This window comes from Malania oleifera, chromosome 7, assembly GCF_029873635.1.
Source record: "Malania oleifera isolate guangnan ecotype guangnan chromosome 7, ASM2987363v1, whole genome shotgun sequence".
Lineage (NCBI taxonomy): Eukaryota > Viridiplantae > Streptophyta > Magnoliopsida > Santalales > Ximeniaceae > Malania > Malania oleifera.
Genome location: NC_080423.1, coordinates 103,265,391 through 103,337,479, shown reverse-complemented (window position 1 = coordinate 103,337,479; position 72,089 = coordinate 103,265,391). Strand labels below are relative to the sequence as shown.

The following is a 72,089-nucleotide window of genomic DNA, read 5'->3' as shown; positions in this document are numbered from 1 at the left end:
AATTTACTGATAAATAATAATAATACGCATGGAAAATAACTGTTTTAGTTTATTCCCTTACCTGACAACTAAAAAGCCCCTATGAATTCCTAGACTCACACCCATATGATTTCCTGATCAATACCCTGAAAATGAAAACTCCCAGTACTAAACTTCAGTATTTTCACGTGAATATCATTTCCTATAACTACAGTAAGACCAAATTCGGCATAAAAAGTCTTACCTTGATTCGGGGACGAATTTCAACCTGCTCCCACCAACGATCCGCTCCGGTAAAAATGGTGAGAACTTCTCCATGAGCGTCATGGTGGTTTCAGATCGTCGAACCGGCAAAAATCGGGCCCAAAATAGAAGAGAGATGAGAGAGGAATCGTAGAGGAGAGAGAGGGAGTGAGAGATTTCTATTTTTCTGCAATTTAAATCCAAGTTTTAGGCTATTTATAGAGCTAGATTCGTCGACGAGACATGTCACCTCGTCGACAAGTGTTCCTGTAGAAAGTTCATCGACGAACCTGTACCCTTGTCGACGAATTTCAGACTTCCAAAAATCCTCTCTTGGTATCTTCTTGTCGATGAAATTTGGCTTCGTCGACGAGACCCTCTTATATCCTCGTCGACGAATCCCTTGTGTTCGTCGACGAGGACCTGATAAATTTCCTCAATTATTACTCCCAAAATGCAATGTCACCGACGAACTCTAAAGTCTGCCGCCTTCTTTATTTTCTGTTTCCATTCCATTCCTCTCTATTTAAATACCATTTTTATTATTCGGGTCATTACATTCTCCCCTCCTTATAAAATTTTGTCCTTGAAATTTGCTATCCATATAATTCATCATCCCTTAATAGGCAAAATGGTCTACTTATTTTATTACTTACCCTCACTTATGGTGGAGGAATACCGTGGTTACATTTCAAGTCCTAGGAAATTACATAAACCAAAAGAAAATTTCCCCCAAAGCTAAATTACCACTTACTAACTAAAATATTACATGTACCTGCAAAAGAAATACTACATATTTATTTACATTTCCTAATTACATCTAAACTTCCTGGAATAGTTGCGGATATTTTTGTCTGATCTGCCCCTCGAGCTCCTAAGAAGCCTCTTCTATTGCGTGATTCCTCCATAGAACTTTTACCAAAGGAATCTTCTTATTACGCAATTTCTGTTCCTTTCTGTCTAGAATCTGCACTGATTCTATCCCTGATGAGCCGAACTTTATCGTACGCCTGCTGTACCAACTCTGGCCCCACAACTCGCCTCTCATCCATCTCATCCCAATATAAAGGAGATCGACATCTCCTATTGTAGAGTGCCTCGAATGGTGCCATACAAATGTTGGCCTGAAAACAGTTATTATACGCGAACTCTACCAGCGGTATAAACTGAGTCCAACTACCCTCGAAATCTAAAACACATGCTCAGAGCATATCTTTTAGTATATGTATCATCCTCTCAATCTGCCCATCCGACTAAGAATGGAATGTCATACTAAACGATAGCTAAGATCCTAAAGCTTCCTACAAACTTTTCCAGAACCGTGAAGTGAAACGCGGGTCTCGATCTGACACAATTGATACGAGCACTCCATGAGAACGAACTATCTCCTGAACGTAAATCTCCACTAAACGGTTGAGGGAATAGCTGATCTTGATAAGAAGGAAATTGGCAGTCTTAGTCAACCGATCTACTATCACCCAAATCGCATTTTGGTCGTGTGATGTCGACGGTAGCCCTGACACGAAGTCCATGGATATATGATCCCGCTTCCACTATGGGATAAATAACGACTGCAATTGACCCACTAGCCTCTGGTGCTCAACTTTTACCTACTGGCATATCAAACACTGGGCTATATACTTAGCAATTTCTCTCTTCATACCACTCCACCAATAAAACTCTCGTAGATCCCTGTACATTTTCGTACTACAGGGATGGACTGTATACAAAGATCTGTGAACTTCCTCTAAAATAGTCTTCCTAATGTCAGTATTGGCAGAAACGCATAATCTGGAACGGAACCGCAATGCTCCGTCATCTACAATACTGAATTCCTCCCCTTGACCACTTTGCACTCTGTCTATTACCTCTACTAATTCTGGGTCTTCTTTCTAGACAGTTTTAATTCTTTCCTGTAGAGTAGGTTGTACCACTAGGCTGGCGATACATACTGGAGGATTACTCCCGATCAATTCATTGTCGAGTCTCTCTAGATCCATTATAATCGGATGCTGGATCTCCATAGCTGTCAACGTTGATTCCCTAGACTTCCTGCTCAGTGCATCAGCTATCACATTTGCTTTCCCTGGGTAATAACTGATAGTACAGTCAAAATCCTTAATCAACTCTAACCACCTTCTCTATCTCATATTCAATTCCTTATGAGTGAGGAAATACTTCAAACTCTTATGGTCAGAGAAAATCTCGCACTGTTCACCGTACAGGTAATGCCTCCAAATTTTCAATACGTGTACCACGGCAGCCAATTCAAGATCGTGGGTAGGGTAGCTCTTCTCATACTCTTTCACCTGTCTGGATGCATACGCCACCACCCCTGCCATGATGCATCAATACACAGCCAAGTCCCTTCAAGGACGCATCACTGAAAATAGTATAACCCTCACCCCAATACAGGATGATCAGTACTGGTACTGTGACTAGCCTCTGCTTTAATTCCTGAAAACTCTACTCAAAACTGTTGTCCCATTCAAATCTGGTATTCTTTCTAGTCAGTCATGTCAGAGGCCTTGATAAAGCTGAGAATCCCTCAACAAAACGATGGTAATAACCAACTAACCTCTCTTGGACGTTCCTCGGTCTAGCCCAATTCATTACCGGCTCAATTTTACTGGGATCTACAGAAATTCCGTCTCCTGAGATAACATGCCCCAAAAACACAACTTTTTGGAGCCAAAAGTCACATTTATTGAACTTTGCATACAGCTTCTTCTCCTTAAGCATCTGCAAAACCTGCCTCAAATGTATCTTGTGCTCCTCATAGCTTCTCGAATAGACCAGTACATCATCAATAAAAACAACAACAAACTTATCTAAATATGGATAAAAAATTCTATTCATCAAATCCATAAATAGCGTAGGAGCATTCATCAGACCAAATGGCATAACAAGAAATTCGTAATGCCCATACCTTGTCTTGAAAGTCGTCTTCGATACATCCTCTACTCTCATCTTTACCTAATGGTAGGCTGACCTGAGATCGATCTTAGAATACACCCATGTACCCTGGAGCTGGTCAAACAAATCATCGATACGGGGTAAAGGATACTTATTCTTGATGGTCACTTTATTAATCTCCCTATAATCTATGCACATCCTCATAGACCCATCCTTCTTCTTTACAAATAATACTGGAGCTCCCCATAGAGATACACTAGGTCGTATGAGTCCCTTATCAAGCAAATCCCTAACTGATCTTTCAATTCTGCCAACTCTGTTAGCACCATTTGATACGGTGCTTTAGAGATCAGTGCGGTACCTGGAAGTAGCTCAATGGGAAAATCTACCTCACGATCAGGCGGCAGACCTGGTAATTCATCTGGGAACACATCTGTAAATTCCTTTACTACTGGCGTACTGGTAAGCTTCTCTTCATTCCCTGTTGTTTCCTTCACGAAGGCCACGAATCCCTAACAACCACTCAAAAGTAATCTCTTTGCCTAAACGAATGAAACCATCTGAGGTAGAGATTACACTCGTGACCCTATAAATCGGAATTCTGGTTTCCCTAAAGGTCTGAATATCACTTCTTTTGCACGACAGTCTATAGTAGCAGAATTAGCTGCTAGCCAATCCATGTCGAGGATGATGTCAAACCCGTGCATATCCAGCACCACCAAATCAGCAGATAAAATTCACCCGTGAACATCAATTGGACAACCATGAAGCATCCTACTACATCTCACCGCTGACCCGGTTGGCGTAGCTACTAATAATTTAACATCTAATGTATGTGTTTCAGCCTTACATAATTTAACACATTCCACAAATACAAACGAGTGTGTGGCCCCTAAGTCAAATAGTGTAATAACTTTAAAAGAAAACATATTAACCATACCAGTCAACACATCGCTGGCTGTCTCAGCATCACCCAACGTCAAAGCAAAAACCTTGGCTGGGGCCATATTCCGCTGCTGGCCACCACGTGGTGCCTGGTAGCCTCTTTAAGTAGGTCTAGGAGCAAGAGAAACACCAATTTGAGTCTGACGGTCCCTCATCATATGCCCTGGCTCCCCACACCTGTAGCAAACACCTCGCCCAACACGACACTCTCCCAGGTGCCTCTTCCCGCAAGACGAGCAAGCTGGAGATGGTTGCACACCCTGGAAACCCCGATTCTTGGTCTCCTTCCTCCGATCTCTATAATAGCCACCTCTCTTCCACAAACCACGACCGACTTCCTGCTAGGAACCGAAAGGTGCGGATCTCTTCTTCAGCCTCTAACCGCTCTCCAATCGCTGCTATAGTGGCTCTATCCACCAGCTCAGCAAAATCCCGCAACTTCAGTATCGACACCTGCTTATAAATTTCTCTACTCGGAACTCTCTCAAACTGCCGTACCTTCTTTGCTTCATCTAGTATGATGTACGGAGCGAAGCGGGATAACTCGATAAACCTCACCACGTATTGCTGTACGGTCTGCTGTCCCTGCTTTAGATTCAAAAACTCTTTAATCTTCGCTTCCCTGGATGAGGCCGGAAAATACCTGTCAAAGAATGTCTCCTTAAACTGCTCCCATGTCATCTCCATAGGTACTGTCATCTGCTGCTCCAAAAGTCTCACCGCTGACCCCTATCTCTCGGCCTCTCCAGTCAGTCAGTAGGTAGCAAATAGCACCCGCTGCTCCTTTGAACACTGCAGCACAACAAATATTTTCTCTATCTCCTGCACCCAATTTTCAGCAACTGCAGGATCTATTCCCCCTAAGAAAGCTGGAGGATTAATTTTACTAGATTTCTCTATCGAGCTACCGTGGCCTATCGTCGGACTACCCTGATATCTCAAACCCCTGGCTATTTCTACCATAACTTGTTGTGCCACGCAGCGCAAAACTGCATCTGAATCACTGCCTACAGCGCCTGAGGATCCAACACCCTCATTTCCACTAGCATGGGCACTACTGCCACCAGGTCCCATCCTGAAAAACAAATAACTTAACTCAGAACCCCTTCACTATACATATATCCCCCAACCAATATAGTATTTATTCTTTATTAATTCATCTCTTCTGATCTTAATTCAAGGTTCAATCTTATAATCTAGATACCCAACCCGACGATAGTTTACCATGACTTTCCTGAAATCATCACCCTAAGAAAATCACACAAACTACCATGGAAGTCCTGCATCTAGACTAAAAAACCAAACCTAAAATCCCCTTATCCTATGCTCTGATATTATTACTGCTGCACTCTAAAGTCTACAGAACCTAGTATCATAGGCTCTGATACCAAACTGTAACGACCTGCTTAACTTATCAAATAATAAGCATATTTAAATATATGATCAACCCAACCCGTGGGCAATGGGGATAAACCAGTCATAAACAGCGAAAACTGAAGCAGCAGTAAGTATAAAATTACAACCATCCAACCATAAAACATAATACCAGAGTCTACCTACACCAAAATAACATACATATACGTTCAGTCTCCCATAACATTCCAAATACAACTAGGATCTCACAACAAAATAATCCTGATCCTAGTACAAAATTTTACCCTCCTAGTAAGGTACTTTACAAACTCAACGGCAGCCACGACCCGCCGGTCCTTTAGAGTCTCCTGAAAATTTAATTAAATTTGAGGGTGAGACACTTCTCAGTAAGGGAAAATAAACTAAATACAGCTGTGTGACAACATGAACATTTAATGCAATTATACATATACAATATATTTTATATATCTGTAAACATTCATCATGTCGCATTGAATAATCATATACCTTCATATTTGCTAATAAATCATATCGCTCATAAAACGTCTATTATAGCTATTAATACTGAAAACATATACAGGATGAATAGCTAGCTGGTGTCATGTATTAACCCCCATGACGGGTTGTGCAGCCCGAGACGGGACCCGACAATGGCTAACCGACCACTGCCGAGTCAAAAATGTCTGTAAGTACGATGGGCCCACCACACCTTGGTCTGCACTGCCAAGTAGACGTCTGCACTCTACACTAAAAGCGACATGACTATCCATCTCCCACCCCCTCGTGGGGTGGTTAGCACCAATCTGATCATAGATATCTGATCTATAAGCTACGGTACCGAGCTCCTGAAACTGAACTAAACTAACATCCGAGTTCTGATAACATATAATACATGATATTATAGCATTTTTCATAATTTTATAAATACGGCCTCATGTCGAAAATCATTTCATAAATACGGTCTCGCACCGAATATTTCATAAATATGGCCTCGCGCCGAAATCATTTCATACATATCATTCTGAAAATAATCAATTATCATGTACTTATCAAAATCATCATAATATACTGTATCTTTTCATAACTCTTGAAAACATGCTTTATTCGTAAGATTTATCATATCATTACTTTTCGTGAAAAATAACATTCATGCCACACAAGTTGAATAATTCCATACATTTCATTCTAAAATCACATTTTCCGTATAATAGCAGTATTTTCCCAATAACATACATTTTCTCAATAATATTCAGATATCATGCATGCTTTCTTGAAAATTAATTTACCGATAAATAATAATAATATGCATGGAAAATAACTGCTTTAGTTTATTCCCTTACCTGACAACTAAAAAGCCCTTATGAATTCCTAGACTGACACCCGTAGGATTTCCTGATCAATACCTTGAAAATGAAAACTCCCAGTATTAAACTTCAGTATTTTCACATGAATATAATTTCCTATAACTACAGTAAGACCAAATTTGGCATAAAAGGTCTTACCTTGATTCGGGGACGAATTTCAACTTGCTCCCACCAACGATCCGCTCCGGTAAAAATGGTGAGAACTTCTCCAAGAGTGTTGTGGTGGCTTCAGATCGTCGAATCGACGAAAAATCTGACCCAAAATAGAAGAGAGAGGAACCGTAAAGGAGAGAGAGAGGGAGTGAGAGATTTCTGATTTTCTACAATTAAATCTGAGTTTTAGGCTTTTTATAGAGTCGGATTCGTCGATGAGTCCTGTAGAAAGTTTGTCGACAAACCTGCACCTTCATCGACAAATTTCAAACTTCCAAAAATCCTCTCTAGATATCTTCTCATTGACGAAACTTGGCTTCGTCGACGAGGCCCTCTTATATCCTCGTCGACGAATCCCCTGTGTTCGTTAACAAGGACTTGATAAATTTCCTTAATTATTACTCCCAAAATGCAATGTCTTTGACAAACGTTGAAGTCTGCTGCCTCCTTCTGTTTCCATTTCCCTTCCTCTCTATTTAAATATCATTTTTATTATTCAAATCATTAAAAAATTACTTGTATGGGCAGGTAAATTTCCTTATTCTGAAGAGCCTTTGCTAGTAAACCTTTGTATGAACTGTGTGAGTACGAGATTACTTTTTCACCTGAGCCTTACTGAGTAAGGTAAGTACCCTGATATGCTTCAATTGTGACCATTGGCTACCTAAAGTATTAGAGCTGAGGGGTGCTCTTTGTATGGGTGGGTAATCACCCCAATTCTTAGGTATTCTCGTGGATAAAATACTTTGCATGTGTTTGATCAGGCTCAGGAAATGATTTCAAAAATTATGTTAATGATTTGCAAATGATGAATACATATGTTATTTACAAATCTCATATTGGCCACACGCTGATTTAATATATTGTTTCTTCCCTTACTGAGATGTGTCTCACTCAAATACAAATTCATCTTTTTTAGGACCTCCATGGGATCAAGCTTAGAGAGCTCGGGATTATTATAACATTTTTGGTTACAGAAAGGAAAAAAAGGTATAAACTTGATGATACTTTTAGGATATATAAATTTATGTTTTAAGTTTTATGTTTTAAGTCTTCTAAGAAATGGATGGTTGAGGATACTAGATGTTAGAGATATGTATATATGTGAATGCATGTTGATGAATGGTTTATTATGGAATGTAGATAGATGTAGAAAAGCTCTGGTATTATTGGTTGAGGATTGTAGTTATGTTTTTCATTGTGTAAATGATAATAGAATGACAGGTATAGAAAAAAATGGATTAAGTGGCACTCAGGTCCCACCAAGCCGCCCCGAAGCATGGATATTCAGGTATAATGCATCGGACCGGGTTTTTGGGTTCGAAGCATTACAATTTGGTATCAGAGCAATAGGTTTTGGGTTTTGCAAACTTAGGGATGATTTATACCAGAGTATATGAATCAATTAGGATGAGTATACTAGATTGATAGGTTAGGTGTTGAGAAATATAGGATTTTGTTTTGTAGTTTAGAGGCAAAAATACATCGATGATTTCGTATTATTTTTCTAAAGTAGTCGACGGCGTCAGAAAAGCCATGGTAAACCTTAGATGATTTCGTTTCTAAGCTGTGAGATTGGTCCTAAATTAAAAAATTGGGTGTATTGTCATGCCCCGAACCCTTAAATGGGTCCCAGGTGTGAATATAGTAACCTAACCTGTCTCTGTATCAATTAAAACATACATGATACAATACTGAATGAGGGTCTGACCCCGTGGGGTATACGTAAACCCTATACACATTCACATACATATCCATACTCATCAAATACGCAGCGGAAAATGTTCTTTCTATACATACATTATACCATACTAAAGTCTATACAGAACTAAAATATACGTTCCCAAAATTACAGTACATACTCCGGGTGTCTACAAAATCCAACAATGACAACCCGATTACAAAACTCGTACTTACACAGGTACTAAATGCAGCTAACCGACACCCTCGCTTCCGGACGCTAGGATGTTAGTTTCGACTACCCGAAAGACTTGAAAAAAATTTGTATATTTGGGGTGAGACACCTCTCAATAAGGAAGAAAATATGTTATATCAGTGTGTGGCATATGAGTGTTATTTCGACGTAAAACATAACACAATACAATACAGTTCAATACAGTTCTAGTATTTTTCACAAATCCAGTTCCAGTATTTTTCACAAATCCAGTTCCAGTACATATGATACCCAAACATACGACTAGTGTCGTCATACTAAGCACCCAATCACCCTGCGATAACTAAAGCCTCACAGCGATAACGTTGCCAATAGGAGCACCCGATAACATGTGATAACTGAAGCCTCACAGCAATATCATTGCCACTACAGTGTAGGGCACACCCATCGGTGACCAGCCGGAAAGAACAGACGATATTTCAAACCCTCGGATATAGAGTCGAATACTCTCGCCCACAGTAATTAGCCGAGACATGGCGTCAGCGTAAGGTAATTAGCCGCCCCAGCTGATTTACCATAGGGTAATTAGCCACCCCTAGCTGATTTACAAAACTTGGAACAATTTTGGAACTCATGTCCATAGCTCATCAACGTACAATAATTAGTCGTCCCTAGCTATTTTTACAAAACCTGGAACATTTACATACAAATATGGGTATGGTCATCTCAATACTCCAATTTTAATACAACATACGATTTCTCCAACAAATAGAGATGATACTCGAAACCCCCAAATTTTTCTAAAAATTATAACCCAGAAATCCCACATTTTTACCTGATAGATTTTCCCAAATAAGTAACCAAAACATACATACGATCGTAAACTACAAGTTTACCGATCCCGATCTCAAAAATAACTGATATAAACAGAATCCCCTTACCTTTTCCTGAATACCAAAATACGAACTCTACGGCTCCAAAACTACGAACCGAGTTCCCAAAATCTAAACATCCAAGAACTATACTTCACTATAATTCTTACTACTACATATAAATCGAAACGAAACTGAAATCGGACCCTTACCTCTGTTTTGGGTCAAAACCCGAAAATCCTCAAAATGACTTTCCAATCCAATAAAAACTTAGAGATTCCTCCCCTGATCCCCACAGTAACATCGGATCGTTGAATCAAGCGAAAAACAGCGAAGAATTGAAGAAAGAAGAAGAGGTTTCGCTGGTGTGAGAGAGAGAGAGAGAGAGAGAGAGAGAGAGAGAGTGTGTGTGTGTGTGTGTGTGTGTGTGTGTGTGTGTGAGAGAGAGAGAGAGAGAGAGAGAGAGAGAGTTTGAGGTTTCTTAACAACTAAGCAAAAGAATTGGATATTTATAGACCCTTTGACACGACCAATGTAATGACTCGAGGAATAAAGGCATTTAAATAATAAAGAGAAAGGAAAATGGAAATAGTAAAGGGGACGGCTGTAACGACTTGCTCATATTATCATATATTAAAACATAATTAATAATTAAAACATAATTCCGTGGGTAACGAGGACACCTGTCATACACAACGGAACCTAGGCAGTAGTAAATGTAAAATCACAAATTCATAACCATAAAATATAAATACCAGAGCCAACTATAATCCACAGTGATACTATATTCATATACAACCTCAAAATATCAAAACACTCGAACCAAGACCGAGGGAAATAACAAGTACCACTAGGAAGAGGTGGTCCAGTATGAGTTTACTCGTTGATTCAGTCTGAGCCAGATAATGTCAGAGGCGCAAGTATGAGTTTATGATTAAGATAATAATGATTTAATTCAGTTATGGATAATTTTGAAGTTGATATGATGATTTTACTTAGTTATAGATGATGTAAAAGTTTATCTAATGATATTATGAAATGGTACGTAATCTAGTGGAATGTAAAAATGATTGATTAATGAAATTTAGAGGGCAAAATTTTCTAAAGGAGGGGAGAATGTAATGGCCCGAAAAATTATAATGATTAAATAATTAGGAAAATAATAAATGGAGTGGATAAATAAAATATAAAGGGAAAAAGGAAATTTTTTGGAAAAAAAAACAGCTGAACTTGTTGACGATTATCTTGTCCTCGTCAACGAGTAGTTTACATAGAATCGTCGACGAAGTTCAGCCCCTCATCGACGAAGAGAACCTGAATGAGTGAATTTCGAATGTTAAATTTCGTCGACGAATGCATCCTCTCATCGAGGAAGTTCCTTCTGTGACTCATCGACGAATCATGTCTTCTCGTTGACGAGGTCACGTGGCAACTTCGAGTATAAAAGGATTTGGGAAAGCTTCTTGGCGAAGGAAACCATATTCCTTCATTCTTTTTCTCTCTAAAACATTTCCTCTCCCTTCTCTCTTCGAATTTGGCCCAGATTCAGCTCAAATCGAAAAATGGAGACCGCTACGGTGTTCTAAGGAAGATTCTCTACACATCTAGCAGAGCAGATTTCTAAACTAGGCTTTTTAGGAAATGCTCCTAAGTTGAGGTAAGGGTTAATATTCTTAGTTTTGGGTTTTTAAAGGATTATTTGAGGTTTATAGGTTTACAAAATGTAGAAATAGTAGTTTATTTGGGGTTCAACTGATTAAACTAGGTTTATGGATGGTTGTGAATACTAGATGTTGGAGATGTGTATATATGTGAATGCAGGTTGATGAATGGTTTATTATGGAATGTAGATAGATGTAGAGACTCGAAGAATTATAAAAATTAAATAATAAGAGAACGAGAGAAAAAGGAATTTTCTTAAAGAATTTTAGCAGGGTCTCGTCGATGAGTGAAGAAGTGCTCGTCGACGAGCAGGGTTCTTGGGCTCATTGACGGGGACATGCGTCTCGTCGACAAGAAGTTACCAAAAGGACTGTTTCTGGACCTTGAAACTCATCGACGAGGAGAAGGTGTTCATTGACGAGCTCCCTTCATTGACTTGTCGACGAGGAAATGTGACTCGTCGACGAGGCCATGTGGACAAGCTTTCTATATAAGCTCAAAAACCCATTTTTGTTGCGAAAAATTTACAGAATCTCTCTCTCTCTCTCTCTCTCTCCCTCTTCCCTCTAGAAATCCGATCTCGTTTTTCACCGGTTCGACGATCCGAAGCCGCCACGTTACTCCTGGGAAGATTCTTTGCAAATCTACTGGAGTGATTTGTTGGTTAGGCTAACTTGGGAACCATCCCAAAATTTGGGTAAGTTGATTATTTTAATATTTGTTAAGGTATTTGGTATTTTTGGATTGAGAAAGGTATTAGATGGGTTTATGCTGAAGTTTTGTTTGGGGGGGGATGCAAATTTCTGGGTGTTGAACTGGGGAACACACAAGTGTGATTTTGGAATAATTTGTGGGCTTTTTTATAAGTAATGTAAGGGGATAAACTAAGTTAGTATTTCCATGAAATTATTTATTAATATTCAGCCTTTATTTTCAAGGAAATTATGTATGTTATAGAACTAAGTTTGGAAATACTGATGTTAACAGGAATATGATTTTAATACAGTTCAGCAAGAAATATGATTTTGTACAGATTTTATGAATAAAACAATATTCACTTTTGTTTGACAAGAGTATGAAATTATATGAGTTTACGTAATATCAAAATATTATGTTTTCAGAATCAACATGTTATTACTGTTTTCAGGAAGGTATTAAAAACAATACGGGAACTATGTTTAAAGTATGATATTGAAATAGTACAGAGATTTCAAACTATGTATGTTTAAATATATGCCGACGTAAGGACCATGATTTTTCATGATATGATATGCTGGCGTAAGGGTCGTGGTTTAATATGACATGCCAGCGTAGGAGCCGTGAGTTTTATGATATGCTATGCCGATGTAAGGGCCGTGGTTTTCATGTTATACTATGCTGACGTAAGGGCCGTGATTTATACATTATGATATGCAAAAATTCATAAGAATGTTATTTAGACAAATATTATTATGAAACAGCTATGTATCATATTTGAGATTTACTATATGTTATTAGAACCCGGATGGCTTGGTTTAGGCTTTCACGAAGCACGGTACCATAGCTATATGATCACGATCGTGTATATGTTAGTGCTACCACTTGTCGTAAGGGGCAGTGGGAGATCGGCAGTCGATGTGGTTTTATAGTAGTGCAGGCATCCCTCTGGCATCCGAACTAGGAGGGGATACCCATCGTACTTACAGACTTATGTTGATCTAGCGTGGTCGGGCAACCATTACTAGGTCCTGCCTTTAGGCCGCACAATCTAGTCATGTGGGAGTAAGATATGACACCAACCAACTATCCATTTAGGGTGTTATTTCATGTACAATTATATATGATGATTTCATGTATAGAAACTCAGTATGTTATTCCATGTTATTATAAATTATGTTTTATCCAAATATGATACTAACGGTTTTGTCAAATATGTTTTATGTACTGTTATATATATATATAACACGAAAATACTCATGTTGCCACACATCGATGTTAGTTTATTTCCCTTATTAAGAGGTGTCTCACCCTAGCTATATAAACATTTCAGGAGCTTCAGATAGAAGAGCTGATAGAGCTCTGCAACGTTAGAGGTTGACTGTCCTACCTTGTTAGAAGGGTAAATTGTTATGCTAGAGTCTGATAGATTTTTGGGTTGTGACCCTAGGGCACTTTTTGGTTATTTCGGGATATGTGTATGTATATAATAGTTGTAGTAAAACCATGGTATTGTGTTGGTTGGATGATTTGATATGTTTATGATTTTTACGTTTACCGCTGCTTAGGTATCATAGATGTATTTTAGGTATATCCCTAGTACCCATGTGTCCAGATTGATTATGTGTTATCAGTTGAACAAGATATTAGGAGTATTATATTAAATGTTATTATGGAAAAAAATGATTACGGTAAAATAGGCAGGTCGTTACAATAGATGTAGAAAAACTTTGGTATAATTGGTTGAGCATTGTAGTTATGTTTTTTGCTACGTAAATGATAATAGAATGACGAGTACAGGAAAAAATGGATTACGTGGCACCCGGGTCCCACAAGGCGAGTTCAGGGAGCCACGAATCACGATTATTCAGGTATAACGCATCGGACCGGGTTTTCAAGTTCGGGGCGTTACAATAGCTCATTCCTTGCATAGTGACTATTTACCCAAGGAAAAGATCATAGTGCAACATTCTGAAAGAAAAAAGTCAATGGTTTGCCGTGACTTTTTTGGAATCGTTGACTGTTCCAAAAAAATCACCGAAAACTCTCGATGAATTTCTGCTTTCGACTGCGAAACAAAACTCTAAAAATCCAATTTTCTTGTTGTACTTTACTTAGCTAGGCATCCTATATCTGATCGCTCCTACGATACCTTGCCAACCCATTTCTATCCTTATCATATTTCATACCTATACTCTGGTAATAATCATTCTTAGAGTCTACAAAATCTGTATCCTAAGCTCTGATACCAACTGTGACAACTCAAAAGATTTCATTTAAAATTTGTCCGATACCACCTAAAATGACCTGAATATTTCATACAGCGGAAGACTTCCATAATAATTACCAGAATACCAAATAATCCCAATACAACAACAATATCATTTCCAAGATCAAAATTTACATATCTCTAAAAGAATAGTCTAAATACATTAAAAACATAATTTAATTAAATATATATTCTAAATAGAACCTTCTATCCCACCCACGCTTCCACTACGCTACTCTTACTTCGGCTAATTTTCTCATGGCATTTGAAAAATGTTATATAATCATAGGGCGAGACACCTCTCAGTAAGAAGGAATAGATTATTATTAGTGTGTGGCAACATGAGTTTTTAATATATCATAAACATATCCTTTATACAATTAATTTTTTAATGATAAATCAAGTAAAGCTGAACTCACACACATATATCTAAGGAAACGTAGTTTTCTCAAAACATACTTTGATTTAATAATTTCTCTGTGTACGTAAATCATCATAAATATATATATGTACACATACATGGAAACTTCCCCTGGGACATTCATACATCTTGTCATGTAATAACCCCCCATGACCGGGTTGTGCGGCCCGAAGGCAAGACTTAGCCATGGTTGGCCTAACACTAGGCTAAGTCAAATTTAACGTGTCTGTAATACGATTAGCCTACCGCAGCCTGGTCCAGATCTAGGGGCGGTCAACATCTCTTCACAGGCCCAATCGACTTTCATTACCAACACTCTCCCCAAGTATTGTGGTTGCACTGACTATCATCATAGCTATGATACCGTGCTCTTAATCTGAACCAGTCCATCAGGGTTCTTCTGCCATATATATTTCATATAATATAACTGTAACATAATTTCATTTTCATAATACTGTATAAATGTGTCGTATTCACAATTTATTCTGTGTAAAATCATATCATATCATATCTCGACACATAGTCATATAAAATTTGCACACAACCATCTGTACTTAACACAGTTATTTATACTCATATCATAATTCCAAAATTTTTTAAAACATTTTCTACAATCAGTGTATATATTATATATACTCATGCCACACCATTTGAGTAATAAATCATAATTTAATAACTGCAAGGAAAGTACATACATTTTACTAAAAATAAAATGGATCATCATCCTCTAGGGTTTAATCAACTCGATATACTCATTTTACTAAAAATATACTTATAACAATTATAATCCAGAAACCCCATTTCCATATATCAGAATATCTAGAAAAACATATAAATAATTTTTGTGACCACATTTTATAATTTAATAGATTAAATTCCTGAAAATATTTTACATAATCTATTCCCCTTTCCTTATCCCAGGAATGGTGTCTACGACGCTCATACCACGAAATCTCCCCGATTAAAATGTTGGTGGTTGAAATTGGAATTCAGGGATATTTTTCGTTCTTCAATCGGCACAGAGTTCGCCGAAAAATTGAGAAGAGAGAGAGTGGGAGTTTGAGGAGAGAGAGATGGTGGGGGGTCTTAGGAACCTAATTCCTGAAGCTGAGACAACTTCATGATGAACTTATATATATATATATATATATATATATTAATATATTATATTATAATACTATAATATTACATTAATATAATATTTAATTAATAATTAATATTATTAATTATTAATTTAATTTAATTTTTTTTACACATTTATGCATATTATTTTGGGGTCGTTACACCCAATTGGTCCTCCTCTCACCGAAGATATAAATCTGTCCTACCAATTATAAGAATATGAAATATTTAAATAAAGCAATTTATGTCTTTATATAATAAAAATAAAATAACTTATCATATTTTAAATATAATTATAAATAATATAACCTTTGTTGTAGAATAATATAAATAAATTAAAAATTAAAAATTTAAAAAAAAACATGTAAAAGCTATGAATAATTAGATGAAAATAATATGTTCGTGTATACACACATATAGAGTTTTTTTAACAAAATATTAAAAAAAAATCAAAAAACACAAATATGATGGAAATTGGAAAACTTATACAAATGTATCCAACCAACTTTCCAAAAGTCGGTTTGGGCTTTAAAAAAAAAATCAGCCGCAATTCTTGACTGCCAAAATAAAAAAAAATAAAAAAAATGAGAGTCGACTTTTCAAAAGTCACCCCCCCAAAAACTAAATCCCAACCCCCCACCCAAAATCAAATAATAAAATATATATTATTTTTAATTTAAATAATAATAAAATATATATTATTTTCCAAAATTTAAGATTTAAATAAAAATTTGTAAATAAAAAAAATATTTTTAAGTGTCATTTAATATAAAAAATATTTTCTACTTTTTATTTATTTTTCAAATGAATTAAAAAAAGTCAATTAATTTTTTAATTTCAAAATATTATATAAAAATGAATACAATAACAAAAAAAATTGAAATAATTTACTTTTGAGAATAATAAGACAAAAAGGACATCTTAGTTCTTAATTGCATAAAAAAATTTATTTAAAAAAACTAACTTCCATTTTTTCCCCAAAATAGAAAATTTGTCTCTAATTTTAATTAATCTTTCCTTTCCCCACTATTCTACTTTTCTTTTGAATCAAATAGGACCAATGCACTACAATGGAATTTATCATCTCTTATACCAGTACAACCCGAAGGGAGCTGTACGGGGCAACATCATTTGGGCTCACTCCATCTCTAAGGACCTCATCAACTGAGTCGCCCTTGACCCAACCATCTACGAGTGCTGGTCCGAATTTGCCACCATCCTCTCGGGCAACAAACTCGTCTTCCTCTACACCAGACTCGACCCCTAGAATAGGCAAGTCCAGAACTACACCGTACCCGCTAACCTATCGGACCCGTATCTCCGTGAATGGATCAAACCCAACGACAACCCCTTTGTGGTTTCCACCACAAACATGAACACGAGTGCGTTCTGTGACCTGACCAGGAGCTGAATCGGGCGAGATGAGCACTGGAGAATGGTTGTCGGCAACCGAAAGAAGCACCGGGGAATGACCTACTTGTACCGAAGCAGAGATTTCGTGAATTGGGTCAAGGTGAAGCACCCACTCCACTCTACTCCGAAAACCGGAATGTGGGATGCCTGATTTTTTATCCTGTTGCGATGCGTGGGCGGCACAGGTTGGACACATCGGTGATGGGAGAACACGTGTTATAATTTTTTTATTTCATTGCATTTTTCTTCCATTCCATTGTTTCATTCTAAATCTTTTTTGTGCCTAGATTTTTGTGCAAGTTTTTTTTATTTTGTTTTTTTAATCCAAACCGACTTTTAAAAAGTCGGTTAGGTAAGAAATATTAAAATTTAAAATTTTCCTATATAAAAATATACATAAAATAATATGTTAAATAAAATTTTCATTCTTAATTATATATTAAATAAATTTTTTATGTAATTAGGAATTAAAATGTCATTTTTTGTCCTAATATTCCAAAAAATAAATTATTTCAAAATTTTTTGTTATTGTATTTATTTTTATATAATTTTTTGAAATTAAAAAATTTTCTTTTTTAATTCATTTGAAAAATAAATAAAATGTAAAAAATATTTTTGTATTAAATGACGCTTAAAAATATATTTTTTATTTGTAACTTTTTATTTAAATATTAAAATTTAAAAAATAATATATATTTATTATTATTTAAATTAAAAAAATTTATGATTCCCACTTTCAATGGGGGAGACAGGGGCAGAACCAAGGGGGGGAGGGGATTTGATTTAGGGGAAGGGAGCGGGACAACGTGGGGGGGTGGGGAGTCAAGAACCGATTTTTGAAAAGTCGGTTCTCAATTTTTTTATTTTTTCTATGGCAGTCAAAAATTGCGGCTGATTTTTTTTTTTTTAAAGCCAACCGACTTTTTCAAAAGTCGGTTGGGTATATTTATGTATATTTTCTCAATTTCCTTCATATTTATGCTTTTTTATTTTTTATTTTTATATTTTGGTAAAAAACTCCACACATATATGGCATACATGCATAATATAAATATATATATATATATATATATTTGTTTATTTATTTATTTATATTTGGTGTGGATTTGGGGTGAATTTTGGTCAAGTGGAGTGGTATTTGAGATGGGTTAAGAAAATATATTTTTCAATTAGTATTCGTGAATCTGCCTCATATCACAAAACTCATTCTAACTATACCCTCGAATCTATTTTTCACATATTTTTTTTTTTTTATAAATAAATTATCATCACATTATACATCCCAGCTCAGCAGGTCACAATCCACCTGAGCCCGTGGGCACCAGGGATATAACAAAACATACAGCAGAAGCTTACACAGCAGAAAGTATAAAATCATATACATCTCATCATATTGTGCATAACACATACCAGAGTCACTACAATTACTATCTCACAGTATATACATCTCAAAAATGAAATTTAGGGACAATCTCCCACAAAACCTAACTGTCCCTACCAAAAACTTACCCTTCCAAAGAGGGCAAACAACTGATCTAGATCAGCGGGGCTTTTCCCGCTCTCCTATCAGGGGCTCCTGAAAAATGTATAAGATTTAGGGGTGAGACACCTCTCAGTAAGGGAAATAAACTAATACCAGTGTGTGGCAACATGAGTATTCTGTGTTCTACATATACCATACATAACATATTCAATACTGTTTATCAAATATGGGAAAACATATGCATATCAACACATAGCAGAATATACTGCATTTTCATAAACATATCTCATCTCATACACTAATAATAACATAAAACAATCCTGGTAGGTTAGCTGGCTGTTGTCATGTATTACCCCCACATGACTGGGTTGTGTGGCCCGAAGGCGGGACCTGACAATGGTTGGCCGACCACTGCCAAGTCAAACAGTAGTCTGTAGGTCCGATGGGTCTACCCAGACTGGTCCGTACACCAGGGGCGATAACAGCACACTTCTTGAAAATAACCACATCGACCATCAAATCTCACACCACTCCGTACAGCGGCGTTAACACAGATATCATGATCACGAAGACCATGGACACATAGCAACGGTACCGTGCAAGTGCTAGCCTAGACCAAGCCAACCAGGTTCTGATATCATATACACATACTAAAACCGTGATACATAAATATCTCATATCAATTATTTTCACATCAATCATATCATTTCACATATATACATGTATCATGAAAATCATCGGCCCGTACGCCGGTATTACACATTTTAACATAGCACGGCCCGTACGCCGGCAAATCACATAGCACAGCCCGTACGCTGGCAAACCACATAGCACGGCCCGTACGCCGGCAAATCACATAGCACAGCCCGTATGCTGGCAAATCACATAGCACGGCCCATACGCCGGCAAATCTCATCCACATAGCACGGCCCATACGCCGGCAAATCACATATACATATAAAAATATCTCGGCCCGTACGCCGGTTTTCCATCATAGAAATCCATATCGTCCTCATTCCCAGAAAAAAACAGTATTTCACAACATTTTTATACTCATGCCACACTAAACAAATTTTCTACGTATTTAACATATCATCATTTAAACAGTATTTTCCAAATATAAATCATATATATAAATATATTTATTTTTCCTGAAACCAGATGCTATATATATATACATACATTTTCTCAAAACAAAACTAACTTAGTTTATCCCCTTACCTGATTCCTGAAAAGCCCCTAAGAAAATCTTTCCCGTACCCACAAGGTTCTCAACTCAATACCCTGAAAATGAAAACTCGCAGAATTAAAGTTTAGTATTTTCGTACGTACAATATTTTCTATAACTACCACTAAATCAAATTCGACTTAAAAAGTCTTACCTTAACTTAGGGATGATTCCCAACGTTCTCAATCAATACCCTGGAACTGAAAATTTCCAATATTAAAGTTCAGTATTTTTACGCGTATATTACTTTCTTCAACTGTCAAAAATCCAAATATTGAATATAAAGTCTTACCTTGGATTTGGGATGAAATCCAACTTCGTTTTCCTGACGATCCGTTCCGGCAGACTTGTAGAGAACTTCGCCAGGAGCGTCGTGGTGGTTTCGGTTTGTCGATCCGGCGTAAAACTAACCCGGAATCGAAGAGAGAGAGTCGTAGGAGAGAGAGAGAGAGAGAGAGAGAGAGAGAGAGAGAGAGAGAGAGAGAGAGAGAGAATGAACTCACATCCACCAAAAATCCAATTAAATTTGGATTTTACCTTCAAAGCTTCTTAAAGAAGCTTGTGTTAATTTAATAATATATATATATATATATAATAAACCTTAAGTAAAGTAAAGTAAAGTAAAGCTTCTTTAAGAAACTTTCATACCTTTTATATATATATATATATATACACACACACACACACACATATATATATATATATATATATATATACATGCTTTAATATTTATATATATATATATATTTGTTCCTTATCATACTGTTCATTTTACTTATTAATTTAATTAATTAATTTTATTTTATTATTTTATTATTATTATTATTATTATTATTATTATTATATATATATATTTTTTCCGGTTACTACATTTTATAAAATAATGGATTTCTCTTGAGTATACATCTAGTTTCGGATTATAATTTAATAGGAAAAATCTCACTTACAATTAAAGTTACAGTTTGATTTAGTTTGATCAATCAGTCAGCTAAGTTTAGTCTTCAAACCCCATAACCCAATCATAAGAGTAAACATTACTTATAGTTAATATGCCAAAATGAGTTTTTTATTTTTAAATTTTTATTTTTATACATATTTATATATTTATGTGAACATTATCACATTTAGTAGGCTTAAATGATAATTTGAAGGAAAAACATAAAGGAAAGTATGCACATATATATATGAACAAAGTCCCTTTTAGAATACCTAAGTAATGATTTACAGGAAAGATATAAAGGAAAGTATATATATATATGGGTATTTAAATGAAAATAATTTATAAATGTGTTATAGTTGTTCAAATGTAGTTTTTAATGGTTACAATATTAAATATTAATTATTAAATAAATTTTGGTATAGTAAAAATCATCTTAAATTACACACTAATAATAATCTTACTTATTTATTGAGTGTCGTCTCACCCAATTATTTTCTCACTTTACAGATAGTTTTGAGGAGCATACCGGAGTCAGGCATAACAAACACGTGGGTGAGATTAGAGAAAGTAAATTAGAATAAATACTAGTATAGTTTTAGTTGGAGATGTTTTTATATTTTGGAATTTTTGAGAATGTCAATTTTGTTATTGGAGATATTTTTGTAACACAATTAATTAGTACTTTGGTATAAAAATATTCGAGATTTTATTTATTTCCGATGTCTAGATTTATTTCGTATTTAAAGAAAGTCATGCCCTAGACCCCCATCGGGTTCGAAGTGCGACAGTACCATTCTATTAATAAAGCTAAGTAATAATATAAAGTATATGAAATATAAGATGATAAAGAAGAAGAATATATAAGACTATGGAGCGAAGAAATTGAAGAGATAATGTTGCTATTATGCGTGCATTTAATGTATATGTAGATAATGAAACGAGACGTATTTCAAAGGTGTTTATAATGAATATAATATGTTTTATGTAAAGAGATAAATTTTTTTAAAAAATGAAATATTTTTTTATAAAAAATATAGTTAAAAATAGTAGAAATTAAAATAAAGATATTTTTAGGAATTTTTGAACTTTTAAAAATACTAAATATATTGAAGATTTGTATCCTTCTTCTCTACATAGGGTCGAGCCTTGCATTGAGATGATTTATCTCATATATTTAAGACATGGGTGAAATAAGTACATCACTTGCCTTCTTTACATGATTAAACGTAACTATCTCATATGTCACTTGCCTTGTACGAATTCTTTAAGGAATAAGTGTATCACTCCATGTAGTCTATTAGACTAAAATTTTTACGTAATAGTTCTCAATTAATATACCCAAATAATAATACAAGAAATATAAAACAACAAAGAGGAAGAATATGTATAAGCCCTTAGAGGAAAAAAAAAAGAGGTTAATGTTATTGTTATGCTTGTTTTTAATATATTATATTATATTTACAATGGCATTTCTATGAATAGGAGAGAGATAGCTGTTAAAAAATTTAGGCCTTTTTTCAAATATGATTAAAATGGTAGAAATTGAAAGAAGGGTATTTTTTGGGAAGCTTTTGAGCTTTTTTTAGATATTCAAATATATTTTTAAAAATTATTTAAATGAAAATAAAAAATATAGTAAAATTTGTATTGCACCTTTGTTTGGAGAAGATAAAAGATTAAATCTTACACTAAATTGACATGAATAAGGGATTTATCTTGTCTAACTAAGCACAAGTCTTATATAAATCACGTTTTGTTAGACTGATAAGTAATTTTTAGTTCCGAATGTTGTTTTAATAATTTTTTATGAATTAGGGTAATAAAAAAAGTAATATTATCTTCAATTTTTTTTAATGATTTAAAAATAATAATTAAAAAAATAAAATATTAAACATAATCTAAGCGATGGTTAAATAAAAATGAACACAAAGTTAAAAGAAGAATGAAAGTCAAAATTTTTATTTAAAAATGAACGCAAAGTTAAAAGCATGGACTGAAAAAATAATTAAAGAAAAAAACAAAGCGGAGGCTTACAAGTTGCAACACAAGTATTATTATACAATAAAAAATTCCCCTCATCAACTCACTCTCGTTTGCTTCCCCAAGATAACAACCCCCGCGAGCGCGTTGCCCACAATGCTCAAAGCCTCCCCCTCTCTCTGCTCCGCCGCCTCGCCTCTGCTCCTCAGCTACTCTGCCCCCTCTCTTTCCTGCCTCCCTTTTCTCTCCCTCTCTCGCTCCAAGCTTCCCTCATTCTCTCTCTACAGGCCCCCGATGAGCTGGTTGGGAAGGCTAGGGTTCGGCGCCAGAACCCCGGACGCCGCCGCCGCCGACTCGTCTTCCGTTGCTCAGGGCCCCGACGACGACGTTCCCGCGCCAGGACAGCAGTTCGCGCAGTTCGGCGGCGGGTGTTTCTGGGGCGTGGAGCTGGCGTTCCAGAGGGTGGCTGGGGTGAGCAAGACCGAGGTCGGCTACAGCCAGGGGTTCCTGGACAATCCGACCTACAATGATGTGTGCTCGGGGACTTCGAACCACTCGGAGGTGGTGAGGGTGCAGTATGATCCGAAAGCGTGCAGTTACGAGAGTCTGCTTGATGTGTTTTGGGCTAGGCATGACCCCACCACGCTCAATCGACAGGTGAGTTTGATGGGTTTGTGGTTTCTTGGTTCGTTATTGGTGGGCCTTCATTTTTTTTAAAAAAATTTGGGATCGTTTTACTCTGTGAATATAGGTTGGATTTTGATGATTTTGATTGGTAAGCATGTGGTTTTGTGATTAAATCGTTATATGTTTTGGGATATTTGTGTCGACAATGAAATTGCTGCTGGGTATTGGTTAACTTGAGGGGTTTTGGTTGATTAGGCGTGAGCACCTCCCTTACCTGACAAGTGGGTTTGTGCTTACTTGGTTGGTTTTGTGTGTTCCGAGGGGTGGTTGAGTATGGTACGTGGGATTTCAGTTTGTTGTGGTCAAATGGTGTTTTTAATTGGTAGATGTGGGATTTTCTGTATGAATCATATTTACGTTGTTGTAGATTAGTGATGAGACTGAAATTGCTGCTGCATGTTGGTTAATTTAATGGGTTCTGGTTGATCTTGTGTGGAGACCTCTTTTCTATCTGGTTTTGATTGAGGAATTTTGGCATTTTATGATTAATCTTTTTTCTTGGTTTTGTTTGATGTCCCCTGCAAATGATTCCTTATTTGATTGTTAATTATGGTTATGGTTTCTGAAAACAATTCTCTTGTGAGGAAGTGGTCATGGTGTTTCCTGTTTAGCTTTGTAGTAATATGTGACTCATATGTTGAGTGGAAGACATGTACAAAGAGAAAAACATGAAGAAAATAAAAATGCTGACTTGTAGGAGGAAATCGTTGATGGTTTGATTTAGTTGCAGTGAAACAATTGATTGTTTTGTGATGTTACATCGACTGTTTGCTCTCGATATTTAACCATCGACGGTATGTCTGCAAACCGTCAACGGTTTGGCTCAGTTACTTAGCGTTTTTAAATTTTGAATTGGGACGTTGGATAGGTTGGGTTTTGGAGGGAAAGTCTCCAGGAAACTTATATACATGGTTTTAAATTTCCACAAAATTGTTCAAATTTTTGTCGAAATTTCCGATTTCCATCACTCTTGACATCGAAATGGCAGTCAATTTCCGTCTTGCATAGTTTCCATCAAAATATCAATGAATCATCCGAAATTTATCCAAATCTCGAAATTTTAATTATACGATGAAATTTCGTCAGAATTCAAATGAGAAATTTAGGAGTGAAGTGAAATTTCTATCGTAATTTATTTTATTTATTTTGTTGAAACAAAAGATTATTACAAGTGTTTTTGAAATTATATGAAAAAATAAACTTACAGTAACATTTTATTTAACCATTTATGTTTATATTATCATTATTTGTACAATAAATAATATTTAAATGAATTATGAATTTCATTTGTATGAACTGAATATATTTAATGTACATTATCTTACAAATATGTTTGATACACACACTATTTTACAACTTTTTCACCTCATACAAAACATAGATGTATTTAATTTGTAATATATAAGTCTTAAAACTTATATTATTATGTTTGTTAACTATTTCTGAAGTTTCACAAAGAATTTTATTCTTTAATACAAATTTTCGTTATTTTTTCAAATTAAAATTGAAATTGACATTGAAATTGAAATTTTCGTCGAAATTTTCGTACTTTTAAGTTTCAAAATTTGAGTCGAAATCGAAATTTAAGACCTTGCTTATATATAAATGTTGCTTATATATACATGTTGTATGATGTAACAAAGGGTCTTTGGACACAAGATAGTGTAAAATTACATTGTTGATTGCTTTCGTGGATGTCGGCATTGACGAACCACGTAATTCTTTGTGTCATTGTTATTGCTTTCATTATAATTTGCGTGATTGTTGTTCTGTATACTTCACCGTTGGTTGTTGCGTTGTAAGATCAATTGTTTCCACTCTGCATTCAATTTTCACAATAAATTGGTATCAGAGCATTGTTGTAATGGCTTCTGGAACTTCTTTTGCGAATTTCGATGTTGTCAAGTTCGATGAAATAGGAAACTTCGGTTTATGACAAAGAAGGGTTAAGGATCTATTAGTGCAGCAAGGTATGGTGAAGACTTTATACGGAGTTCAACCGAAAAGCATGGATGAAACAAGTTGGAATGAATTGGAAGCGAAGGCGGTGTTGACTATCCGACTTTTTTTGGTCGATGACGTGCTGTATCACGTCATGGATAAGGAATCTCCCGTGGTTGTTTGGTAGAAACTTGAAAGCCGGTATATGTCTAAGTCTTTATCGAACAAGTTGTTTCTTGAGCAAAGATTGTATTGGCTTAAGATAGTGGATGGTTCGGATTTGAACTAACATATCAATGTATTCAATCAGATAACAAGTGATTTGATGCGGGTTGATGTGAAGTTCGAGGAAGAAGACAAGGCGTTGAGGCTATTGAATTCCCTACCAGTATCTCATACGTATGAAAATATGGTTACTACTCTAACATGGGGTAAAAAAACCTTGAATTTGGAAGAGGTAACAAGTGCACTGCTGTGTTTTCATCAAAGAAAGAAGGCCAGCGATGAAATTTCACATGGTGAAGGGCTTGTGGTGAAGGGTAACCAGGAATGTGGGAGAAGCAAGTTCCAGAGTGGATTGAGTGGTAATAAATCTCGGTTGTACTCCGGGAAAAAGGACATAAGGTTTTTTAAGTGTGGAAAAATTGGGCAAATAACAAGAGGGTTTGTCAAAATCTGCGAATTTAGTGGAAGAAGGAGACTCAGGGAGTAGTGATGGTGATATGCTTTCTGTTTTATTGGGTTTAAGACGCCTCACGAATTCTTGGATCCTAGATTCAAGATGTTTTTATCACATGACACTAAATAGAAATTGGTTCAGCACCTACAAGTTAGTAAATTCTGGTTTTGTTCGAATGAGAAATAATGTTTCATGCAAAATTATTGGAATAGGGAATATCAGAATTGAAATATATGATGGTGTTGTGAGAACTTTATGTGATGTAAGGCATGTACCGAATTTACGGAAGAATGTGATTTCATTGGACATTTTAGATTGTAACGGGTATAGTTACAAGTCTGAAAGTGGGATAATGAAGGTGTGTGAAGGTGACTTGATGGTGATGAAGGGACATAAATTAGCGGAAAATAACTATGCACTGCAGGGCACCGCAGTTGTAGGTGGAGCTGCAACTATAGAATCTGAGTCAGATAACACTGTTCTGTGGCATATGCGGTTAGGGCATCTGAATGACTACATTTATTCAGATGTTTGAGGGCCGGTGATAGTAGCATCACAGGTTGGACATATATATTTCATGAATTTATCATGAAATGTCTTGGTATGCTTCATGCGGCACAAGTCAGAGATGTTTGACAGGTTTAACTTGTGGCTGAGGTGGAAGACTGGACTGGGAGAGAGATCCTCAGGTCAGGCATTGGAATTGAGCATGCTGGTTCAATTCAAGGATTTTTGTGAGCAGTATGGTAGGTTGTATGTAGGGCTTGCAAGGAACTTCTTTGTAGAGTTAGTGTGTATGACGTATTTCTCGATTAACCGATTGCCAAGGGTATCACTAGATGGGAAAGTTGTAGGAGAGGTTTGGACAGGTTATGCGATAGACTACTCCTGTCGAAGAGTGTTTGAATGTTCAGCCGTGCACGTTTTTAGCGAGGAGAGATTAAAACTTGATGCAATGTCTAGACGATACATCTTGATGGGGTATAAGAAAAATGAGTTTAAGTTGTTTGATCTAATGACAAACAAGGTGGTAATCAATGGAGGCATGACTTTTGGTGAGAAAGCCATGGTGCAACGTACTTATGTAGATGAAGAGAAAAAAGTGTCAGAAAATTGCAGCAACAATGAGCATGTGATGCAGTGGAATTACAGACTCAGGGCAAAGATGACATTGTTCGTAGTGCAGGGAGTTATAGCTTGGGAGATCAACATGATCTCAAAGGATCCAAATGCAGTATCAGGCCACCACTCAGGTATTAATTTGATGTTCTGGTGTTATATTCATTCATTATTACCAGCGAGGTTCCTACTTTTTTTCAAGCTGTGGTCCACAGTAAAGTAAAAAATAGATGGGTTAGTGCTATGGTGGAAGAGATGGAGTTACTGCATAAGAATTAGATGTGGAAGTTGGCAGAGCCTCCAGAAAAGAAGAGGATGATAGGATGTAAGTGGGTGATATTTCTATTGTTTTATATAGATAACATGTTATTTGTTGAGAAGGTTTTGATTGACGCTAATCAGTTGGGAACTCTGTTGAGAAAAAATTTTGACATGAAGGTTTTGGATACGACCAAAAAGAGTCTTGGGTTGGAGATTTGCAAGGACAGAGTTGTAGGGAGATTGGGTTATCTCAGGGTGGTTTTGTGGATAGGACTGCAGGGAGATTGTAGGTTGGTTTTGTGGAGAAGGTGTTGGAGAGGTTTAGCATGATTAATGCAAAACCGGCCACCGGTACACCATTGGCAAATCAATGTAAATTGTCTACTGCTCGATGCTCAAGGGCGGACAATGATGTTCGGGACGTTTCAAAGGTCCCCTATGTGGGTGCAATGGGTGTTTTGGCAGGCAATAGAGTGATCAGTCAATTGTGAGATTTGTGGATGCAGATTATACAGGGGGCTTTGATGACAGAAGGTCTACAACATGGTATGTGTTTTCTATTGTGGGAAGGCCTATTTGTTGGAAGTCCATGGTATAGTCTCAGGTTGCATTATTTGCATCTAAGTTGGGGTTCATGGCAGAAACCGAAGCTACCACGGACAAGTTCAAGCTTAGCTTGGACTTGGTTTTTGTCTCCAATTGCTAGACGGGAGGCGATCCTAACCTATCCAACCTATTGTCCCAAGGTGGAGCAGCGGGTTTGTGTTTTCAATTTTCTTCTAAGGGGCGTATATTCGCCAAGGTGGAGATGGTTGTAATGTGTGACTCATATGTTGAGTGGAAGGCATGTACAAAGAGAAAATATGAAGAAAACAAGAATGCTGACTTGCAGGAGGAAACCGTTGATAGTTTGGTCCAGTTGTAGCGAAATAGTCGACTGTTTTGTGATGTTACATCGATTGTTTGCTCTCGGTATTAAACCGTCGATGGTTTGGCTCGGTTACTCAGCATTTGTTTTCAAATTTTGAATTGGGACGTTGGACAAATTGGGTTTTGGAGGGGATGCCTCCGGGAAACTTATATATACATGTTGTATGATGTAACAAAGGGTTTTTGGACATAAGAGAGTGAAAATTACATTGTCGATTGCCCCTGTGGATGTAGGCATTGCCGAACCACGTAATTCTTTGTGTCATTGTTATTGCTTTCATTATAATCTGCGTGATTGTTGTTCTGTATATTTCATTGTTGGTTGCTGTGTTGTAAGATCAATTGTTTCCACTGTGCATTCAATTTTCACAACAAGCTCAATTCCCTTTGGCATAACTCATAAGGTAATTTGTAGCAAATAAGGATTGAGCGTGGTGGGTGGAATGCAAAAGCTGGTGCTAATGTAACCTTGTATGCTTGTGGAAATTCATTTTTTATATATTTTGCCATATTCCCCATATGTGAGATATGTATTTGGAATGGTTAAATATTTGTTTCTAGAAGGATTTTTTGGGTTGGGGATGCTTTTTGATCAAGTTTGCCTCATCATTGTATTTCTACGGTTCCTGATTCCCCTATTGTAAATTTCTCTTTTGTTAGGAAAGTCCGACTATTTGAAACTTTCATTTCACTAGAAATTTGAGTGAAAGAGTGATTTTGAACGTATGGTGTTGTTGTTCAATGTTCTTATTCTTTTTGCTTTTTGTGTGGGGTGTGATGGTAGAAGATGGGTATTGGACTTCTCTAGTATGTTTTCTTGCAAGAACTTTTTCACCCATTTGATCTGTGATTCCAATGTTGTTTCTTTCCATCTTAATTCTTTTATTTGGAAATCTAAGTTTCCTGCAAAATCAAGGTTTTCATCTGCGTTCTCCTGCAAGGCAGCCAACCCCACCCAGTGGAACTTAAGGAGGTGGCTAGGAGATTGAGTGCTTGAAGGGAGGTGTTTTTATCCTTTGAGGCATGTTACTTTGATTCACTTAGTTGTCGTTTGCAAACTTGACATGGAAAAATCTTTTGTCCATGATTGTTTGGGTTTTGCTTTTATGTCCTAAAAAAATTGGGTTTTGGGAATTTATTGTGCAAATGGATTGAGCAATGCATCGCCATATCGTGCTTCTCGATTCTCGTTAATGGCTGCCTTATGGTTACAAAATTCTTCCTTTCCTCAAGGGGTTTGCATCAGGAGATCCCCTATCTCCTTTGCTATATCATTATAATGAAGGTCCTCAGCCTCTTGTTGCAAAATGCCACGAGAACAAGACTTTTAAAGAGGTTGGCGGTTGAAGGAAAAGGCAGGGAGATGGAAGTTCCTCACCTCCTTTTCATGGATGATACCATGATTTTCTATGAGATGAAGGCTCATTATACCCTTAATTTGAAATGCCTCCTTTGCTTCAAAGCAATTTCTAGTTTGTAAGTCGATAGTGGGAAAAGCATAGGGAATATGAACGTGTTGTAATATGTGGATCATATAGAGTGGAACACGTGTACAGAGAAAGCAGGCGGTACGGTACAAGGGTATTTGGGGAATTTTTCTAATACCTCTGTATGGCTAAGGTTACTATAAATACATATGATGTAACCATACTTTGATATAGTGAAATTCAGCCGCCGCTCGCTCCTGTGGTTGTAGGCATATTGCTGAACCACGTTAAATCCGTGTGTTTTTGTTGTTTTTTCTATCTCTTTATTTTTTTTACTATTCATCATAATTGCTGCATGTTTCACAAAAATTGGTATCAGAGCTCTGGTCATGATGCTTGGGATTTCTTCTGCGAAGTTTGACATGGTCAAGTTCGATGGATCTGGAAATTTTGGATTATGGCAGAGGAGGGTCAAAGATTTGTTAGTGCAGCAGGCCATGGTGAAGGTGTTATGTGGAAAGCAGTCGAAAGGCATGAACGACATAAATTGGAAGGAATTGGAAGCGAAGGCTGTGGCAACTATCAGACTTTGTCTGACTGATGACGTGATGTATCATGTCATGGATGAGGAATTACCGGCCTCAGTTTAGTTGAAACTGGAAAGTTAATATATGTCCAAGTCGTTGACGAATAAGCTTTATCTTAAGCCGAAACTGTATGGTCTTAAGATGTAAGAGGACTCAGATCTAAACCAACATATCAACGTGTTCAACCAGATGATTAGTGATTTGAAGCGAGTTGATGTGAAGTTCAAAGACGAAGACAAGACGTTGATATTACTGAATTCCCTACCTGCTTCTCTTATAAACGAAAATTTGGTTAATACCTTGATTTTGGGGAAAGAAACTCTCGAATTAGAGAAAATCACAAGTGCTCTATTAGGTTTTCATCAGAGGAAGAAAACTAGTGATGAGAATTTACAAGGAGAATGGCTTATGGTGAGAGGTAACTAGGAACGTGGGAGAAACAAGTCTTAGAGCGGATCGAGTAACAATAAAACATGGTCTAAATCCAGGAAGAGGAAGGATGTACTGTGTTATAAGTGCGGGAAAAAGGGGCACATAAAACGAGATTGTCTAGAGAAAAAGAAGGGGAATACAAAGAATAAAGAGGGTCCATCAAAGTCTATGAATGTAGTGGAAGAAGAAGACTCAGAGAGCCATGAACGGGATATGCTTTTTGCTTCATCCAATTTAAGATCATCTCACAAGTCACAGATTCTTGGATTCTGGATTCAGCATGCTCCTGTCACATGACACCGAATAAAGATTGGTTTGACACTTGACACCTACTGGGTAGTAAATTCTGGTTCTGTTATGATGGGTAACGATGCATTATGCAAAGTTGTTGGAATAGGGAATATCAAATTTAAAATGTTTGATGGTGTTGTTAGAACGTTGTGTGATGTTAGACATATATCGGATTTAAGGAAGAATTTGATTTCATTGGGCACTTTAGATTGTAATGGGTTTAATTGCAAGTCTGCAAGTGGAGTAATGAAGGTGAGTAAAGGTGTCTTAATAGTGATGAAGGGGCAGAAACTAGCAGGAAATATTTATACATTGCTAGGTACCACAGTTGTCGGTGGAGTTGTAGTTGTAGAGTTTGAGTCAGATAGTACAATCTTGTGGCATATGCGGTTAGGTCATATGGGTGAGCGTGGGATGATGGAACTTCATAAGAGAAATCTATTGAAGGGTGTCAAAACATGCAAGCTTAATTTCTGCAAGTATTGTGTTATTGGGAAACAAATTTGGGTGCGGTTCAAGACAGTCACACACAAGACAGAGGGAATTCTTGACTATGTTCATACAGATGTTTGGGGGCTAGTAAGGGTAGCATCACGTGAAGGACATATGTATTTTGTGAGTTTTATTAATGACTGCTAATGAAAGGTTTGGGTGTACTTCATGCGGCACAAGTCAGAAACGTATACTAAGTTCAAGTTATGGAAAGCTGAAGTAGAAAATTAGACAGGAAGGAAGATCAAATGCCTCAGGTTCGATAATGGTACTGAGTACACATATTCAAGTTCACGGAGTTGTGTGAGCAGCATAGGATTAAGAGACATTTCACAGTACGCAAGACACTACAATAGAATGGTATAGCAGAAAGGATGAACAGAACAATAGCTAAAGGAGCTTGGTGTCTTAGGTTGAATGCAGGGCTTGCAAAGAACTTTTGGGCAGAAGCGGGAATATGACATGTTTTTTGATTAACAGGTCACCTAGTGCAACACTAGATGAGGAAGTTGTAGAGGAGGTATGGACAGGCAGTGTGGTAGACTACTCTGGTTTGAAAGTGTTTGGATGTCTAGCCTATGTGCATGTTTCCAGTGAGAAGAGATCGAAGCTTGATGCGAAGTCTAGACAGCGTATTTTTATGGGGTATTAGAAAGGGGTGAAAGGCTTCAAGCTCTAGGATTTGATGGCAAACAAGGTGGTGATTAGTAGAGATGTGGTTTCTGATGAGAAAGTCATGTTGTAGCGTACTCAGGAAGAAGAGAAACAGGTGCCAAATAATTGTAGCAGCAATGAGCATGTGGTGTAGGTGGAGCTAGAGACCCATGGTAGAGAAGACAATGTTCAGAATGCAAGGAGTTCTAGCTCAGGAGGTCAGCAGCATCGCAGTATAGCTATAGGCAGGTTTAGACGCACTATCAGGCCACCCACTAGGAATGGTTTTGAAGATTTGGTTTCTCATGCACTCATTACTAGTAGCGGGGATCCTACTACTTTTCAAGAGGTAGTCCACAGTCAAGAGAAGAGTAGATGGATGGATGCTATGGTGGAGGAGATGGAGCCCTTGCATAAGAACCAGACATGGGAGTTAGTGGAGCTTCCAGGGGGGAAGAGAGCGATAGGATGCAAATGGGTGTATAAGAAGAAAGAAGCAGTATCAGAAAAAGAGGGAGAAAAGTTCAAGGCTCGTTTAGTAGCAAAGGAATACTCACAGAGGAATGGGGTTGACTATGATGAGATCTTCTCCCCTATGGTTAGACACACTTCCATTAGGGTAGTGTTGGGTTTGGTAGCACATTTTGATATGCAGCTGGAGCAGATGGATGTAAAGACAGTTTTTTTTCATGGTGATTTGGAGGAGCTGATTTGCATGGTACAACCAGAAGGGTTCAGTCAGCCTAGATAGGAACACTTGGTTTGTAAATTGAGGAAATCACTTTATGGGCTGAAGCAGTTTTTGAGGCAGTGATACAAACAATTTGACTCCTACATGATCCGAATTGACTACAGGAGATGTGAGTATGATTGTTGTGTTTATGTGAGAAGCCTTGATGATGATTCATGTATTTTTCTGTTACTTTATGTGGATGATATGTTGATTGCTGTGAAAAGTATGAGTGAGGTCAACAAGTTGTAGACTTTGTTGAGCAAATAATTTGACATGAAGGATTTGGGTGCGGCCAAGAAGAATCTTGGGATGGAGATTCGCAGGGATAAAGCTTTTAGGAGATTATGGTTATCTTAGCGTAGCTATGTTGGGAGGGTGTTGGAGAGGTTCAACGAATCATTTTAGATTGTCTACTGCTCAGTGCCCGAAGACAGATGATAAAGTTCAAGACATGTCAAAGGTTCCATATGCTAGTGCAGTGGGGTGCTTGATGTATGTTATGGTTTGTTCAAGACCAGATTTGGCACAAGCTGTCAGTGTAGTGAGCAACCTTCTATCAAATTCGGGACGACAACATTGGAATGTGGATTTTTAGATACTTGAGGGGTACTACAGACTATGGCATCATGTTTGACAGACAACATGGTGATCCTTTTAGTTGTGGGATATGTGGATGCAAACTATGCAGAAGACTTAGATGACAGGAGGTCTACCATAGGTTATGTATTCACTTTTGTTTGGGGGGGGGGGGGGGACTATTTGTTGGAGGTCCATGGTTTAGTCTCTAGTTGCACTATCTACTACTGAGTCAGAGTATATGTCAATGGCTGAGGCTACCAAGGAAGCTTTGTGGCTTACTGGGTTGGTCAAGGAGCTGGGTATTCAGCAAGGTGGAGTTCAGTTGTATTGTGATAGTTAGAGTGCCATTTATTTGGCAAAGAACCTGGTATATCTTGCGAGGACCAAGCACATAGACGTGAGGTTTCACAGGATTGGGGAATTGGTTTTTTCTGGTGAACTATTGCTTGAGAAAGTTCCCACTTCTAAGAATGCAGTAGACATTAACGCAAAGCTTGTTACCATAGATAAGTTCAAGTACTGCTTGGACTTGATTAATGTCTTTAGATGCTAGATGGGAGGTGTCCCAACCTATTGTCCTAGGTGAAGTTCTAGGTTATGTTTTCTTTTTCTCCTAAGGGGTGAATATTCGCCAAGGTGGAGATTGTTGTAGTATGTAGTTCATATCGAGTGGAGCACGTGTACAGAGAAAACTTTGGGCTTGTAATTTATTGTTTTATTGGTTGGGACGATTAATAGGTTGGGGGTGCGGGGCAACACCCCCGCGGTACGGTACAGGGGTATTTGAGGAAATTTTTTTAATACCTTTGTACGACTAAGGTTAATATAAATACATGTGATGTAACCCTATTTTGATATACTGAAATTCAGCCGCCGCTTGCTCTTGTGGATGTAGGCATATTGTCGAACCACGTTAAATCCGTGTGTTTTTGTTGCTTTATCTATCTCCTTGTTTTTAGTACTATTCATCATAATTGTCGCTCGTCTTATGACAGAACGACATCTTTTTGGCTGGTGTCATGGATTGCAAGTTGGGGACCTTTCCTTTTAACAATCTTGGGTTCCCTTTTTGGTGCAAAGTTCAAGGGAAAAAGGATCTAGGAATCTATTTGTTCAAGGATAATAAAGAAGTTGGTCGGCTGAAAGCAAAACTCTCTCTTCAAGGTGGAAGGCTCCCTTTTATCAAAGGCATTTTTTGACACCCTATAGCTGACTTCATCCCCCTATTCCCCATTCCTTGCTAATCCATTTCCATGTTTGAACTTGGGACAACATCTCGCCACTTATTTCCTAATTTTGTGTTAGTTTCAACTTAGCTTGCGACAAAGATGCTTTGGTGAGTATTATGTTAACACTTCGACAATGGGATAGTTTCATGAACACCCCTTTATGAGGAATGCCCATGATTGAGTGCTTGAATCTTTTGCTATTTTCTTTGGTTGCTAAATGTTTTGAATTGGACCAACTAGTATTGTCAACATGTGCGTACTGGGGATCTGGCGCCTTTATAGGGATGTTGATCCAAAAATGATTTTGTGGTTTTGATTTAACTATTTAGGTTCTATGGTATCGCCACTAACCTTTTATTTATCCTAGTTGTGGTTAGACCTCCTAAGTACTACCAATTGATTAGTCCCTTAAGATAACCTGTGGCCAAGGAGCCTATAGTTGTGGTCTACTTAATTAGAGTTTAGAGTTATTAGTTTTAACATTGAATCCAAGCAGACCGTTTAGCCAACATGTTTGGTGACCATTTTTTGAAAATAAGGCTAAGTTTCTTTACCCAAGCATTAGTTCCCTAACTTACCCATTTTGTTTTTTGAAGACAAAGTCGTCACTTTATTTTTAGTTTTAAAAAGGTTAAAAAGAAAGGAAAATACTTTAAAAAGTTGAGTTCGGGAGTACATTTGTGAATTGGGAAGGTAACCAAATAATTTCCTAAAATAAGGAATTAGCTGGTTATGTACCTTATTAACACTTGTTCTACAAACGATTATCGCAGCTATATATGTGTGTGTGCATCTCCCCAAGGAAACATTTTTCTAAAAATAAACTCTTGAAAATTTGTAAAAACAATGAAAGAGGGTAAGGTGCAATCGACCTCTCTGTGGAGACCAGTTGACTTTGCACTTGTTCTTGGGTTAAGTGGTCGATTGGCCCATGACGGGTGGAGTGGTTGACTGTTTGTAGCAGAATTGCACCTTTTGTTTAATTTTTATGAAAAAGATATGTGACCCAAACCCATGAAAAATGGTATTTCATGGGATCCATGCAGAGTGTGACCCTTGTGGAGACCCCAGTGCTTCGCTATCTTTCCATTTTCTCTGTATTTTTTTTTTAACTAAATACACAAAATGAAAGCACAAAAAAGAAAGAGAAAAAGTTTTTGAGTTTTTTAAAAATTTGGCTGGACCTATACAATGTTCAGGTTGCCTACATGCCTTGCTTGCAAGAGGGATCAAACCATTGTAGTTTCCAAAAAATATTTTAAAGTGAATTTAAATCACTTTTTGGGTTTTTGGAAGAAAACCTTAGATTTTTTTTTTCTTCCTGAAAAGTCACATTTTTTAAGAAAAATATTTGATTTGTGATTTCTAGAAAACATCCCTGAAAATGCTGCTTTTTTTAGAAAACCAATCTTTTTAACCTAAAAGCCGCATCATGGGTTAAAAACCGCATTTTTTTTAAAAGAAAGTTTTTGATTTTTTTGGACAAAAAGGCCATAAAACCTGTAAAAGGCTGATACCTTGAAAAAGTTGTTCCCCTCCCAAAAAGGGCGGTCTTTAAAATTCATTCAAAAGCTGCATAATGTACAACATTTTAACAATCGCCTTTTTTCTGAAAACAATGATTTTTGATTTTTTTAAGAAGAAAAACCATAAAACTGACAAAACACCAATTGAGGAGACTTGATTCAATATGACAAAAATCTTAGAATCTCAAATTCATAAAAAAACCTAGAAATCAGCCCATAAAGGACCAGCAATTGGTCTTTGTATTAGCTAGTCAACTGTTTATACCAAAACTTGACAGTGGTCGACCACATGTAAGCCCCTTATGTAAAATATTGTATTCTCATACAATTTTTGTATACTAAATGCATTAATCTACTCTAAAACAATCCTAGATGACATGCAAGCCAACAATATCCGCATGCAAATGTAAAAAATATGCTAAGAGCTCATGCAATTCCCTTTTGAAACTTGAACTTTTTTTTTTCGAAGAAAACATAAAAGCCACTTTGATTTGAAACATGCATACTTATCACATCACAACCTACATTCTAACATGGCATTCTAGAACTCCCAACATCATGAAATATACATGCAAAATACATACAAAACCACATACATACTCATGAAAATGTAAAATAAAGCTTGCTTTTAAACTTTGAAAGAGAGTATAGGGACTGAGTTGAAGTGCTAAGTGTCACGGTCCGACTATTTTCACACCGTTGTGAAGGGCTGTGCGGCGCTAGCTAAAACACTCTTGCTTAACTAGCCAGCCTATCGTTTACCAACATTCATCCACGAAGCACTTTCATTAACATTCATTCAGATAGTAGCGGAAACAATAATCAATTCATGAAAGTCATGGCAAACAAGCAGTAACCATTGAAGAAAACGTAATTCATTAACAAATCCTCCGTTGACATGTTGTACTTAGCGAGAGAGGCAAGTAGGCTAAGCACGTTGACAATTGCTAGTGAGTTTTACAATGATTGATGAGCACTCACCCTCCCCTAAAGAACTTTCTGGGCTATTCTCACTCTGGCACTAGGAAACATCAAAGTAACCGAGGAGTTATACTGCCTTATTTGGCTTATAATGAAATAAATACTGGAAAATAACCCTACACTAGTATTTACATGATGGAAACTCATCCCAAACACATGAGACAAGCGGTCACAGGCAAGCATAATGCCCTGAACAAGTTTAGCTCGTGACATTCTCCCCCACTTATGCGGTCGACGTCCTTGTAGACTTTGACGCAAGGTACACTTCTACTTCGTCTACGAACGGTTGCATGTCTTTCGCAGAAACCCATCTAATTTCTTCGTCACCAAGGCCTTTCCACTTCACTAAGAATTCCTGCCACTTCTTCCTTGAGGATGTGAAAACTCTCTATCTGCAAGGATTTCTTCAACTTCACATCTATCAGGTTGCACTGTACTCACTTCTGCTCTGGCTGACTGATTTCTGCTTAGATCGTCGGTGTCGGCGTTGTATGGCTTGAGGTAGCTGACGTGAAACACAGGATGCACTTTCATCCAAGTCGGAGGGTCGATTTTGTAGGAGACCTTCCCGACTTTGGCCAAGATGGGGACTCGTCCTTCATATTTGCGTAGTAGTCTCCTATCTCGTCCTCGTAGTGATTGAACTGTTTAGGATTGAGCTTAACAAGCACCAAGTCACCTATGTTGAAGTGCTGCGGTCTTCTCCCTTGATCTGCTCACTTCTTCATCCGCTTAGTAGCTTTCTCGAGGTAGGCTCGGACAATCTCAGCATTCCTTTTCCATTCTTTGGTAAAGACGTACGCCCTGGGACTCTTTCCTCTGTACGGCTCGTCCACTGTGTGAGGTAACAGCGGCTGCTAGCTTGTAACAAGCTCAAAAGGACTCTTGTTGGTTGTGGAGAACTTTTGGGCATTGAAACAGAATTGAGCCACATCAAGTAGTTGCACCCAATTCTTTTGGTTGGCGTTGACAAAGTGGCGCAAGTACTCTTCAAGTAGCCCATTGAATCTCTCCGTTTGTCCATCTGTCTGCGGGTGATAACTCGAAGAGATTTCTAGTTGTGAACCGAGGATTCTGAAAAGTTCTGTCCAGAAGTTTACGGTGAATCTTGAGTCTCGGTCACTAACAATGTCGTGGGGAACACCCCAATATTTCACAATGTTCATAAAAAACAACTGTGCTGTCTCCTTTGCCGAACAGTACTTCGGTGCGGCTATGAATTTACCATATTTCGAAAACCTGTCTATAATAACAAGTATAGACCTTGCGTCTCCCACTCTGGGCAGGTTGGTGATGAAGTCCAATGAGACACTTTCCCACGGTTTGGACGGTACTAGTAGGGGCTCCAACAGCCCAGCAGTTTTCCTCCGCTCAACCTTGTCTTGTTGGCAAGTGAGACAAGTTCGGGTATAATCAACCACATCATCAAGCATGTGCGGCCAATAGTACCCCCGCTTCAATAAGGCCAAAGTGCGCTGCCATCCAGGATGTCCGGCCCACATGGTATCATGACATTCCTTCAGCAATGTCTTCCTCAAATCACCTGCTTGTGGCACAAAGAGTCGGTTACCATGGGTTATCAGTAATCCATCTTCCATCCAAAACTGTCGTGCCTTCCCTTCTTCGGTAAGTTTCATTAAGTTCTGCGCAACTGGATCTTGGGCTAAGTCCTCTTTGATGCGCTCCCGCATCGTTGTGGTAACAGTACTTGAAGTCAAATGTGTTACCATTTGTAAGGTCACCAGTTCGGCCTTTCTACTCAGTGCATCCGTGACTTGGTTCAATCGCCCCGCCTTGTGCTCAAATGAGAAATCAAATTCTGCCAAGAATTCTTGCCATCGGCCCTGCTTGGGTGTCAACTTTGGTTGTGTGAAGAAATGGCTAACCCTGAATTATTTGTTTTCACCACAAACCTTGTCCCAAGTAAATAATGCCTCCACACACGGAGACAATGTATCACCGCTAGCATCTCCTTCTCTTGAGCTGTGTACTTCCGCTCCGCTTCACTAAGCTTACGGCTTTCGTACGCAACAAGGTGCCCCTTTTGTACCAAGACTCCTCCAAGGGCGAAGTCTGATGCATCTGTCTGTACCTCGAAGGGTTTCATGACATCCGGAAGAGCTAGAACCGGATCTCTCATCATGGCATCCTTCAAGTCATCAAAGGCTCCTTGGCACTCCTATGTCCAGTTCTACCCATGACCCTTCTTTAGTAGTTCTGTCATAGGGGCCGTTCTTCGTGAATACCCCTCTACGAACTTCCTGTAGTAGTTGGAAAGGCCAAGAAAGGAACGCAACTCTTTCACTGTTGTTGGGATCTTCCATTCTTGAATTGCGCTTACCTTCTCCATATCCATTCTGATATGACCTTGGTCAATCACATAACCAAGGAATTTGATGCTCTTCTGAGCAAAAGAGCACTTCTCTTTCTTCACATATAGACTGTTCCCCTTCAGCCTATCGAACACCTTCCGTAGATGCTCTTCATGTTCCTCTAGAGTGGAACTGTAGACAACAATATCATCCAGGTACACTACAACAAACTTGTCAAGGTACTCATGGAAAACCTGGTTCATCAAGGTACAGAATGTTGCAGGTGCATTCATCAACTCGAACGGCATCACCAAGAATTCATATGCCCCATACCATGTCACACAAGTAGTCTTCGGCTCATCCCCATCAGCAATTCTCACCTGATAGTAGCCTGACCTCAAGTCAAGTTTAGTGAAGTACTTGGCGTGACTCAACTGATCCAATAAATCAGCAATCAACGGAATAGGATACTTGTTGCACACTGTCACCTTGTTGAGCGCACGGTAGTCTACACACATCCGCAGGCTCCCATCATGTTTCTTCTGAAACAGCACCGATGCTCCAAATGGTGCTTTAGAAGGGCGAACATATCCCGCTTCCAATAATTCATCAAGTTGCTTCCTCAATTCTGCTAACTCTGTAGGCGCCATTCGATATGGCCCTTTTGTAGGTGGTTTCACTCTTGGAAACAACTCGATCTCATGCTCCACATCTCGTAGTGGAGGTAACTCGTGAGGCAACTTATCTGGCATCACCTCCTTGTACTCATCCAACACCGCTTGGATAGTTGTAGGCACCAGCTCTTTGCCTACTTCTTCATCTACCACCACCGTGGCTAGATATGTCTGCTCTCTCTTCCTCAAACCTTTCTTGAGTTGCATGGCTGAAAGGAACTTCCCATCGTCTCCTTTCGTTGCAACAGCTTGCACCATGCACGGGTGATCTTTCATCAGACATAGGAAACCAGCCGAAGGCATCAGCACTGCCTTCGTTCCCCTTAGGAACTCCATTCCCGACTGGAAAGTCATCCAATGACACTGCTGTGAAATTCACATGACCTTCCTGCTGCCCAAGCTTCACAGTAACTTGCTTGGCTACTCCCAGAGTAGGCTGGGCTACAGAATTAACTGCTTTCATGCGTCCTGTATCCTTTTCTAAGGATAAGTTGAGTTTCCAAGCTTCTGGTTGCGAAACAAAGTTATGGGTAGCCCCGGTATCCACCATAGCGCGGGTGCTCTTCCCATTGATTCTCAAGTCCACAAACATTAGCCCTCTGGCTAGTGTAACTTTTGGGGCTTTCGCCTGCTTTTCCAATGCGCTCACCTGCCGCATTGCACCCATCCTCGGGGTCTCATTTTCTTCCCCATCGTCTTCCACTACCTGTTCGGCAATGGAAGCCTGTAAAGCATTAAGTGATGCCTTGTGAGGGCACTCAAAAACTCTATGAGGACCTCGACATAAGAAACACTCAAGTTTACCCTTTCTCTTGAGTGTGTTGAACCCTCGAGACAACGAAGCTTCCTTTGAGGTTGATGCTTTATAGTCGGCTCCCCCACTCTTGGGTTTGCCTTTCTTGAAAGACTTTCCATTGTTTCCATCTCCGCTAGATCCTTTGGACAAAGTGGTATTCTCTCCAGCGTAGTCAGTCAAGCGTTTTGCAGCAGCTTGTGCGGTAGACAAGTCTTGAACTCTTTGTCTATGAAGTTTAGTCCTTGCCCACGGTTTCATCCCCTCAAGAAAATAGAATAACTTGTCCTTCTCTGACATATCCTGAATATCCAACATTAAAGCAGAAAATTGTTTCACATATTCCCTGATTGACCCCGTATGCTTGAGATCTCTCAGTTTTCTCCTTGCATTATACTCAACGTTTTCCGGAAAGAATTGGGCCTTGAGCTCTCTCTTCAAGTCTGCTCAATTCTCAATTACACAGTTTCCATTTTCAATGTCATTGTACTTAGCACACCACTACAGTTTGGCGTCACCAACCAAGTACATGGTTGCAGTATCCACTTTCATCTGTTCTGAGGCCATCCTTACAGCGCGAAAATACTGTTCCATATCAAACAAGAAGTTCTCTAACTCCTTAGCATCACGGGCACCCCCATACGTCTTGGGTTCAAGTACCTTGGTCTTACTAACTCCTGGAGTGTTGGAGTTCCCCATAGCAAGAACCATCAGATTCACCTTTGCATCCAGATCAGCCATCCGGGCCTGCAAAGTTTCCACAATGTGGTGAAAGTCCTCTGACATTTCACTTGTCAAACTTGCTTGATGTTCTTGTGATCCCATCACTTCATCAAGAAGTCCCCTCAGTTGGGCCATCTCGTTGGCCATATTATTGGTTCTCTTCAACCTGTGCTTCCAGTGCACTAAATCTTTCAGCATTGTTTGGTGCCATGGTCAACTACCAAAGCTTCCAAAATCCCACAACGAAGGTAACTGAATTCTCGTAGCAACTGAGCCTTGGCTCTGATACCAAATGTCACGGTCTGACTATTTTCACACTGTTGTGAAGGGCCGTGCGGCGCTAGTTAAAGCATTCTTGCTTAACTAGCCAGCCTATCGTTTACCAACATTCATCCATGAAGCACTTTCATTAACATTCATTCAGATAGCAGCAGAAACAATAATCAATTCATGAAAGCCGTGGCAAACAAGCAGTAACCATTGAAGCAAACGTAATTCATTAACAAATCCTCCGTTGACATGTTGTACTTAGCGAGGGAGGCAAGTAGGCTAACGTTGACAATTGCTAGTGAGTTTTACAATGATTGATGAACACTCACCCTCCCCTAAAGAGCTTTCTGGGCTATTCTCACTCTGGCGCTAGGAAACATCAAAGTGACAAAGGAGTCATACTGCCTTATTTGGCTTACAATGAAATAAATACTGGAAAATAACCCTATACTAGTATTTACATGATGGAAACCCATCCCAAACACACAAGACAAGCGGTCACAGGCAAGCATAATGCCCTGAACAAGCTTAGCTCGTGACACTAAGCCACGTAAGGACAATGGGAAAAGCACAAAATTCTCAAGGAAATTGCTAAGGAATGAAAAGAAAAGGAAGGAAATGGTAGAAGAGATGATTTCACATGAAACAAAAAAGAACAAATGTAAGCACCAAGGGCTTCACAAATTCTCTGTTTTGCAGGTTTCCTCAACCTCTTTCCCCACTGCATGTATGCCCAAAGATGGCTCAAAGGTGGTCTATATATAGACTACCCATTTGATGAGAAAAAATTCAAATTTTAAATTCAACATTTGAATAAATAACTAATAAATTATCATGTGCGAGACAAAATAGTTTCCACGGACCTGATCGTTGCAGGACACCAATCAACGATTAGAGACACATGGCAACACTGGTCGGAACCATTCAATCAGAAGAAAACACAACATTGGTCGACCGCCTAGAAGTGGCTTGTTGATTGCTCTGAAACTTTATTTTTCTCTTTGGTTTATCTTGAGAACTTAATTCCTTCAGCTCGATTGTTATAGTTTTGGTCCAAAAATGACTATCGACAAGTAGTAAGTGTATGCGAGGAGAAGGTACTAGTGCCTTCTAAACACCCATTCAACAAATGATACATGATTAGTCTAAGATTACCTTTAAATTTAACTGAACAAGTCTTGGTTTTTTTCTTTTATGCATTTTTCAATTCTTAGATATTGGATAGTCTTGCATAATAAAGCAACTATCCTCACCTTGAGAGTTACAAGAGCATGCACAAGACAATTCTTGGATGTATCATCGATTTGTTTTGAGTATGTGTTATTCTTTGTTTTTTTTCCCTCGTTTTTATTTGTAATTACCCATCCATTATACATAGGGTGGCCTTGCGCAAGACATAAATCACCCTCACCTCAAGGTACCTTGAGGTCTGTCCTCGAATTAATTGATTAGGGTTCTTTACGTCAATCAAGATACAATTAGACGATAAACAATCAAAATAGGATGTCAATCTTATTATGCAAACAAATAGGAAACAATATCCTCTATGCAAGGTAATAAAAATATCTAAAAGGGGATCAAATTCAAGAAGGCTAGTGCAATGATTTCTTATAAGTACAAGGAAGTTAAAATCACATGTGCAATATTGCCCTAATGCTAAGAAAAATCTACCAAAATCCCTTGAAAAACACCTTTCCTAAGTTACAAGATTCAGCTTCTCAAAGATAAGAAAGAAAAAACAACAAAATCAAATTCGTTGTGCGTATGGGAGAATCCTCCCTTTTGATTTTTTTTTTTTTCCAATTTTCTCCTTTTTTTGGTTTTTTTTTTTGCAAATTTGGAAACCCTAAACTATGAAAATGTAGAGAAGTAAACCCAAAAGCTTGAAAATCTACGCTAGCAATTTTGTTTAGAACCTGTTCTTATAATTTTGGTGTTTTTTTTTGGATTTTTTAAAAATTTAATGAGGAAATTGGAAGGCAGATAATTCTAATAAAACTAGAAATAGTTATAATTGCCTTTCTTTAAACAAAATAAAAATACAAATTTTATTTTTTAAAAATATTTTTCATTTTTTTTGGATTTTTAACTCAAAAAATAATATTACTAATAAGTATAATTGTCACCATTTAGACCACGAAAGCCTTGTCTTTTTATTTTCTAATTTTTAAATTTTCTGATATTTTTTAATGATAAATAATTAGTGAATTGTCAAAATAGCTCAATAAATGGCCCAAAAAAGGAATTGAATCTTTTCTATTTTTTTTTTGCTTTAAACTATTTCTAATTAATTAAAGTGAAATAATAAGGGGAAAAAAGGGAATAATGCATGCACATGTGTGCATGGAGTCACCTCCCTCTAGAGTTCATCGTGTCCCAACCGCGGCTATGGTTTCTGCAAACCCTAGCTATAGCACCCTGGTGTGCCACCTCCATGCTGCGACCCACCGCCCATCATTGCCTCCATTAATGTTGATGTTGCTGCTGTCTGCTGCCGGTGCTGCCACTGGCTTCTTCTTCTTCTTGCAGCAGTTTCGTCACTGCTGTTGCTTGCTGCTCTGCCGAACGTTATCTCCAGCCACTACCGTGTCTCTAGAGTAGTAAGGCTGGAGCTATATTGCCTCTCTCTCACTCTCTCTCATCTTTACTCTTTTGCTTTTTGACGACCAATATGCAGGGGCTAAGAGTCTAGATTTGCCTGGACCTAGGCTGCCACTGCCTAGCCCTTTGACCAGAATTGGCTAGGAAGAGGGTCACACACACACACTCTCTCTCTCTCTCTCTCTCAGGCTCAATTTCCTCTTTCTAAATCATTCTATCTCTAAATTTTTATGTTGATTTTGAGACAATAAAGAGAAGCTTGAGAGAATAAGAAGAAAGAAAATAGAGAAGATGAAGGTGATTCGATGTTTATACTAGGTGAATATGAAGATTAATATGTGTAGCATAGTTTGAGCATCGCAAAGAGGAAGATATTTTGATGCTTGTCTTAGAAAATAATTTGTGTAAATCGATCAAGAACATGCAATTGAGGTACTAATCAACATGCAAAATTTCACATTCAAAACATAAGTACAGCGTCAAAATCAGAATAATGGAACCTAAGTATGAGCATGATGTAAGGACATTCATGAGAAAGGTTCATATTCATGAGATACAATGATAGTGAATCAATGATTAATAAAATCTTGCAATTTCTGCTCTAAAAGTAAGAATACCAAGAAAGCCAAAGAAAGTGCCCCTTAAATATTGTATAATCTTCTCATAAATTTCCTTCTCTCCCTTTTTCATTGTTCTTCTAATGTGCCTCCCTTGGGCTCCCAACGCCTCCTTTTTAGTGGTTGGATGATCAATTGAGCAATTAATGATCAAGAAGCCAATTATAAGGTGATTAAATAGGTGTCCTTTTCCTTTCTTGCGCTTTAGCAACCACATTTTAGGTTCGGGGTAGTTTCAAGTTTTAATTTGCATGTTGATTAGTACCTCAATTGCATGTTCGTGATCGATTTACACGAATCATCAAAGGCAAGCATGAAACCATTTTCCTTTTGCTATGGTAGAGCCTTGATTGGCCATTAATCCTCTTCTTCACCTAGTATAAGCATGGAATCACCTTCATCTTGTTTATTTATGTTCTTTTTCTTCTTTCATGGTTTGTATTCTTCACCTAGTATAAGCATGGAATCGCCTTCATCTTTTTTTATTTTTATTTATTTTTCTTTTCTTTTTCTTTTTTGGTGGTTCTCTTTCTTTCCTTTTTCATAGAAATTTAGAGAAAATGAGTTAGAAAGAGATAATTTAGTGAAAATGTGTGTGTGACCCTCTACATAGTAGACTGCAATCAAGGGGTTTGTTGGTGGTTTGGGTAAATCTAGAGAGAGAGAGAGAGAGAGAGAGAGAGAAAGAGTCCTGTAGAGGTGGCGGGCAGCATTGGAGGCAGACATCAGTAGCATCGGTGGGAAAGGATGGGGGTGATGGTGATGGTGATGGTGGTGACAACTAGTGATGGGTTGCGGTGTGGAGGTGCACAATGGGGTGCTGAAGGCTAGGGGTTTATAGGTAATTTCATGTGAAGAGGCTTTCTTATAAATAATGTGCGAAAGCCATGTTGTAGCCTGTAGGCAGTTGATTCAATAATTTGAATTGAAGTGAATGTGAGTTTCCCCGTTATATCTCCTCCCTCCTCTTTTGCCCTTGCTTCCTCTCTTCAATTTCTTCTAGTCTCTCTCATGGATGTAGATCCTCGATTCTGCCCCCACATCATTTGGTATCAGAGCGCAACCATGATCTCATTCTTCCATTTCAATTCCCCCATCTATCCTTTTTAACTCCTCTTTTTCCCCCTCTTCCTCTCTTCTTCCTTATCCCCATAGTTCTATAACTTCTCTCTCCCTCTCTGCTACATCTTTCTTCTTTGTCTACTTCTGCATTATTCTTTCTTCTTCTTGTCTCCTTCTCTCTCTGTTTCTCTTCCTTCATTCTCTCCCTGATTCTTTTTTCTTCTTCTGTGTTATTCTTTCTTCTTTTTGTCTCCTTCTCTTCTTTCATTCTCTCTTTGATTCTTTTTCAGCCTTGAAATTTTAGTTTATAAAAAAGGAGGAGAAATAGTTATGAACAATTTCAAATTTCCGAGTCACCCCAAGTCTTCAGTTCCAGTGACCATCCTGTAACACCACCCATATGATTGGAAACAGAAACCCCCAAACCCTTCCCCTCAAAATTTTGTTGCCATCCAAACAGCTGTGAAGCCCCATGTGCCACCTGAGATTTTCCAGCCGCGAATTCAAAATCCATTCTCATAGGAGTTGTTTCGACACACCACCACTACCATTCGACTCACCATCATTTGATCTAAGACCTTCCAGAAAAGCATCACTGGAGCACCCTTGCTGGTAACTTGCAAGTGAGAAACTTTCAGAGTGTTCTCTTGCTGCCAGAATCATGAGGAATTGGTTCCAGCCACGAGAATTTGGTGTTTTCCCTAAGATTTTGATTTGCGGCATGATATTTTGGTTCCATACTCGATTTTTTATGAGCAAGTGTGATAATTCGCTGCAATGAGAAGTGAGAAATTCTCACTTCCAGCACTAAAATCATGTTCTATTGCTGCATTTGTGAGTTTTCTAAGTGATTTTATTTCATTTCTACGTGATACTCAAGATTAAAAGTGACTGAAGATTGTTCGTAAATAATTGAGAATGAACTTTGTGGTTTGCATGAATAATTGAGGCTTGTTTGCAAATCAATCAAGAATCCTTGGTGATATTTAATCGCATCATGGTGACCATTTTTGAATTATCTGCAAAGGTGGAATTGTTATACTTACAAAACATGGAAAATGCCTTGGAGACTATTACCAATCTTTGAATAGGCTAACAGCCAAAGTTGCAGCCATATGTAAAATCAGTGAAGAAAAGGCTCAATCGAGGTTCGCAGGCATACCAAAAACGCCTTGAGGCTTAATCTAAAATACCAAATTCCAAAAAGGCTAACTCATTACTTGCCAAGGTTTACGCATTTTTGCAAAAAGCACGCCTTTTGCTCCTTTTTAGTTGATGCTTATGGATTTTGGGTGTGATTATCAAGTTAGAATTGATTTGAAAATTTTAACATGTTTGTATAAAAGGAATGTCATGATATGAGTTTATTTCTAAAACTCTTGAACCTGAACCTTTCCAAAATAATTGAGTTGTATCTTACATCTTGAAAATGGTTTGAACTTTGTAATGGTATAGTTATCTATTGTCATGATTTATGTCGTGTATTCAAGTTAGTAATTTTTGAATGGCCAACCAGTATTTTGCAAAATACATTTAGTTTTTTCTTTTTTATATTATATTTGTGATTTTCTTAATTTTTTTGTTTTATTTAAATATATATAATTTATTTGACATATTTTTATCTTAAAAACAAATTCTCAAAAGGCTTCCGCCCCAACACCTTTAGGCTGATGCCTCGCCTTATGCCTTTGCCTTTTAAAACATTGGGTAAAATGCCCAAGGAATTTCCTACAATCAAGATGGTGGAATAGCTGTTGTCCCTCATACTTTGGAGTTGTGAGGGAATTAAACTAGAGTCTCAGATTGTAATGGTGATGGTAATCCTGCTGAATTTGATGATTGTGTATATTATTTGGAGTACTATTTGCCATGGTATGACATGAATGAGGCTAGAAAGTTTTACTTGGCCGAATCAAACAAAATTGAAGTGAACTGCTCAAATTTGGTGGATTAAACAACAGAGGTCCTTAGAAGAAGGAGATTTGGTGAGGTTACAATGTGGGATGAGATGAAGTGAGCCATGCAGGAGCAATTTATGCCTCCCAATTATCAGCAACAGATTCATCTCCAACTCTTTGATTTAAGGAAAGTAGAAAAGACAGTTACAGAGTACAGTAGTAGATTCTATCATTTGGCTACTTGTGCCAACATAGAATGGAAAGAGTATGTGATGGTAGCTTTATATAGAAAAGGGTTGAAGGTAGCTATGGCCTCCAAATTTGCTACATGTTGTCTTATTGCAGTTGGGGATGCAGTACAAGTTGCCACTCAGATTGAGGGAAATATGCAATGTAATCCTCCTAGGGCTACATTAGCCCTTCAATATGAGAAGAATACTAGTGGAGTTGTACAAGAGAAGATAGTTGAGCAATTGGGGTAAAGGAGTTCATACTAATACCCCTTGGAAAACTCTCGAGCATTCTGGAACAACTTTGAAGAGCCAACCATCACTTCAATGCTTTAAATGTCAAGGTTTTGGGCATCGAGCTGCACAATGTCCTAACCAAGTCATGGCTGTTGCGAAAAAAGAAGATGATGGTGATGATGACATTCAAGTAGTTGAAGCTGAAATAGAAATCCCAAGTGACTTAGATGATGACGGCTATGTGAAAATCTGTTTAGTGCTTCAACATATGCCCTCTTCCCACAAGGTTGAAGAAAAAGAAGATTGGAGGCGAAGCAACATCTTCCAGACTCAGGTGATATATGCCAAAAGCAGCTTTGAACTATGTTTGTTGATTCTGGTAGTTGCAAAATTGTAGTTTCTGAAGAAGCTGTGAAGAAGTTAAATTTGGAACTTGAGCCTCATATAATTATTGGGTAAAAGACCTCTCACAATCGATCGATTGTTTGAATTGCTTGGATTTCAGAGTAACTGATGAGCAATTTCTTGTCATCAGGGATGGTGAGAGTAAGAGAGATCAATTGGTTAGTTGTGAGGGAGTTTGTAAGCCAACGTGTGGGGATGGCTTGATTAGTGTCTCAAAAATGTTGCTTTGGCTGGCAACTGGTTATGCTGTTTTCTTTTAAGCTCAAGTCCCTGCACAAGGTCATCAACAGCAATATGGGATGAATTTTTGGGATGCTAATGGTTGTGTTAATGCCACTTATTCAAGTCCAAAGCCCTTGGAATTCTTGTCTCCAATTTACATTCTTTTATGCCCTTGTGTTAGATTTGTATTGGTAATAGGGAGAGAGTCGGACATTGCATTGTGACCACTTTTTTGTGTTTCTTATTCTCATCTTTATTGTCTTTTGAGTAGCCATAATGCTCCTATATCTACTTTCTTGATTTTTGAACAGTATCTTGCTTGTTGGAATTTTTATTTCCGTAGAAATGTGAATGAGAGAAACAGCTAATGTTGGGCAGATGCTGCTGCCTTATTTAATTTTTTTTTTCTTTTCTTATGGATGTGGTAGGGTTTGAGTTTTGAATTTTACCCGTGGTTCTACTGGCTACCATTTTCTTTTCACAATATTTGATTTCTAAAGCTAAGAATCAGCGTCTTTATTTTGTCTGCAGTTCTTAGAAGATCGGTGATTTATTTAGAACTTTGTCTGTAGATGTTTATGTTTTTGTGTTTCCAGAGAGGTGAAATGAATGAATACTCCAAAGCAGCGAAATAAATGAAAATTTACTTTTTGCATTATCCTTTTTCCTGGGGCATTTGAAGTAGACTTTTTGGTGTGTTTGGGGAACACAGGCGGGCCTATTTTCATTGGAGAGCTTTTTTTCTCCAGAAATTTGAGGACTTTGAAGGTTGGAAGGAGAGGAAGATACTTTGGAAATGTGGTACATTTGCCTTGTTCTTGTGTATTTGGTGGAATGATCATGTAGAATTTCCATTGGAAGGGTGATGTCTTCTGCTCTTGTGTGGAGTAGGGTTCTTTTTTTGGCCACACTCTAGGATTGACATTTGGCTTGTTTTTGGGAAATGGCTGATTGACGTCTAACGAGATTATAGGGTTTTGCATTTAGTAGTCTCTGGCCTTCTCTTTTTTTTTTTTTTGGTTTTTTGTTCTGTAGGACTTCTTACCCTTCCCTCTTTGTAATTGCTCCTTCTTAATAATATATTTTTTTATCTAAATAAAATTTGTGGGGTTTGAGGTTCTAAGTACTTAAAAGAAAAAAAAAAGGTTTGAGGTTCTAAGGTTTTGGATATGGGCTTGGAGTAAACTAGGGTCTTATTATTGGAGAAGCTGAGGGATTAAGCTTGAATCAAATATGGAATAAAGGAATGAATAACAAGAGAAGTCAAAGAAGAATAAAAGCTAGCAGATCCACCTAGGTTTGTGAGAATTCACTCAACAACTATGACATCCACTTGGCTAAGAGAAAGCATCAATGATGGAAACTCTTTTTCATTCATCTCTCTGGAAAAAAAAAAAAAATACATCCCTTTATATTGACTTTTATTTGTTCTTCTAGAATTCAACCTGCTTAGATAATAGGAAACTTCGAAAACCAAACTGTGCGGTTCTGCCTTAAATTTCAAGTGAATGCTTTGACAACTTATTGAGGGATCTTAACAATTACCTAACTAAATTATGAAAATGAACTGATCCTTAAGAGCTGTTGCAGACAGCAAACCACCAACTCAAAACAAAGTGAAGCCTTTAGACCTGATTTTTTGTACGTCCATTTAGTACCTTCATCATTCTTCCCCGATTTGGAAAAACTCGTGCTTGAGCTCTAGCAACACACCATGCATTTTAGTTTGTGCTTTCAACTTCAGGGAATTAGATGTTTGGTGCTAAAACCACTTCTTGTTCCTTGCTTGAGGAAGAAGAGTGAGATTGCTAAGCTTTCTTTGGGTATATTATTGAACTTAGTTGTAATAAAAATTTGATGGTTGAAACACTTGGTAAAGTTGTGGTCTTATCTTGATACACCTTGTAATTCTTAGGAATTGATGTCTCCATCGCTATGTTGCATCCAATGCTGCATCTTTTGACAATTGTTTCCATATTTTTAGCTTCCCTGGGAAATAAACGACTTGTCTCTTCAGTTGTTACAGCTTGTATTTATTGTTCAATTTCAGTAACAGCATTATCTGCTAAATAACCTGTACATCCATGTTCTCAGACATTCACTTTACATCCTATTAAGGGCAATCACTTCATAACCATTTGAACTGTCAGCATTATAGGATCTGAAATCAAGTTTAATTTCATCACCATCTACTTGAATGATATTTACGGCTTTGTGAGACGACTATAAAGGCATGTAGCTACTTTGTTACTTGACTCATATTTGAGTTATGTTCTTGCAGTGCTTCTTAATAGAAGTTGGCTATGCTACTAGAAGATTTGCTTGTTCCACTGCTGGCTTAGTCTTGCATGTTGTTTGACTTCATTTTCTGATCTTTCTACCAGAGGTGGTGATGCTGGATGGCATCAAGGATCTGCTGCCAAGGGAGAAATTGAGGAGAGAAGGGAGGGAAGAAGAAGGAAGAAGAAGAGAGGGGGAAGAAGGGATACACTTTGTTGGGGGAGGGGGGGGGGGGGAGACATGTTAGTTCTCAGTTCAAATTCATCAAAAACCTACTCTTACATGGCTTTCGAAGGGAGGGAAGAAGAAGGAAGAAGAAGAGGGGGAAGAAGGGATAGACAATGTTATTTCTCAGTTCAAATTCATCAAAAACCTACTCTTACATGGCTTTCGAACCCTATTTGTAAAAAAAAAAAAGGGGGGGGGGGGGGGAGCACAATGTAAGAGAGCTTAAATTTCAAAATTACACATGAACAACTAAAAATGCATGAAATTACCAACAAACTCCTGAACTACACAAATATTGCAAATAAAGCCCTAAATAAACATAAACGTGATAATTACCTTGAATTGATTGGGCTGAAATCCAATAATTCCTCAACCCATTCTACTTAATTAGCCTCCAATCAGGGTCCATCCATTTCCTGCTTCTTGTCTTGCATCAGGTGGTATTGTGCCCTAGAAGCCTGTTTTGACTTGGTTAACAGGTCCCCTCAACATAAAGTAGAGCTTCCAGATGCGGGCTGTTTCAACAATCTCTTTGAGCTTCCCGATATGGGCTGTTCCGGATATGGTTAACAAGTCCTATTAACATAAAGCCTGTTTTGGCTTGGTTAACAAGTGTTATTAACATAAAGTAGAGCTTCCAGATATGGGCTTTTTCTACACTTTGAGCCCAGAATTCAATGCTGGCTATCTTTTATGAAATTTCTGGATTCAAATCCATTCTTGACTCAAGCTATGGTCATCCTTTTATCTTCAACAACCCAGCCCTCATGGTGAAATAATCACATTTCGAAGCATGGTCAAGGGCGAGAAGATTAGCTTGTCCAATCATAATCATATCATCAAAAAGCTTTCTTAGTTGTCATATGCTCTTTTTTACTTGGGTTGCCCCGCTTGGTGCTGTTTAGTGAAAACTTCTCTCTATACTTGTAAATAAAAATGGATTGTGTTTTCTCAATCTCAGTAGAATTTTCTTGATTGGTGATGATGCCCTAAATTTGGGAATCCTCAATTTATAAACCCTATAGAAGGATCTTTTGATTATTTTGTCTAACCTTGTTCAAAACCGCCATCACAAAGGTTGAGGTCTGATAAATACACTCTTGACCATCTTTCTTCTGAGCTCAGGATTGAGGAATCTAATATTTTTAATTAGAAAATTTCCCAAATATTTTGCATATAGTTTTGGGATGTAGGTATGCAGTATGCTTGACAGTTGCATTTTTCATATTGGCCTAAAAAATTCTACAGCAGGAAGCTTTCCTGAGAGTTGACACTGTTTTTAAGTGTGGGGTTTAGGAGTAATGATGATGTTATATGCATTCAAGTGAAGGATTTAGCCGTATAGGGTGGTTGAATATTGAAGAGTAAAGCTTCCTTTTAGGCCTTTTGGTGGAAGGTGAAGCTTCTTCTGTTTCCTAATTTTTTTTTTAAAGTCAAGCTCTCAAAGGTTATCGTTTTTTCATGCAAATGGTATTATGTTCAAGATTCCAGCTATATCTTTGATCACCATACTGATGATCTAATATTTAAGATGGTAGCCCAATTTCCATTAAGCTAATATGCTTCTCTCCAAATTGAATATTATACACCACTTCCTAAATACGTTTTGGATTTTGCTGCACTTCCTAAACATCCTAATTAATGGTAACCCTTGGTGAGCAGGGGAATGATGTTGGGACACAATACAGATCTGGAATATACTTCTACATTCCAGAGCAAGAGAAGGCGGCCAGGGAGTCCCTGGAGCAGCAACAGAATCTCTTGAACAGGAAGATTGTCACGGAGATTCTGCCTGCAAAAAAGTTCTACCGAGCTGAAGAGTACCACCAGCAGTACCTTGCAAATGGAGGTCGATTTGGTTTTAAGCAGTCTGCTGATAAAGGCTGCAGTGACCCAATCCGATGCTATGGCTAAGTTTTTTGCTCTCTCCACTGGCAAAAAATGGGTGCAGTCAGATGTTCTTGTGTGCAGAGACTCTGGTTGTTAATGGGTTTGTGCCTTTGGTTCACATGACCCCATGTACCTAAGCTCTTATAAACTACCTGTTATATTTGCCTGATGTATGTATTTCTTCAAAACTAATCTGTAATTAATTTTCCTTTTTCGTTTTTCTTTTTGAACCCTCTCTTTGTGGTTACTGGGTTGGGCTTTGCTTGAATAACTATGCATACTACATAAAATTTTTAGCACTTCTAAGCCGTGTCTGTAATCTATTGCTCTGTTCTCCGTTTTTTTTAATTATATTCCCACCTGTAAAGACTCAAAAACACTGTATGTTTAGCTAATTTATCAATGTGCAGATTTTAAGTTGTTGGGTGATATACAGTATATGACTGAAATAGAGGTGCATTCAAAGAACAGTATTGAAAACTTTGCAGCACCGATAATGTACCAATTTGAACATGTTTTGGCAAGTTCCTAGTGAATGGTTGAAGTTGGGACATATGGTTTAATTTCAAGCGTTTGATTCAAATTACATGATGAATTCAAACTGAGTTTCAGCTTATATATATATATTTTATTGTTTAAGCTTGATTTGAATTCAAATCTCTTGACTATATATATATATATTTTATTGTTTGAGCTTGATTTGAATTCAAATCTCTTGACTCTTTATAAGCCCCACTGAATTGACTTCCAAAATTATAAATCTTGTGAAAGAAAATTGTTAAATCACAAACAGAAACTAGAAAGTACAAATAGAAACTGAAAAATCAAAACTAGTAATTTGTTTGGTTGATATTTTTAGGACTAAAATAATTTAAAATTCTGATTAAACAAATATTCATTTTTGTTCATAAATCAAATAATAATTATAAAATATCATTAAAATAATAAAAATACAAAGTAAATAAAAAATATTGTAATAAAAAAAAGAATTATTATAATTATTTTACTTATTTGTTTTCTTTGAAAATTCTGTTTAGAAGAACAATCTTATTCTTAATTCTACATGGCAATGGAAATATAGTAAAAAAATTTTGTGAGTCGCTTTTGTTGTTTTTAATTTTTTCTAATTTTTGATGGAAAGTTTTATTTTAATTATATTATAAGTACATATAATTCTTTATTTTATTTTTAATTAAAAATTATATATAAAATGAATGATTTGATCCAAAACAGTTAATTCTAGATACTAAAATATTATCCCAACAGGTTGTCAAAATAATTAAAAATTATAAAATTTGGTTTTAAATATTTTTTGCAAATAGTTGAAAACCATTAATAAATCAAGAAAATCGATAACGTAAACAAATGCATTTCATGATTTATTTCTTCATTATACAGTAACAAAAACACAGAAGACTAAAAATATAAACAAAATAAAATATACCTTTAATTTTTAAATAATTAAAAAAAAAAAAGAGCTTACGTGGTTTCATTAATATTTTAATTTGACAAGATTTTTCAATGAACAAATACCATATTTTGTAGGAAAGAGAGAAATTTTTATTTTTCCTCTCATTCTTCTTCAAACTTTTCTTTTCTTCAAGTTTAAAATCAAAATTAAATTATCAACTAATAGATCATAAATAAGTCTATATATTTTTTTAAAAATATAATCTCCAAACATCTATGACCTCAACTCTCTCATATCTTTTTTAAATATTTAAATTTAGAGATTTGCAGCTTGTTAATTATAATTTAATAAAAGAAGGCTCATAAATTTTTATTAATTATTAAACTAAAAAGGGGAAAAAAATTAAAGAGGATTTAAAATTTTAAATCAACTTCCAAAAATTTATATATATATATATATATATATATTAATTGCCGAATGGGCCTTTAGGGTTTCGTATTTCCATTGTCTCGTATAAAAGGCTCTTATATATATATATATTAATTACCGAATGGGCCTTTAGGGTTTCGTATTTCCATTGTCTCGTATAAAAGGCTCTTTTGCTCTCCCCCCCTTCTTCAGAACACCCTCTGCTCTCTTTTAGCACTTCAAGCTACAGAAGCTGATTCTCAGTTCGCGAAAGAGAAGCACAGGGCGAAGATGGAGCAGACCTTTATCATGATCAAACCTGATGGTGTGCAAAGGGGATTGGTATGCATGCTTCTCTCTGCGTTTTTGTGATTCGCATTTGAAATTATAGTTTGTTATTATGTTTCCCGTGATTTCTTATTTTTATCGGTAAGGCATGGGTTTTTATAATTGATTGGCCTGGATGAAACAAAGTATAAAAATTTATTGAATTTTTTTGAACTATATAGAAATCTTAAGCTCGGCATGAAGGATCTATATATATAGACACACACACACACATACACACATATTGGTAGCTTTTTAACTGGCAAGCATGGATCTTTTATTGTGGTATTAGCTTCCAAGTTAATTCATCTTTATATTCGTTTGCTAACAACGGGGGAGGACATAAAAGTTTCAAATCCCACGTTCTATTTGCTTTTGTTTGTGCTTTATTTTTTGCCCTTTCGAAATTTGAAAGATTAAAAATCGACTATGGGTTGTTTGTTGCTTTTGAAGATATTTTATGGTGAATAGTGTTCCACGGGGAAAAGCAATATAAGGGGGCAGGATTTTGGTTTTTGATGCGTTTTTAAGGAAAAACTTGTATTATCCTTGTTAGATGATTTTTATGTGATGGCATGGTATCATGATTCAGGTTGGTGAGATTATTAGCAGGTTTGAGAAAAAGGGATTCTCTTTGAAAGGTAATTCTTTTTTCGCTTTCTGCTTTATTATGTGTTGTTTGTTAATAAAGGAGAATTTTATTTGGTTCACTTGCATCTTAACCCAAAACTGAATGCATATAGGTCTGAAGCTTGTGAACGTTGAACGTCCCTTTGCCGAGCAGCACTATGCTGATTTGTCTGCAAAGCCCTTCTTTAATGGCCTTGTTGATTACATCATCTCTGGCCCAGTGGTTGCTATGGTTTGGGAAGGTAAGAATATTGTGGTCACAGGCCGGAAGATCATTGGTGCTACTAACCCATCAGACTCTGCTCCTGGCACTATCCGGGGAGACTTAGCAGTTGAGATTGGAAGGTATTTTCCCTGTTATTACATGCTACTGATAATCAAAGTTTCTTTATCCATGTATTCTTCATTTTGATTGTGTTGGTGGTTATTTGCTTGAAAGACGTAAAAAGGAAGCTATTGTTCTGGATCTAGACTAAGTCAAGCTTCTAGCAAACTTAGTCACCAATTAGAATTGATTTTTAATAGTTTATTTTGTGTTCATCTGTTTGAATTATTGAGGTGCTGTGTAGTTTTTTTTCCCACTGTCAAATCTAGATTTATCCAAACCAAATTGCCAAAGTTTTGACAGCCAAAAGCTTTAATTATACTTGCTGTCTTATATCTCTGAACTACCAATTATAGTTGTGGATATGCCAATTCAGTTGTAAATCTTTCTCATTTTCAGTTTAATTTTTAGATTTATTGCCAAAATTTTCCTGCATTTTATGTTTTATAGACGTAGAATGTTTAATCAGTCATTCTTTATAATTTTTTTTGGTGCAATTTGTTTTTTTTTTTTGTTTTAAATAATTATAGATGCAAAAATTGACAAGTCTATTAGCAATGGCTGTTTCATGCTTTTCTTTTAATGATCATTTTGACCCAACATTTTCTTTAGGTGGGGTCTTATTACTCTGGCAGTTATGATGACACTCTGAAATGAATCAAACTATTTATTTAAGTTCTAGATAAGTTATATTGAAATGGAGCAATATTTTCATTTGACATCTAAACATACATGTTTTATGGAGTGGGTAAGGTCTTAGCACAACACTAGTGTTTTAGTTGCTTATCTTGGTAAACACACAGACACACACACAGACACACACACACACAGAGGCACTGACAATGACACTAACTATGATGTCCTTCTGTATGCAACCAGACTATATATTGAAGTTCTAGATAAATTGTAGTGATGGAGCAATTTTTTCATTTGACATCCAATGTTACACAGATGCACCGAACTTCGCACAGTGCACCTGTATCATGGAGGGGGACATGATTTGAATCAGACCCTCTCATTATTTTCTTATATTTTTTTTGACTTACAAGTAGTAGTAATTAAGTTCCAGTAATATTTTTAAAATAATAGGGAAGTAGAAAAATCATCCTAGTTGTTAGCTCTGGCCAACCAAACTGACTGACGGATTCTGGTGGAGCGATTGGGTCTGCTAAGATATCTGAGATTTTAAAACCAGGCTCGTGTTATTGATTGTCCGTCAATGCATCACTCTTTGCATAGCTGAGTTGGTTGTTGGGTTTGCAAAATCTTATGAACTTTTTGCCTGGAAATTTGCAGGAATGTGATTCATGGCAGTGATTCAGTGGAGAGTGCTAGGAAGGAAATCGCCTTGTGGTTTTCTGAGGGCATTGTTTCTTGGCAGAGCAGCCTTCATCCATGGATCTATGAGTAAATTCTCTTGTGGCTGGGCTTCTGTTTCATGGAGTTACAGAGTTATTATCCTAATTATTGAACTTGATCAACAACTATCATTTAAAATGTTACATCTGTTTCAGTGGATCTCGTACTTGGCATGCTTCGGTTTTGAGCACTTAGCTGGTTTTGCACTGGTTTTTAATGTATTATCATTGTTGTTTGTCACTAAGTTTTTTACAGCAGTTTTTATTATATTTGCAGATTAGAGCGCGTCTATAATAATTTGTTTGGTACTCAAGAATGAAATGAAATGTAATAAAAAAAGATATTTATAATTTTACAAATTTGCTATATAATTATCATTTCATTCTGCCCCAGTCTGCCCCATTCTAACTTAAACCAAACATTGAGTATTTGCTTGACTCATTCTATTGCTTGTGTATTGGCTTGAGTTATCAAGCTTAATTGAGTTTTTGTAAATTTATCATTTTATATTATATAATTAATATAATTTGTATTTATACACGCATTTACTTTTTTTTATAATATATTGACCTTGAAGAAAATTTGATTTCAAAAACTTTGTATGACTGAGTGGCTTTTGACCACTTGTGCAAAGAGTTCGTTTTGCAAATGTAATAAATTTTAATCGCAGTTTTATTATTTTAAAATGTACATTAAAAATAGTTATGTATTATTTTATTATTCAAGTTTTTGAATATTGAGTTGAGTTGAATTGAGCTCGAGTATGCTCTAGAAAGATATGTAGTGGAATGACCTTGGGCAAGTGAATACTCATTACTAGTAGCTAAAGCAAAAGAGCAAAAAATTAAGCCTGATACAAATTTGTACCACTCCACTTATGATTTGCATTTGAATTGCTTGTACAAAAAAAGTAAGGCTCTTCTAAATAACCCTATTATGAAATATGAGTAGCCCTTGGGTTTATGGATCCAAATTTGATTAGGACTTGATGCTGGGGTAAACTTGCTTAAATATTAATTGTCTAACACAAACCTTTAAGAGCTGAAATTTCGTTTGATCATTAGGCAGGCCATGATTGAATTCTCCATGGTGTTACTTTTAAGTAGTTAATGAAAGTTTAATTAATTGATTTTTGGGTCAATATACAATAGCTATTACAAACAACAAAACAACAAAACCAATCCGTATTCCCACTGAGTGCGATCGGCTATATGAATCATTTTTCGTCAATTTATGCGATCATGGACCATTTATTTTGATAGATTCAAGGATATTAAATCTTTACTCACTATCTCCTCCCAAATTATTTTAGGTCTATCCTTATCCCTTCTACTACCCCTCACAGTAACTAAGTCACTCTTCTTTACAGGTGCACTATAAGGCCTATGTTGCAAGTGTCTATTCCATCCGATTCGTCCCTCCCTTATCTTATATTCTATAGGAGTTACACCTAACTTACCACGAATATGTTCATTCCTTAATTTATCTTTCAATGTTATACCACTCATCCATCTAAACATCCTCATTTCAGCAACTTTTACTTTTTGGATATTATGTTTCTTCGTCGTCCAACATTCCGATCTATATAGTATAGTTGGTCTTATAGCTGTCGTATAAAATTTTCATTTCAATAATATACAATAGTTATTGAGCTAAATAAATTAGAAGATGGTACACTTCATGCAAATATATATATATATATTGAAAAATCACAATTTATCAATCTTGAATGAGAACTAATTCCGCCATAAATGAAAGGTAAAAAAAATAATAGAATGCTTAATTTTTTTTAAAAAAAAAAACCTTGATGACTCCATGTGTGTGTATGATGACAATATATTGGTTTAATTTTGTTAACTGTGATTATTGAACGTGCTAAATCAAAACTAAATAGTTAACAAAAAAATTGAAAATTTCAAATCATAAAATGGGCAATTGATTTTTAGTTAGATTTTGTTTGATCTTATAATTTGTTTCTTGTTTTTTATCTTTTTATTTTCTCGTCAACCCTTAGTTGAAATTCACAGTTGCTTTTGTTATTATAACAAATAGAGAAGTTATAATGTAGAGTGTTTGTCAACAAAATAAGTTTTTGAATTTAATTAACTTTTTCTAATGGTAGATTACAAAAATTAGATTAAAAAAGCACAATTTAGTATTTTCAAATTATTAAGAGTCACCAATTAAACACTCCAATTATATTTGAATGTTGACTTTAATCTCCAAAAGCACACAAAAATAGATATTAGCGAGGTAGGTGTGTGTGATATGTGAAGGAAAGAATCGAACCCTTCACCTTTTTGTTATGCATAGATGCATACTTTTCATTCATATTTTTCATATTTAAGATTTCGACTTGTAATAGTTAAAAATCTCATTTAAATAGGTTGATATTATTAAAACTGTGATATTACTTATCGAAACTTTGAACATGTAAGACACGAGATTATGGCGGATCAAAGTAACACATTTTATGAAAATACCAATTCATATATGGACCGATCCAGTTACTTAATTTAGGGAGCCAAACACGCCATAAGAGGACAAGACCATTGCTAAACCCAAAAAGAGAAAAGGAAGAATTGTAATTTAGGAGGCTTGATCATGTTGACCCAATGGCCCTCTTCAATTTTTTAATTTTATATATATATATATATATATATATATATATATATATATAATATAGTGAAGGCTAAAAAATGGAATAGGGATTAATAAACATAATATATTTGTAATATTCATGCATGCATAAACCAACAAGAAGCATAAAAACAGATCTAGGCGTTTAATAAATGGAAATTCCCTCACTAACATTAACATGTGCTGCACCAACAAATGTGCCATTTAGTCTATACCACTCCACCATGAGACCAGCTGTATGTATGTTGCTATTTTCTAGCTAGTATTAAGGAATTATTTATTAGATTCGTGTAATTGGGAATCATGTTGGAGTTGTTTAGGTTGTAATATAAGGGAGAGGGAAGAAGATTTTATAATTTATTGTTAATTACCCTTTGGAAGTTTTGAAAGAATTGAGATAGGTTTATAAGGCGTTTTCAATTTGATTAGTTTTAATTGAAATTGGAGGGAGAAAGTGCAAATTAATTAAGGTTTTATATTTGGAAATAGTTTTTTTTTTTAATTCAACAATTGTTGATGCTGAAAAATGGGTCATTGCTTCAAGAATTGATGGGATGAATAGTTGATGAACTCTCGTGATAGCTTGTGGGATTGCTCTGTGAGATGAGAGTAGGCTCTTGGGAGGTCCTGATTGCCCTGTGTGTGGCCGATGTGTCTAGAGTAGGTTGCTCTTCCACGTGACTTGCACGTGGTTGATTTGTCCAAAGTAGATCTGCTCTTCCATGTAACTTGTATGTGGCTGACTTGTTTATAAAAGGTCTACTTTCCATTTGACTTTCTCTGCTCTTCAATGTGACCTGCACATGACAAACTTGTCAAGGGCAAGTATGCTCTTCTACATGATCTATGCACGGTCAACTTGCCTAGAGCAATTTGCTCTTCTATATGATCTACATGTGGTCAACTTGTCCTTGAGACAATAACTAGAGATCAGATACAACTATTGGGCATTTGAAAATAATTGTCGAGGGCAAAATCAACTCTCATTTTAAAATTCAAATTTAACAATTGTAAATCCTTTTGAAGAGATATGACTCTCTCAACTATGGTTTCAATTTGACAAGGTATAATTGTTACTCTTTTTAATGGTAGAATTTATCAGAATTTATCTTTAAGCTTGCTGATAGAAAATTTTTGGTGATTTTATTGTATCCTAAAGGTTTGGATTGCAAACAAGTCAAATTGATCTTAACTTTGCTATGTTTGAAGCTTGTTTGTCAAATTTTTATCTACTCTCAAGTCCGAGTCAAGTTCAGATCAAACCTAATTTAATATGCTTGTTCAAAATTTTTTATTATGCAAATGAACAAACTCACAATCCCTCATCGAATCGAGTTACCCAAATGTTCACAAATAGTTTGATTCTTTTAGAACCCCTTACTTTGAGATGTGAGAAGCTCTTAGGGTTTCACTAGGTAAAATGGTAAAAGGAGGCTTTTGTATTAGTATTGTCTTGGAGTGTTTTTTTTTTTTGCCACCAAACTAACCTATTAGCCTTCAACATTGGCCCTACCACAAATCTAGGATATGAAATTTGAGCTAATTAAACTCATGCGGGAACAATCTTTACTTTTAAATCCATTACATCCTATTAAGGCTAATTCAAACTTACAAAAATAGCTCATATATGAGTCTAATATGTTGGGATTGGTGTATTCCCGAGAGGGTGGGTGAATTGGGTATTTAAAAATTATCCTTCCTAGGTTTGGTTCAAATCGCAGTCAGTAGTACACAACCTAGGGTCTTTCTAAAATAGTCTCGATTCCCCTAACAACTAACTGAGCAAATATTCAAAGCATAAATAGCAGACTTAGTAATTTGCAATCATACACAATAGTAAAACATAAACATTCAAGTGCAGGAACTTAAATTGCAAAAATTAAAATCAGGCACAAGAAATGCTATCTTAGTTTGGCCAACAATGCCTACATCCCCGCCTCAAGCTCACAAGTAAGATGATTCACCAAATTTGCTCACTTGCGAGTGGAGCGACACCGTTTACAATCTCCCTCTCCTTATTGGGTAAGGGAATACCCCAGGTCAGATTAACAGGGCTGATCCCAACCTTTATAACACCTTAATAAGATGGTGCACCTAGTTCTTTTAACCAGGTCTGAACTAGTTTGGTGCTATTCTAATCGAGTTTGAGCAATTCAAGACTATTCACATGGCTAGTCTCCCTCTTCCGACCACCCGTCGGGAATACAACAGATAATCAAATTCGTGTACAAGGAAATGCTTCTACTACAAGTAGAATGTACAACAATTAAGCACAATATGATCAATGCACTCAAGTATGATAAGGAATTAATGCTCAAGCGAATATGTCAAATATACCTCTTAATCAAATAAGTTATATGATAATATGAGAGATGCTAATTGAATAAGTTTCTTGATTCAAAATATAATGCACTCCAAATATTTATCAATGCACAATATTATGTCTACCATAGATAAATTTCTACAATGAAGTATAGGTAGCAATAGAGATTAGCTTCAAAAAGGTTTTTCAATAATCACAAATGAAGCCTTTGAGTCTTGCAATGAAAATGCTAAGACACCCAAGCTATGGAGAGTTTTTCTCAAGAGAAATAGATGTATCACTTAAAATCAATGGGAAAAACTTTAAAAGAATACTCTTAAAAGGATTTTAAAATATTAAATATATAAGAGTGGTGATTTTTCAAACAAAGATTTGAAGCACACAATAAAACCAAATCAATCTCCTTTCTATCTTGCAATTAATTTGCAAGAGAGGAAAACAAGAAAATGTTACTCTCTATTTCACAATGATTTTTGAAAATAAGAGTTTGAGAGAGTATGAACAAATAGGCTTGGAAAAATTATGGAGTATGAGCAAATAGGAGTATAAAAATTTGAGAGAGCTTTTGCTAATCTATTTGCTAATCTTCTTGCTAATTAGAGCAAATGAAGTGGTATGTATAGGTACTCCACAAAATATAATCGTTGGGGACTCATTTGGTATTTTAGAAGAAGTTTAATTAAGTTTAACCCCAATTACCGTGGTTATTTCTTGGCAACTTGAGAGATTCGGTCACGCGGTCCTTAGGACCAGTCGCCCGACTAGGCACAAAGCTTGTATTTGGTTCGGGTGCCTATGAGTGAGTTTTGTTGGTTGAAGCCAAGGCGATTTCCTAATCTTCGTGGGTTCGGGCGCTCGGTTCTTTCTTCGGTTTGCGGTGCCTCACAATTTGGTCGCTCGGGATGATTTTGAATTATAAGTTCGGTTGGTCGGGGCTAGTGAAAAGTGACAACTCTAAGGTTCGGTCGACCGTGGACATTTAGTTCAAATATGGGTCGGTCGCCTGAGCCAAGTCAAAGAATTGATTTTTTACTAGTTCGGTCGACCGAGGCAATTATAACACCCTTTGGTCGGTCGCCCGGAGCTCTTTCAAAGTTAAGTTATGTTCTGATTTTTTATTAGAAAGACACCCTTGTTTACATAGGTATTACTTTTGAGTTTATAGGGGATTTTTCTTGAAGTTCCTGGGGACCTAAGGTCAGTCTAAGACCTAGTCTTTGTTAAATCCATTTTGGCCCTTGAACTTTTTCAACCTTGTGTGAATAAGTTGTGACATTTTATCTTAAGGGTATTAGTTCCTTTGAGTCAATCTATGGTCCACTGAGCATTCATCCCTATCATGCATGAGATGCAATAATTACAAACCATATTAATATTACATACCCAAATAAACTGAATGCAATTACAATTTGAAAGATTTGTCTTAATTCCTTTTGCACTACGTATAACCATGTCATGCGTCAGGTGATGTTGAATTTCAGCTCCTCATGGCTTCTATGTTATCCTTACCATCCGCGCATGCAAAGTGATAATCCTGCTCATATACTCAATGCACAGGTAAGATACTTTGTATTTGTCATAATCAAAACGAGATATGACTCAAAAAGTCAACATAATCCAAGTGTATTAAATGAGCCCAAATTAAGCCAATTGAGCTATTCACGAGCCTAAAAGAGCCGAGTTCATTCATATTTAAGTTCGACTTGTTTATTAAATGACACCATAAAATTGGATTCGAAAATCACTTATTCATATAACGAACGAACTTGAACAACCTCTTGTTGATTCAAATTCCCAAGCTGCCTGTGAACAATTTGATTTGTTTGTAGCCTTAAGACTAGAGATGATTTGTATCATTATTTTCATGTTTCAAACTCATTTGAACAAGGAAAAAATATATCTCCTTAAAGACACTGAACTATCCACACTTCAAGGCCACATAATTTTTTTTTTTTTTTTTTATAAAAAATCATTCTTTTAACAACTTATAATTTTAAGAATAAGACATTCCTACTATTATTCAAATTCAATACATAAAAATAGAATGAAATAAAAATAATTCTTTAAATTTTACCCTATTATTATATAAAATTTCTTTTCATTTTATTTTGTCATATCAAATAAGAGTCATTAGAAGTTTTGAGTTTAAATTTAATATGAGATGAATCTTTAATAGAAATAAAAATGAAAAACTAAACACACACTCCCTATCACACCTTTCATGCTCTTACTAGAAATAAATGACAAAAAATATTTCCACATGTTAGTCAAAACTCTATGTATAATATAATTGAGTTTATGAAATAATGAATTGGTCATGTGATATAATGTCATTCACATTAGTTCTTATTGGCAATGCATAGATGTGAAAATGTATGTACAACCCCCCCCCCCCTTACTCCCAAAAACATATTAGTGTTTTTCTCAAAAAAAAAATATTTAAACATACTTACTTAGAGTTAATATATAATTAATATGAATCTTAATAGTAGCAAGACATGTGGGTCATAATCTCACATGGGTGGGAAGAGAGGCATGTATGTGCATGTGGTCATACACATATTTCTCCTTTTGATTGAAATGAAATGTGGAAAAAAAAGAAGAAAGATTGTGAGCTCAAGTTATTTAGCTTAGAGATTACAAATAAATTTTGGAGTGAATTGTTAAATTGATGAAACATTTAAAATTTGATTTTTTGTGAGATTAAATCTCTATTCGAGTGGATATTTGTTGTAGGAGAATTTTTGTGCTAGGCACTAAAATTATTCATCAATTATGGTCAGATCTTTTTGTTATAAATATATTAAAGTAAAATAATTAAACAAATGAAATTATTATTTTGTCCTCAAATTTAAACATTTTAAAGGTAAAAAAATGTATATTTTAAGGCTATGAAGTTTATAATAATTTAAATATTGGGTTGGACTCATATTTATGTGGGTATTTTAGGGTTTTAACATAAGAACTATATATACGTATAGTTGAGGGTTAAAAATCTTAAATAGTTCTTTATTGATGATAGAGTCAAAATTTCGCAAGTCAATATAAATGTAGGCATAATACTACAAAACCATATAAAATTATTTTATTTTTCCTTTCATTTTGTTTGACAACAATGAGTTTTTTAACTAAGTAATTTTCATTTGAGAAAAAACCCAAAAAGGTAATTTTCATTTGGAAAAAAAAAAATATTAGCCAAAGCGAGGAGTAAAGTTATGGTTGAATTTCAAATCTTTGATGCTAATTTTAAAAGACTTTACCCACATACTATCTGGCAACTACGTATCTTTCAAATATAACCTAGTCAAGATGGGGCTTTCATAGTCATTTTTCATAAAAGATGATTAATTAATTAGTTAATATACAATTATTATTTCTAATTCAAATCAAGGCAGAGCAGCACTTGCACCTTGCCAGCACATGTTAATCAAGTGGGCAGCAACAAATAGACCAAGCTCTTGTCCTCTTCTCAAAATGCTTCTTTTGTAATCCCCAAAATACCCTTGTGGTTAAGAACTAATCCATGTAAGTATAGTTAATTATGAGTTCAATATTACCCTAATTTTTATTTCTTAAAAAAGCATGGCATACAAGAAAGCAAGATATCCCAAATGATAAGTTTGGTGGGTAACCAAATTTATCCTAACATAAACCAACTTTAATTTAGGTTATCCAAATAAGCAACCCCATACATTAGTTAACCACCACTTAATCCTGAAGGAAGGCATGGGTTTTCCACCTTCTTCAATCTTCTTTCTCCTTTTTCCTATTAAAATATTGAGTGAACAAGGATTTAATCTATTAAAAAATGAAGACAATATATTTCTAGGTTTAGCAATTCATATATATGCACTTTTAAAATTTTTTATTATGGTCTTTGAGACAATTAGAGGATCTCCACAATGCCTAACTAGGTATTTGGTGGTACCTAATCATGGTTTTTTTTTTCTTCCCTTTTTTTGTTTGTTGAGGAGTGAGAGGGGGGGGGGGGTCTTGGTTCACTAGTAGAATCCACACTTTGATTGCTAAACAAAGAAAAAGTGAGTTGAATTTTTTTTATTTGGATGTATATTAAAAAAATAAAGGAGAATAGAAAGAAAATAAATAGAAAGAGTAAAGCTTTTTTTCTTATAAAAGAATTTTCATTTGTCACATTATTTTTTATTTTTTAAGCATTTGTATACAAAGATCTAGAAAATATTTTTTATTTTTTAAACTTTCGAGTGTATACAAATGATAAAAAACAAGAAAATGAGATGTCTTTTCTTAAATTTTTTTAAAAAATAATAAAAAAATAAAAAATAAAATTATTTTTCATAAATGAATATGTCTCTAGACTTGTCATTCAAAGTGAAGGATAAGGAAGGCCACTTACTGTACCCATACGTTCTCTTGTTATCACGTTTGCCTGTGATGGCCATGAGCCGTGTAGAATAGCATTGCTCCATTAATAATCATTTCCCCCTTCTCATTTCGAACCCTTCAATCAAACAAGAAGAGGAAAACAAAGACACAATTTCTTTAACCTTCTTACATGATCTTGTATTTTTTCCTTTTTGTCTTTTTTTTTTATTCAAAAAAAGTGGAAAAACAAAAGAAGCAAATCCCCAAGTGCACGCAAATGGTTCCAACTACATTGCAGTAGGCAAATCATAGGGTAAATCTGATAAGGGTGGGGAGGGCATGAGTGCACCCCTGACCCATTAGCCATTTTGGAATGAAGGGCAAGTTAATGTTCACACTTATTGAAAACCCACTTGTGTTAATAACAGCCAGCTAAGCTAGCTACCTAGTGGGTGCAAGAATAATATATACATACATAGAGAGCTACATTTGTTTCTGACTCATTCTCCCTCTACCTATCTGTATAGCTAGGCTTCTTCATTACAGTGCAGATTGCTTGTTTTTACAACTGTCCAATACTAACATTTTAGGTTGATTGTTTTGTAGTCTGGGCGGTGCCAATTAGTGTGGGACCAAATGGGTATGAAGAGCATGTGGCACTGGCACCTGCTTGAATGTGCTATTTGCCTCCATGAGACGAGCTGGAATTGGCATATCACCGGCGAGTCATTATTACAGGCTCCTTTTGTTTCCATGCCTATCATTTTGTGAAAGACAGGTAAACTAGAAAAGGGTTGAGATTGTTTCAGAACATGTCCAAGTATATATATTTATAGTTTTCAACACCACCCATTATAAGTGGAAATGCATTTTTTTTTATTCAATTTTGGTGAAGTTTTTGTGAAGTTTGGAATGCAAACATTGTCTTTTAGGCTGGAATTTTTTTTTTTTTTCCGAGCATGAATTTCAAACCTTAGATTTGGATTTGGGTAAATTTCAATATAACTTTGTATTACATTTTATTCAAATCGAATACAAATTCAAATCCAAAACCTTTCCATACATAGTGTTAAGAGTATCATGACATGTAAATTAAGGAGAATATGTATAATTTAAGGTTGCGTTCATTTAGTAGTAGAAGCAACTTCTAGTTTAAATTTCAGTAGGTCATAAGGGTGAATAAGAAAAAATTCTTAGATTAACAGTGACTTTTTATATGCTAATAATGACATGATAGTGCTATTTTTAAAACTTGTGTCTATAAATTTTATATGGTTCTCATGGTACTAGATGGACAAATATTGATACGACAGTAATTTTAATTAGAATAGGTATTGATGATGCAAGGATTTGTTCAATAGCTTGGCAAGCTTGATGTAAATCGTTAAACATTGAAGTTGCAAAATATAATAAGTTCTCACTTGGTAGCCAGTCGATGCATATTTAGGATAATGAGATGGAGAAGAGGCAAGAATAGCTTGGATTTTTTTAATAGAGTTTCACTTAGATTCTCCAAGATGGAGTGAAGCTATTGCACGCCAACAACTAGTTTTACCTGTTAGAGATTTATGCTAAAAGACATGCTTTATGTAATCGGTTTAAGTATTTATTAATAGCTTTAGTTATTTCATAATGAAAATCTTTGTGAGTAATGTTTGTCTGACATTATTTATTTAATGATTATGCATGTGTGTCTTTTATTCTATATAGTAGGTGATCTAGTGTGTAGAGTACAACTTATACATAGAAAATTAGATCATCAGTTCTTATAGAATATAAGTTTATTGTTCACAGTCTTAAATGAAATTGGACACACCATTGGTAGGATTGTAGTACAAGGTTTTACTAGGTTTGTCTTGACTTTTGGGAATGGTACAGTTCCAACTCCTTGTACTAGTACATTTTGTGTGTATTGAACATGACCGTCTTAGGGAAATTATTTTTATATTGACTATATAAAATAATTAATACCTCATGGTTATTATGAGTATTTATGCTCTTAATCCTGATTTGATTATTGGACACGTGCATATAATGTTTATTACTTTGATTAATAAAAGAGTGAGATTTTTTATGGGTCAAAATACTCAGTGAGTTGGGTGATGACATTATATGTATTGTGAAGACCCGGAAAAGTAAAAAATAAAAATAAAAAATTAATTAATTAGATAATATACTATATTAATATAATATGATATAATATTATAATATTAATATATAAACCTTCCTAAAGCTAGAGGCTCTAGGAAGGCGTCTCTCTCTCTAGATCTCTCTCTCTCTCTCTCTCTCTCTCTCTCTCTCTCTCTCTCTCTCTCTCTCTCTTTCTCTCTCTCTTCAGGAAGGCATCCCCAGGTTTTGAAAACCATAAGTATTCAAATCATGTTTATATACTAACAAAAGCCTTGTATGGCTTAAAGCAAGCTCCTAGAGCTTGGTATGAAAGAATAAACGGTTTTCTACTAGATAATGGATTTATCCGAGGGAAGATAAACACAACACTTTTCATAAAGTCTAAGAATAATAACATGCTCCTAGTTCAAGTATATGTAGATGATATCATATTTGGAGCAACAAATGAAGAGTTGTGCAATGAGTTTGCAAGTACTATGCAAAATGAATTTCAGATAAGCATGATGGGCGAACTAAATTTCTTTCTAGGACTTCAGATCAAACAAGCAAAACATGGAATTTTTATAAATCAATTGAAGTACATTAGAGATCTTCTCAAAAGGTTTAATATGGAAGATGGAAAAATTCTAGGGACACCTATGAACTCTTCATTGAAATTAGATAGAGACGAACAAGGTATACCAGTGGATGTCAAGCTCTATCGCGGGATGATTGGTAGCTCACTATATCTGACTGTTAGCAGACCTGACATAATGTTCAGTATATGTTTGTGCGCAAGATTTCAGGTTGCACCAAAAGAGTCACATTTATAAGCTATTAAATAAATATTTAGATACCTGATAGGAACCATTGAATAAGGATTATGGTATCCTAAGTATACATCCTTTGAGATTATTAGCTATTCAAATGCTGATTTTGCCGGTAGTAAAGTGCATAGAAAGAGCACGAGTGACACATGTCATTTCCTAGGACATTCTTTAGTATCTTGGTTTTCAAAGAAGAAGAATTTAGTTGCTCTTTCCACAGTGGAGGCAGAATACATAGCGGCAGGAAGTTGTTGTGCTCAAATGCTATACATGAAGCAACAACTGATGGATTTTGGATTAAGTTATGACATAATTCCTATAAGATGTGACAATACGAGTGCAATAAACATCTCAAAGAATCTTATATTACATTCATGAACTAAACATATAAAAATTAGACATCATTTTCTTTATGATCATGTACAAAAAATGAGATGTGACACTTGAGTTTGTATGTACAGATGAACAATGGGCATACATATTCATGGACCCACTTCTGGAGGATAGGTTTATCCAGATTTGACTTGAATTAGGTCTTATGCATAGTCGAGAAGTTGTCTAGAATTATATTAGACTACATAATTATGGGGGACCAAAATTAACAATTGGTTAAATTTATCGTATTTGGTATCACACTTGGAAAAATTTTCTAACATTTAGTATCAAAATTTTTCCAAAGTCTTATGATATCTGGCATTGAACTCAAGACATGATTATCGAATGGTTAAGTGTTTGGATTTTAATAATTGATTAATTTGCTTATACATGCCTATGTAAATTGAAATACTATGTTTGTACACATTGACATTTGATTCCACAACACAAATATACATTAGAAAGGCAGAGGAGTAAATTGAATAACATAGGGGGAGAAGTTGAGTTTTGTTTTGCAGAAATGAGATATTTAAGTCAGAACATTTGGATACCTACCTTTTTGTTGATGTCAAAAGGGGGAGAAGAATATAAGTTATAAGTGTTAGCCTAAGTGGCTACACCATCATTGTTTAATGTGTTTTGATGATATTAACCTATATGTTGTTCCTAGTGTTTTCCTATCTTTGCAGATCATGTTTAGTACAGGTACTCGTACATGAATTATTGGATCGAAGGCAAAGATCGGACCGAGTAGACGTCAAGAAGGAAAGATCAAATGGACACGTACTCGGTATGACCCAAACACAACCAAAGAAAGCTTAATTGTAGAATTATTTGTAATAAGAGTTGTGTGAGGTAGTATGTTTTGTAACTCTTGGGAGTGTGTTTCTTACATGATTTCTGAGTAAGAGTTGAGCAAAGCACATGCATACTAGGACACATGAGTTTATAGGATTGCACTAAAGACATAAACACAAACTCACCTTTCATAGCTTTCTAAGTTAAAACAAGAGTTTGTCAAATGAATCCTAAAACTCAAATATGTTTTCAAAGGGACAAGTTTTTAA

The 72,089-nt window shown here is 36.2% G+C and overlaps 2 protein-coding genes and 1 long non-coding RNA gene across 3 annotated transcripts; 2 read left to right on the top strand and 1 right to left on the bottom strand.

The window, feature by feature from the left end:
- Positions 1-18,782: 18,782 nt before the first annotated feature.
- On the bottom strand, positions 18,783-20,231 carry LOC131160241 (uncharacterized). The gene is made up of 3 exons (XR_009137975.1): positions 20,189-20,231; positions 20,028-20,090; positions 18,783-18,899 (listed from the first exon to the last, which is right to left on the bottom strand). It is a non-coding gene; the product is annotated as an uncharacterized LOC131160241 (long non-coding RNA).
- Positions 20,232-23,014: 2,783 nt separating this feature from the next.
- LOC131160118 (peptide methionine sulfoxide reductase A3-like) lies at positions 23,015-54,373 on the top strand. Its single transcript, XM_058115461.1, has 2 exons — positions 23,015-23,611; positions 53,717-54,373. Exons 1-2 carry the CDS (start codon positions 23,111-23,113, stop codon positions 53,966-53,968), a joined length of 753 nt encoding a protein of 250 aa, XP_057971444.1. The 5' UTR covers positions 23,015-23,110; the 3' UTR covers positions 53,969-54,373.
- Positions 54,374-55,827: 1,454 nt separating this feature from the next.
- Positions 55,828-58,763, top strand: LOC131160117 (nucleoside diphosphate kinase 1). Its single transcript, XM_058115460.1, has 4 exons — positions 55,828-56,105; positions 56,683-56,731; positions 56,834-57,065; positions 58,342-58,763. Exons 1-4 carry the CDS (start codon positions 56,055-56,057, stop codon positions 58,454-58,456), a joined length of 447 nt encoding a protein of 148 aa, XP_057971443.1. The 5' UTR covers positions 55,828-56,054; the 3' UTR covers positions 58,457-58,763.
- The last annotated feature ends 13,326 nt before the right edge of the window (positions 58,764-72,089 follow it).

Coding starts and splice junctions, on each gene's coding strand:
- LOC131160118 (XM_058115461.1), top strand. CDS start 23,111: ATGCTCAAAGCCTCCCCCTCTCTCTGCTCCGCCGCCTCGCCTCTGCTC. Junction 23,612..53,716: donor CCACCACGCTCAATCGACAG/GTGAGTTTGATG, acceptor CTTGGTGAGCAG/GGGAATGATGTTGGGACACA.
- LOC131160117 (XM_058115460.1), top strand. CDS start 56,055: ATGGAGCAGACCTTTATCATGATCAAACCTGATGGTGTGCAAAGGGGA. Junction 56,106..56,682: donor ATGGTGTGCAAAGGGGATTG/GTATGCATGCTT, acceptor ATCATGATTCAG/GTTGGTGAGATTATTAGCAG. Junction 57,066..58,341: donor TTAGCAGTTGAGATTGGAAG/GTATTTTCCCTG, acceptor GGAAATTTGCAG/GAATGTGATTCATGGCAGTG.